Below are 71,730 nucleotides of genomic sequence, written 5' to 3'. Positions count from 1 at the left end.
AGTTTTATATTGTCTGACCAGGCGGTGGCGCAGTGGATAAAGCGCCGGACTGGGATGCGGAGGACCCAGGTTCGAGACCCCGAGGTCACCAGCTTGCGCGCAGGCTCATCTGGTTTGAGCAAAGCTCACCAGCTTGGACCCAAGGTCACTGGCTCGAGCAAGGGGTTACTTGGTCTGCTGAAGGCCCGCGGTCAAAGCACATATGAGAAAGCAATCAATGAACAACTAAGGTGTTGCAACGAAAAACTGATGATTGATGTTTCTCATCTCTCTCCGTCCCTGTCTGTCTGTCCTTATCTATCCCTCTCTCTGACTCTCTCTCTGTCTCTGTGTAAAAAAAAAAAGAAAAAGAGTTTTATATTGAAAATAGAAAACAAGTAAACACCCCAAATCAAATAAATCTCTTTTGAAAGTCTGATGGACATACACCAGAACTGACCTGACCTTTCAAATGAAGAGAAAGGGGCCTTGAGAAGTAGGATTCCTTATGCCTCACACTGCTCCTTCCCCACTGAACAGGGCTGAATCTTCTAACCAGCTCACATTCTGACTTCCCACAACTGTTGTGGAAGCTAAGGCCGGGGAAGAAGGCTATCCTAGTTTTCAGCCAAGTTTTCAACACCACAGTCTTAATAAGGAACAAAACTCCAGTTCTCACGACCTTAAGTGCTGACACTTAATCTGAAATGACTAATAAAGGGGAAGCATGTGTCATGCACATTAACAGATCTCAGAACTCACTGATGGTAATTGGGTTGAAAAAAGTGAAATTTTTACGATAGCCAAATGACCGGTTTTATCTCCTTAAGCAAGAGTACATACAGTACATGACAAGAGGGACTTCTGGGAGTTATCTTATCTATTATACAAGAAGCACACAGGATGTTCTTAAAAATCAGATAGAAGAAGGGATCACAGATAGTAGGCTCCTGACCAGAATTTCAGTATATATATATAATGTGACTGTTATTCAACTTACATAAATCAAACTTTTTTTTTTTTTTTTTAGAAAGGCCTCCTCACTATCTGTTGAAATGGGGTCTTTCTTCCCCAAAGACTAAGGATTATTTGTGGGGGAGAAAGGAGGCATCCATCTTGTAGCTTGTCCCTGGAGTAGTTGCCAAGATGCCATTTGTCTATACAGGTTCTCCTGATAGGGACCCTCTACAAACATTGCTCTGTTGGGGCTCAGGCGTGTCAAGAACACAGGATATGACCTGACATCAGTTGAGCCCCTGGATTCTGTCCCTGATAACAACTCCAATAGTTTTGTGGCTTCCTTTCTGGTATTAAATTTAAAAGACAAAAGACACAAAAATAGAGTAATTTCATATACCAAAATATGCCACAGACAAGTACACTGCTCACAAAAATTAGGGGATCAGGGAACGTGCATACACTCTAGTACTTTCAGCCTTTTGTATAGTGCATTTCACCAATGAAATAAGTTGGTTTTGCATCTTATTTGCATAATCAAACAACTTTCTTTGACTTGTCATTTGCTTTTCTGATGTTCTTGTTTAATAAAAAAAATCAAATGCTTCTTTTATTATCGCTTCATATTCATTTTGAAATATCCCCTAATTTTTGTGAGCAATATATTTCTAGTCCAAATGAATGTTCCCTCATTTGAACTATATGTCCCATAACTAGGCATACAGTTTGTAACCATTGGATAAACATTTTTTCCCATGAGAAGCTGAAGAACTATTCAAACTCCAATCAGTCCTTCATACTTACACTAAATACAAAACCCTAGTGCAGGTGACTTGGGAGTTGCTGTTCCTCTACACTCCCCTCTAAAACCACCCTAAATTGTGAACTGGTTAAAGTTTACCCTTTTGCAAGAGTGTTCTTACTAATAAGTAACTCATTTGTACTTCAGAGACAAAACGAAAAGAATCTCAGTTTTGCAGAAAGGACGTTTGGGCATGCAGGGGCCCCTCCTAGAGGAACATTGCTGCTTTTGTTCGAGGGCAGTTGGTCTACAATGCCAACAGCAACTTAGGGGCACAGAGAGCTTCTTTCCTAGGCGTTAGGTACACATAGCCTCACTCATTCTCACAAGGTCCCTTTGAAGCCGAGGATAATCAGTTGCTTATTATTCACAGTCTATGAAAAGAATTGGGCAATGGGTGGGAGAGATGGGGAGGTGGGTGGATAGGTGACTTGTCCGGGATCACCCTGTACACTGATCTGCCACATTCCCCACCAGCCACAGAGCTTCTCTAAAGCATGTCATAAGATGAGAAAAGGCGAGTGGGGGTTTCAATAAAACAAATGACAGCTCCTGCCTCAGCAAGAGCATCACGTGCTATTCTCAACTCTGCCGCTTAACACCTGCTGGACTTTGTATACTTGGCACATAAATTTCCTGGAATAATCCAATTTTAAATAGTTCATGCTTTTGTTCCTTAAACTATAAAAATACAGAATATTGCCAGAAATATCCAAACAGAGATCCAAACTCTGTTTATATTGTTTTAGAGCAAACTCTTCATTATAACACAGGCCCCAAATTTGGTTTAGAATATAGTCACCATAATTTTCATTGTCAATAAGTATTGCTGGCTAATTCAGAGATGCTCTAGAAGCAACAACAAGTGTTCTAGGAATTCCCGTCCCCACTGTTTGGCTTTACTAGTTCTCCCCACTTAGGCTTGAATCTCCCAGAGTGGAGCATCTGGTTCTCAGTGACTGCTCAACGGTGTTGACTTCTAAAGAACAGTGAGTGAGCCCTGGCCAGGTAGCTCAGTTGGTTAGAGCTTTGCCAAGGTTGCGGGTTTGATCCCGGTCAGAACACATACAAGAATTGACCAATGAATGCATAAATAAATGGAACAACAAATCGATGTTTCTCTCTCTCAAGTCAGTTAAAAAATAAATAAAGAACAGTAAGTGACCCATGAGACAAATACAGTATTAGGATGCATTGCTTCACTTGAGGGTGTGGGAAGAGAATGAGAAAGCACAAAAGGAAAGAATGCTTCACTGACAGCGCAGGACTGGCCTGTTGTGCAAGGTCTAGGACAACAAGCACTCTCTTTAACTGTTGCTGTGTACATCCTGTATACCTGAAGTCACACGAGCAGTACTCTATAATGGAGCTTTGGAATCGAAGCTCTGCATTGTTCCAGGTTTACCAAGAAATGCTATTTATCTTGTACTTGGGCCAGCTGTGTGGCTTTCTTGAGAACAGCTGGTTCCCCAACCACTTCTAGGACTACCTGGTTCATGTATTAATTATATATATTTGCCTCAAAAACACTAACCTCATGGAAACTGTTCATTCACACACACACACACACACACACGGAAAAGAAAGTGGCAAATGAGGTCAGAGGCAGGATGCAGTCTAAACGGGGAGCTTGGAGTTTGTAACTGAGATGTGGCATGCATTAGATATGAAGTTAGGTTACTGAAGCCCCAGATTATGTTCCAAGATCTAAATAGAATGAATATCACTTGAGGCCTCTGTGACTTCTAAAGACATTTAGTATCTTATAAAAGAGATCAGCTGTATCGTTATACTTTAAAAGTAAAAAAAATTTCTTTTTGTTTGTGACAGAGAGAGAGAGAGACAGAGAGAGGGACAGATAGGGACAGACAGAAAGGGAGAGAGATGAGAAGCATCAATTCTTCATAGAAAGCATCAATTCTTCATAGTAGCACCTTAGTTATTCATTGATTGCTTTCTCATGTGCCTTGACGCGGGGGGAGGGGGGGCTACAGCAGAGCAAGTGACCCTTTCAAGCCAGCGGCCTTGGGTTCAAGCTGGTGAGCTGTGCTCAAACCAGATGAGCCCGTGCTCAAGCCAGCAACCTCCGGGTTTTGAACCTGGGTCCTCTGCGTCCCAGTCCGATGCTCTATCCACTGCGCCACCACCTGGTCAGGTCTAAAATCATATTTTTTTTAAATGTTTAGTATCTTATTCCATTAGGCTAAATTAGTGAACCACAGAGAACAAATTTAGTCACAAAGTGAAATCTAGTATATATCACTGTCTCTGAACACTTTTTGGGTAAAAACAAGTATTTCACAATCTACTTTTTATTAATTATATCACTATACAATCAGTTTGTTGGTGAGATTCATTTCTTACCACATAAACCAATGAGCTAATCAAAACTGACAGTTATCCTTAAGTTTACACCGTCATTTTTCTTGTTCCAAATTACTTTTTAAAAAAAGTTTGATGAGAAAGAAAGAGAAAAAGAGAGACATCAATTTTGTTCAATTCATTTATGCATTCATTGGTTGATTCCTGTATGAGCCCTGACTGGGGATCGAAGCAGTAACCTTGGCATATCAGGATGATGCTCTACCACTGCTCCACCAGAAACTTTTTGCCAGTTGGTGAAAGAATCAACCCATCTGATGCTGTGTGAAGATTATAGTCTATAATCTCCAGATATCAGGGTGGTTAACTCTTTTATGGACTGGCATGAAATTTTTGGAGGACCAGTGGTCAAAAAACACTAACCAACTGAGCTACCTAGCCAGGGCCCAAATGACTTTCTATCTCCTCCAGAGCTTTACCTAACACATGCACCCTAATGTCTTATAGTCAGGAGCGTCCTGAGACACAGGCTACACATTCCTGTTCCTACCCCAAGTAGAAAAAGTGTATCTGGTAAACCTGCTACATTCCATGTTAGTCAAGGAAGTGGTCTCATACATTCTAATAAAAGGACTTGTGTGTTTGTGTGCACACACATATATATTCAACTTAATTATCTAAAACATTACCAATAATATAGTGTATGTGTGTGATCTTCCTTGATCTACTTATTCCGGATTTTTTAACAACTCATTTCTGGGTGCTAGCTTAGATCTAAATCAAAGGGAACCATTACTTCCAGCATTTTATGTTAACATAGTTTTAAGTAATTATTTGCTTTACTAGGATGGAAACTCTGGCTGCACCCTCTCACTCTCTGACCCTAGAATTAGCATACATTTATTTCACAATATTTGTCCAGGACTTTAATATTGAAACAGGGGGCACATACCTATGAGTAATGATTTCTCCTGGTGGTGGCCCAGTCAAAGCATGTCGAATGGGTACCTGTGTATTCTGTTAAGATAATGGAGGAAAGGGAAACATGCCATCAAGGTAAAGGAACACAGGGTACCTACCATATTACCTTGAAAACAAGTCTCAGTATTCATTAAATTTGAACACGTATCAGCGCTGCTTGTGGAAGAGACAAGGCTTCTGAACTGGAGGGAAATTTCAAAAGGCAACACCTGTTTCAAACTAGGGCCAAGAATTTACAGCTGCATTTATTTTTTTTTAGATTTTATTTATTCATTTTAGAGGGGGTGGGGAGAGAGAGAGAGAAAGAGAGAGAGAAGGGGGAGGAGCAGAAAGCATCAATTCCCATATGTGCCTTGACCAGACAATCCTGGGGTTTCAAACCAGCGACCTCAGCGTTCCAAGTCGACACTTTACCCACTGTGCCACCACAGGTCAAGCTGAATTTTTAAAATAAAATCTCAACATATGTGTACTTTAATTTTATGATGTTAATTTCATAGGATTTGGGAGTAGTAGAAATAGAACATAAGGAGAAAGGTGCATGAACCAAGAGATTCTATTTTGCACTTAAAACCCAGAAAATAGCCCTGGCCGTTTGGCTCTGTGGTAGAGCGTCCGCCTGGCGTGTAGAAGTCCCGGTTCGATTCCCGGCCAGGGCACACAGGAGAAGCGCCCATCTGCTTCTCCACCCCTCCCCCTCTCCTTCCTCTCTGTCTCTCTCTTCCCCTCCCGCAGCCAAGGCTCCATTGGAGCAAAGATGGCCCGGGCACTGGGGATGGCTCCTTGGCCTCTGCCCCAGGCGCTAGAGTGGCTCTGGTCGCGACAGAGCGACGCCCCCTGGTGGGCGTGCCGGGTGGATCCCCGTCAGGCGCATGCGGGAGTCTGACTATCTCTTCCCATTTCCAGCTTCAGAAAAATATAAAAACAACAACAACAACAAAAAAAAAAAAAACCCCAGAAAATATTGCTGCTGCATACACCTAGGATGTTGAGGGCACAACGATCATAGTACCTCTCGAACCCAAGTAGGTGGTAGGGTGCCCTGATACAGTGACACTGAGTCCAGGGGAGTGTCTAACACGCGGTGGGGCGAACAGGCCACAGGTGTATGGAAGACAAACACTGCCCTCCACTGGCAGAGGACAAGGCCTGCATAATCAAGATGACTGGTAGTTTCCTGTACAGCCACTATCTTAAGACAGTATTAGAAAATGAAAACTTTTAAATAAGTTGAAGCTTCCTATCTAGGAACCAAAGGATTTTCAAGTATATTTAAGTATTTAACAAGAACTTTTTTATATCTCACTGAAAAGAATTTTCCCTATTCTTTAAAAAAAAAAAGTATTTATTTTTATTTATTCATTTTAGAGAGGAGAGAGGGAGAGAGAGAGAAGGGGGTTGGAGCAGGAAGCATCAACTCCCATATGTGCCCTGACCAGGCAAGCCCAGGTTTTGCACTGGCGACCTGGGTGTTTCCAGGTCGACACTTTATGCACTGCGCCACCACTGGTCAGGCTCCCAGTTCTTTGATGTAAGTCATTGGACTAGTTCAAGCCTGTTACTTAGAGATGCTAAAGAACAGCAAAACGCTCACAAGGTTATCAGAAAGAAGTTTCAGGGGCCCATTTATACAAGATAATGGGAGCTGTGACTTCAAGCACACAAAACAAACAACCTGACTCAAACCCTTGTACCATACCAGCCACATCAAAGCACACATCCTACCTGAACCAGTTTATTTTCTCTCAAATTGGAGGAACAACAAACATCAGGCAAATCTCAGTTGTTGGGAAAACTGCAAGTGGTAATATGTAAATAAGCACTTTGTGAAGTGCTTAGGGCTATACGACTAGTCATAAATCACTGTACAGTAGTGGTCATGGATAAGAATTGAGGGAGCCCAAATGTGGTTTACCAAAGCAAACTTGTTTGTCCACTGGTTGCAGAAAACCCTTAAACCAGATTGTATTTCTTCAGCATTGTACTGATACAGAAATCTGGTATGTTAATCATAAAACACCTACATATTATGAGGAAGTGGCTGGTTAACATTCTTCTGAAGTCAAATTTGACCTGGGACAAATAACTTTTAAGAAATAATCATGGCCCTGGCCGGTGTCTCAGTGAATAGAGCATTGGCCTGGTGTATGGACATCCTAGGTTTGATTCCCAGTTTGGGCACACAGGAGAGGTGACCATCTGCTTCTCTCCCCCTCCCTTTTTCTCCCTCTTCACTCCTGTAGCCAGTGGCTCAATTGCTTGAGCATGGCCCTAAGGATAACCTGGCTGGTCTGAGCAAGGCAGCCTCAGGTGTTAAAAATAGCTTAGTATTCAAGCATTGGCCCAAGATGGGATTGTCGGGTGGACCCCGGCTGGGGCTCATGCAGAAGCCCGTCTCACTATCTTCCCTGCTTTCACCTATAAATACATAAGTAAATAAAAATCATGAAGTTGGCCACTGAAGAACAACAGTATGCTAAAAAGCATTTAATTTAAAAGCCAAACTGTTTAATATTTGCATAAGGCAAGAATGTAAACAAGGGGCAAGGCTGAAAATAAAAGCCCCAATAGCTAGTTATCAGCCAGATTCTAAGGAGGACCATGTATCATGTTTACCACCTAAGGAGTATTTCATTCTAAAATTGCAATATAGTGTAGTTCTTACAGGTATTTAACATTGAATGCAAATGTTTTGTGAGTATAAACAGTGCCCTGAAGTAATGACTGCTGAAAGAATTTTGCCCTCCACTCTTCATAACCTTGGATGTGAACAGGAGGGAAAATGCTAACTAGGAACTATGCACCTAGTAGTAGTTAGGGCTCCCTTGATGAATCAGGTTAGTCTATGGCCTCTTGATTTCATAGTCTGAAGTATTAATTTCTCCTTTTGACTTGAGACAATGTTTTTTTTGTTATCAAAAACAGTGATGGTCACTGTCAGTTTCTAAAGAATTCATTCAGGAAGCAAGTCCCTTGCGCCCTCCAAAGCCAGGTTAAACTGGGAGCTGACAGGCCAAGGTGATCAGCTCTGTACGTCAGTGTATTTGTGTGAGAGTATTACAAGAAGTACACAGAGCACATATCTGGGTTATAAAAGCCCTTTTATAAAGCCATTTTTAAACAAAACAACGTTTACAAAAGAAAAAAAAGATACAGAAAAAGAATAACTTGCTTCATGTCCCAAAAAGAGAAAAAAAATAAAGGGGACAATGCCAACATGCTCAACAATAAAGGGTTCTTTTCTTATTTTTTTTAATACAAAATACAAGCAAAGAATACACATACTTAAAACAGAGCTCAGGAGCAGACACACAGTCCTGGAAACCCTTCAATGAAAGAAAGCAGGAGTTTGTATTTTCTTTGCCTATGCAGATACATACAGAGACTGGGATATGTAAAAATTAAGTATCACAAAAGACCATCACACAAGTCTACCAATGCATGTTGCATCTATAATTCACGATCATGGTCAACAAAATCATGTTCACTTCAACCCCATTTCATTTAAATTAAAAAAACAAAAAACCTTTTAAATAAAGTGGTTACATTCAAACTTTAACTTCCTTAGTACCATGCTGCAGATTTCAGTACTGTTAAAGTTTTGCAAGAATGGTCAAGTATTGCAACCCTCTGGTGTCTGAGCACATTATCTGGCAACATTGCAGTATTAAGAAAGGGATGCCCCGGCCTCAGCCCATGGACTATGATTAAAAATATTTAAGCAGGTTCCACTTTTACCCTTCCTGCTCAGAACATAAAAGATTAAGGACTAAAATTAAGGAAGACTGGGAATTTTAGAGCTGGCGAAATGAAACCCAAAAGATGAATCAAGGCAAACGATGACTGAGACCTTGGCTGCTGCTTAACCTGGCAAGTCTTTCTAGTCTTTCCTTAAACCTTGTAGGAATTAGGTATTTAAGGTTTGCTGCAACATGTTCATGGTAAACAAACTAAGTAGAGCTCTTATTTACAAATCTTGTAACAAATACTTCTGGAGGAAAAAAAGAATTCACTAATTTCCAGAAGACAAAGGTTTTAATTGCCAGACATATACACACACTCACACACACACCCATACAATAGTTCAGGGGCTTTTATACATGTTATTTAGGGCATAAGCTGAGTACTACACCCCCACACCCATCAAAAAAGAAAAAAAAAACCCGATTTTACCCTCCCCCCATAAATCTAGAAAACCCTCCCTTTACCCCTGATGTACAAAGTGTATGCACAGTGGTGGCATTCCACCAGCCACTCAAAGCATGCTCAGATGTCACCAGTTCACTCCATTGGCATGGCAACAGGCAGGTTTAAGGGACTTTTCCCAATAGTGGTTAATACACAGTCAGCACCACTGTGAATGAATTACGTTGTGAAAAACATGTAACTTAGGGATCTGGGATTCAAAGTGTAGTTTTTATCAAGTTTATTCCAAGAAAAAGGAAAAAATGGGTTGCACATTGAAATTTTGACTATAGCTAGCTTGATGTCCCAATATTTAAATAAACCCAGCTCCAAGCACAGAGAAAAGGACAATTTTCTAAGCTCAAGAGCAACCAGATTTTTGGATTTTCCCTATTGCATGGTAGGAAATGTATTACTTGTTCTGTTGAAGTATCTAAGTCTGAATGCCACAAAGACTAGAGCTTTCCGAAGCCCTGTGTGATCCTCTCCACTTCTCAGCGCAGTGGCTGCCGAGCGGGCACTGAAAGAGCCGTTCACTCCCCTTTTCACAACAGCAACAGATGGCCACACGATCTTTCATAAAGAGGTCCCTGCTGCTCCAGGTACTAACTTCTGTTCTTGCCTTTCTAAGTCTCAAAGCATCTTCTAAACTGGTTTAAAGAAAAGCACGATTTCGAATTCCAGAATGAGTCTGAAAGTCACTTGTTACCTGGTCATGAATAAAAAGAGAAATGTTTGGGGGAAAAAGTGTCAGATTCAGTTTGGCTGACCATATATATCTATCCACAAGTGTCAAAACTTGACTGGATTATAACCTCCAATTCCTCTTGATTAGTTACCTATAAAAAACACTAATTGAACCAGTACCAAGAATAAATATTGAATTGAGGATTGATCCTGGGGCAAACCATTATGGGGGGAAACAATCTCAAACCTCCTTCATGGGGAATCAACTATTCCTTGAGATTAAAAGATTTCTACTCATTACCTCCCTAAAGGAGGACACACCTGTTAATTTCCCCTTATGGACTCAAGAGGGAGGGAAGCTATGAAAGGGACAGGTTTTTAGAAAGCCGGACAAATTTACCATTTACTAAAATTAAAAAGTATCTTTGGGCCTACGGGCCTACTCCATTGATTCCAATCCGAGGTGGGGCAGGCTAAAAGCAGCAGCAAGTTACTGAGAGACTTAGCAATATGTAAACTACCCATGTCAGGTGTTGGGAAGTTTAAAAAACAAAATTTTAAGAACTAGAATGTAGTGTCAGTCAGCATAGCTGCCGAAATCCGTTTCAGAGGTAAACCTAACAGCTAATAGAGAATTGTTAACACAGACAAGCACCTTCAAAGGTAATATTCTACTTCCCAAGCACTGCAAAACAAGACTGAACACTGCTGCCTTTCACCGCAGGTACGCTAGAAAGATGGAATTTAGTCAAGGGTGGTACCAATGGCCAATCACTAGCAGCTAACAGCTGACATCTCCACCAAGCCTGACTACTGAGCACCTATTTCCAGTTGAGACACCACAGCGACCCTCCTATTCGCATGCATGATTCGAGGGGAAGACTAGAGTGTTTTAAATCAGTAAAATGTGGAGAAAACAAAGGTCATTAAGAGTCTATCTCCCACTTGGGGACACAGATCCTTTTGTCCAGTCTATTAGAAATATATAATACATTTTTAAATCTCATGAATTAGTTTTTAAAAAAGGGATCAGAAACAAAAATCCCAACCAAATGCACACAAGTAACTTAAAAGACAGGATTACCTCTCAAGTATGTGCCTATATCACAGAAATGTTAGTGCAGATTAATATATTAAAGAGACTGTATTACATAAAATACTGAGGCTCAAGTTTTAAAAGATCCCCACCTCCCAATTTCCACAAAACATAATCTAAAAAAACCCCAAATGCTATTAGGAATGTAAGACTTAAAGTTACAAACCCCTAAAAATAGAAGTGCGTGGTGGAAACACTGATAGGTCTCTTGCTATAAGAACACAACCTTGGTTAAAACTGGATACCTGAACAAACCCACTAAAGCAAACAATAATCTTTAGATAACAATACAACTGCTATTTATGTTCAAGCTTTGCATTTTTGGCCAAGTACTAAAATCTTCTCTTTAACACATAGTGCAACAGTGAAATGACTCTGTCACTGGGTGTATTTTTTTTTTAATCACAAAGAATATTTCTTAAAGTGTCTTAATAATCAGAGTAAAAATATTCCTTAAATAAACTTTTGTTCTAGGAACATCTGCAAGGAAGCATGTTGTCTTGAGAGAAAAATATGCTGTAATTAGAAGAAAACTGCCTAAGTAAAATACCGAGGAAGCAAATCTAGATAAAAAGGCAGAGATTAAATTTCACTAATTTATCAACTTCTTAGCACACTAAGGCTCCTAACCCTCACTCCCAGAGCTCATGCTATCAGTACATGGAGGATCAAACTCACAGATCTAGCTCCTAGTTTTATAAGGCATGTCAAGTCTGTCATCAACTGCACACAGGCCTCGTGAATGCATGCTTTCTCTAGACCTGCTGAACCCCTTAAACTCCTGCTTTAAACAACACGAGCAGTAAGCAGGCACACCAGAAAAAAGAAAAAAGCAAATTGAATAGTGCAGGAGCAGCATTTAACACCCTAGGAGCAATCCCATCCTATAGCAGGGCTGGTAGGCATTGGGGTGGGTGTGCAGTGGTATCCTACACAGTAGCAGGAAGCCGAGAGATGCACTTCATACCATACTTCCATGAAGAATGGGAAGAGAGGTGTATGGAAAGAAAAATGTTCTATCCCCAAATAAAAACAGAGTACAATTCGTGGGATCTGAATGTATGTACATTTACGGCCTAAAAGAATTTCAAGTCTCTGTTTTCATAAAGGAAAAAATCTCAAGCCTTTGTGAATGCATTTCACATTAACTGGTACTTTATTTGCTTAAAACCTAAACATTGTCAGTTTGAGAAGAAATCCACTGTGATATATAAATCTTGCCATTTAAATTTTAGGTTTTTTTTTGACCCTTGGTAAAATTTTATCCAAGAAACAGGATACATATATATTTTAAAACATGAACCATTAGAGAATAAAATAGGAAATTAAGCGTGATTTTAAGTTTTGCCCTTTTTTTTTAAAATTCCTTAAAGACTGTAGCAGAATAAAACAATTACTGGCTCTGAATCTCTTTGAGATAACAAGCGATAAAAAAACAAAAAAACCCCACACCCTTAAACAAGGTTAGGTAACCCATTCCCTGCTCTACCCCCAAGGTAAAAAATAAACTTGTATTAGATGACAATTGGTTTTTTTAGAAGTCCACGTAGAGAAAGAAGCAATCATTTTTAATTAAAACCCTTCTGTTTTTTGATCACTGCTCAACTTGCCACTGTTTAGCAAGAAGCTACATTTCTAGTGTTCATCTCAAATCTTATTGCTTTACAACTGTGGTATACCATCCATTAAAAATAAAAAGATGAAGCAGTCAATCCAGTGATTAATTTGACATGGCTTTCATTGAAAAAGGGAAGAAAGGGTGGTGGCAAAGAGAGACCTATAGACAAAAAGGTAAATTAAACATACAATGGTTTTCTTTAAAAAAAAAAAAATTTAAAGAGAGAGAAAATGTTATTTTCAACAAAAGGAAACAGAAGCACTGAAAGCCCATGAGTCAAGCCATAGCCAAAACCATGTTCTATCTTATGTAGGTTTTCTCCCCCCTTCTTTTTTTCTTCTCTTTTTTTTTTTTTAAATAAAATCTCTCCCAAACCACCATCACTTTTAATCCTCCCCAGACTGGGCTTCATCCTCAGACCCTTCGTCCCCAGACTTCTCGGGTGGAGGGCTGGCAGATGCTTTCTTTTCTGGAGGGCTTTCTGGTTCCTCATCCTCTTCTTTAGGAGAAGGAGTCTTTTCCTTTGATGCTTTTGAAGCTGTGGGGCGACCCACTTTCCCTTTGCCTTTCACAGGACTGGGTGTCACTGAGAGAAGGAAATGCCCATTTGGGGAATGGGAGAAAAAAAAATGTCTTTAATAAAACAGCAGCTACAGAACAAAACAATCTACATGAATAAAATCTATAAAGACTTACTGAAAGTCAAGGTGGGCACTGGTTTCCAACCACTTTTTACCAGTACTGTAATGTTACATTAGCAGTAATGCTCATAATAAACAAACAAGATGCTACAGAAACTGCACATCATCCTTAGTGGCTTGTGAAACGAAGTGCTGTTTATGTTTAAAAAATGGGTCAAGAACAAGAAAAGATATGACAATGAGTAGAAACTGAAGCCATCAAATAACTTTTGACAGTTCCAGGATTCCCAACAGTAAGAAGTGATGAGCAAAAGGTTTAAAAATCACCAGTTCCATTTGCCAGAATAAAAAAAAATCTAGCTTTCTGATTTAATGATAAACTAGCTCTGATTAGGCCACAGGTCCTCAAGGAAAATGAATACATGTGGTCAAGCGTGGTTTTATTCTGCTAGCACAGAAACTGGTGTAGGGATCAAAACACAGAACTTAAATTGTGTACATTTCCACAATTTCAAGACCTCACCAGCTTCTGGGACTGGGACACTGGTGGAAAAAGGGCAGTTGATGCAGTGTTTCTAACATCGTGCCTGATGTAAATGAATCATCCTCAAATCATGCTTATGTTTGGCAGTAGTTAAAGAACAGGGCTAACCAGCCAGACTCTTGGAGAAGCTAGAGTTCTTATTAATAAATAAGTGACATTTCCAAGTGTACATGACAGGATCCTTTCAGAATTCATTTATTCTTCATTAAGTATACGGCCAATGCCAAGCCTACTGAAAAATTTCTGTAGAGAAAGTTTATTAGTTCGTGATATTTTTCAAAGCTGTAATTTCATTTCAATCCTGCAGAACTTACCTGTAGCCTTTAGCCTGGGTTTGGGCATTTTCTTTTCTTTTCTCTCCGGTTTGGACTTCTTAACGATCTTTTTGTTTTTCTTTTTTGAACTGCCATAGTCACTATCATCATCGTCTTCCATTAGAAAATCTTCATCACTGCCGGAATCTTCTGAGAGGAAAGAAAAATTTCAACATCCAACTTAATGTATACATCCTTACAAGTGAACAAAGGGAGAGAGGGTTAAGAATGACTGGAGGAGCGGATCTGGGAGTCAAACACACTTGGGTTCTATGTGCAGCTGTTAGAGTTGTCATCTATGAAATCGGTTTAGCATGCCATGAGGGTTACATGACTGACTTGTTTGAAGAATAAATTGAAAACAGGAAGGGATAAAATTTAACCTGAATAAAAATTGAAGCCAACAAGTAACTTTTGATAGTTATATCATTCCCATTATAGTACTGGTAAGACCAGGGAAATAAAACTGAATCAACTTGGTGTGTTTGGTCCAACTATTAATAAATGAAAACAAGAAAACTATATACACAACAATAATACATATAACTGACCCTCTGAATCTTTTACAATAGATATTAAAACCATCATCTCTTCTAACAGTAAGTAATGTAAGGGACTATTTGTGACATTTAGCATCCCCCCTCAATGCCAAAGTAATCAAGGTCACATACTACAACTATGACCAAAGCAACAAGTCAAGTTTACGTACTCTCCTGGAATGGTGCCTCGTCCTCTTCTTCTTGCTCTTCTTCACTGCCCACATCTTCCATGAGCATTTCTCTCTGTTTAGAAGCTGCTTTAGAGGCTGCCTGCCGTTGCTGGCGCACATTTTTATGATCTTCTTTTTCATCTTCACTGTCCTCTGCAATATCAAAGTGTTATGATGCACTGATCTAAGAGTTGCATTTATTTGACAACTCACTAGGAAAGCCAATGAGGTGTCCATTATGAGATATAGCCAGCAGTTTTATTTCATTCAAAAAGAATAAAGTCTATCCTTAAAAATTCCTATAAAAGAGGAGCTAAAATTCAAATAATGAACTTCAATAAGATTATATACCCTGCTATTACATATAAAATAACTTACACATGTAGTTTTAAGTAAAAATAAAGCTGAATTTAAGTATAAACATGCTTTTTGTAACACACTTAGACATATCATTGCTTTGCCCTAAAATTCTCAGTTATCTATGTTGTTTTTAGAAACTAAAGTTAGTATCGGCCCAGCATGTGCAAGTCCCAGGTTCGATTCCTGGTCAGGACACACAGGATAAGCAACCATCTGCTTCTCTATTTCTCCTCTTGTCCTCTTCTCCATCTCTCTCTCTCTCTCTATCTCTCTCTCTCTCTCTCTTCCCCTCCTGCACCATTGCTAGAAAATTTCGAGCAAGTTGGCCCCATGCGCTGAGGATGGCTCCATGGTCTCACCTCAGGCACTGAAATAGCTATTACAGAGCAGTGGCCCCAGCTGGGCAGAGCAACGCCCTGTAGGCTTGCCGGATGGATCCTGGTTGGGGTGCATGTGGGAATCTGTCTGTCTGCCTCCCTGCCTGTCACTTAGTAAAAAAAGGAAAGGAGGAAAAAAAAACCCCAAAAAACAACCCCCCCCAAAAAAACTGAAGTTAAATATTTTCAAACGGAAAAGGGGAAGACTGTCTTCCAAATGTATTTACTATAAGATCCAAAACATGTAGACCCTTCCTGACCTCTGGTGGCAGTGAATGAGGCAATGACCTTGAGTGCTGAGGTTGCGGGTTCAGGGCCGTGGGCTTAATTGGTCAAGGCACATATGGGAGTTGATGCTTCCTGATCCGCCCCCCTCTCTAAAATGAATAAACTATTTTGAAAAAACAAAACAAAACAAAAAACACATAGACCCTAAAGTAATGCCAAACTACTATTCTTTTAAAAGAGTGAGATATGGCTATGTTTAAAACATATATTTAGATCAATTAGATCTTAATACAAGTTTATAAAAAATATGCTTTCACATATATAGTCTATTAATTAAAAAAAATTCAACACCTATTTGTGTTTGTGAATAAATCTGGTTAAAGGGCAGGTTGTCAGCCTACTGGCTGTTGGTCAAGGCATATCTGTTTTAATCTCTACCTATAACCCACTTCCTGGACTTTGAGGCTCCCTCATTCTGTTAAGGTTAAGCTGTTGCTCTTCTGGAGACACTTGTAGTCCTATTAGCCTTGCCACGGTCAGTGTTCAAGTTATCACTTTCACTGCCAAAAATCTCATCTACAGACTAAGAGATACAGAGAATAGAGCGGACTTTGGTTAACTCAAAACTAAACCCACCTGGTAAGTGGGTTTACTTAACACTAATAAAGAGGTATTCATCTTGAAATGATCAATAAATTAATAAATTTAAGGGATTCAAACTCAGATACACAAGGCAGATGAATGAAAGTGCCTGTTATCATAACATTGCAAGACTGTGCATAAGGTTAATATACTTTCTTTTCAACTTAGGCAGTCAGATAACAGACTTGAAAAAAAATAAAAGCAAAACAGTCCAGTGGAGTGAACTCAGTGGAACTCCATCTCTCCTTGACACAGCAGCCGTGCCTTAAGGGAGATCCAGGAAGGCAAATGCAGGGGGCTGTGGTTTGGAGCAACATGGATTAAGTCTCGATTCTTAGATGAGTTAAAATAAGAAAATACCAACAATAAGTCATCAACACTTAATACTTTATTTAGCCATATAGAGTTCTCATCAATTATTAAGTTAAAATTCTTACAGAAAAAACTTTCCCCACGCTGTTTCAAAGTACTACTGCCAGCTGAAAGGATTGAAACTAACCTTTGTTTGCTTTTCAACCCAGAGCTGATCACTCCCCCTTTTTACGCATTTTACTTAGTATTCCATGTTCTTATTATTCTATTTACTATAGTTTGATGTCTTTTATTCATATAAATGTTTTCAGTCTTGACTATGAGAATAGTATGATATGTACCGGAAAACATGTAAAAACAAACAAACAAAGAAACAAACAGAAAACTCCCCTAATATCCCACCTAGATCTATTCTGAAGTGGGAAAAAGCATAAATATGTTAAAATAAACAAACAAAAACAAGACAAAAAAACCCAAAAAACTTTCACATGTGACTGCAATAAGCCACCAGGACTGAAAATCACTACCAGCTCTTCAAAGATGAAAACATCTTTGTAATACCAGTATTTACAATAGTGTTAGCAACTAGGCATTACTATAAAACACTTATTAAAATGTCCAATGAGCCTGACCAGGCGGTTGCACAGTGGATGGAGCGTCGGACTGGGATGCAGAGGACCCAGGTTCGAGACCCCGAGGTTGCCAGCTTGAGCACGGGCTCATCTGGTTTGAGCAAAGCTCAACAGCTTGAGCCCAAGGTCGCTGGCTGGAGCAAGGGGTTACTTGGTCTGCTCTAGCCCCCCCCCCGTCAAGGCACATATGAGAATCCAATCAATGAACAACTAAGGAACCACAACAAAGAACTGATGTTTCTCATCTCTCTCCCTTCCTGTCTGTCCCCGTCTCTGACTCTGCCACAAAAATAAATAAATAAATAGAATGTTCAATGAATAGACACATAAAGAGAATTATACCTATTATATTAAATATTTTTTATTACCTGCTGAGTGAGAATCATCCTTCTTGGTCTTCACATCTTTTTCTTCAGAGTCTTCACTAAAAGGGGAAGGAATAAAAAAATTTAAGTTGTTAGATCAAAATATAAGTGAATGCAGATCTGTGGTATCTGGTGACTAAAGAACACCGAAGAAAACCTCCTTTATATATAAAATTCAAACAATACTGATAAGTTGCTTCCATTACTTTCTTACTTTACAGGAATGCTGGTGAGTAAGCACAGTTTTTATCTATTTCTGGAAAATACTGCTTCCAAAAACCCAAAAGGAAAAAGGAAGGCATCTCAGCATAGACTAGTAATTTCTCACCTGTAGATAAGGCTTAGTTCACAAAAACATTTATTAAGAAAAAAACTCTTGGCCCTGGCTGGTTGGCTCAGCAGAAGAGCGTAGACCCGGGTGCGGAAGTCCTGGGTTCGATTTCTGGTCAGGGCACACAGAAGTGCCCATCTGCTTCTCCCCACCTCTCCCTTTCCTCTATCTCTCTCTTCCCCTCCCACAGCCAAGGCTCCATTGGAGTAAAGTTGGCCTGGGCGCTGAGGACGGCTCCATGGCCTCCGCCTCAGGTGCTAGAATGGCTCCAGCTACAATGAAGCAACGCCCCGGATGGGCATGTCAGGTGGATCCCAGTTGGGTGCATGCAGGAACCTGTCTGACTGCCTCTCCACTTCTAACTTTGGAAAAATACAAAAAACAAAACAAAACAAAAAAACTCTGTTGTTAGAGGCAGAATATAAAAATACTACAATTATACAGTGTGTCAATTGTAGTAAAGTAGGCAAGTAAATGAACAGCACCAAATATATACAAAAAACACTAAATACAATTACTAAAGGAAATTGGACTTCAGTTATATGAATTACAATATGCCTAAAAGTTTACCTAAAACAAAATTATTAACTAAATATTTTTTGCCTCCAATATAACTACATATCAGAAACATGACCAAATGGGCCTGCTTGCCTTGTATCCTGAAGAAAATAAAAGTGAGCTCAAGATCACTACGCCTGACCAGGCAGTGGCTCAGTGGATAGAGTGTCGAACTGGGATGTGGAGGACCAAGGTCTGAGACCCAAAGGTCGCCAGCTTGAGCCCAAGGTCGCTGGCTGGAGCAGGGGGTCACTTGGTCCGCTGAAGCCCCCCCCCCCCCCCGTAAAGGCACATATGAGAAACCAATCAACGAACAACTAAGGAATCGCAACAAAAAATTGATGTTTCTCATCTCTCTCCCTTCCTGTCTGTCTGTCCCTATCTGTCCCTCTCTCTGTCTCTGCCACACACAAAAAAGATAACTTCAAAATAAAATAAGGAGTTTAAAAGTTTAATGAAAATATAAAACAATTCTTAAAGTCACAAAGACACACATTTTATGTATTCACAAATCTTAATCGGGAATCTGGGTTCTGATGTCCTGTTTTTGTCATTAATTTTATGATCTCAGGTAAATCATTTGGTACTCTTCAATGCTAAAATTTTATGATTCCCAAGAGAAATTCTGACAAACAAAAAAACCCAATCATACATAAAAACTATCTTCATAGCTCTCCTTTCTTAAACAGCAGTTCTTGTAAATCTCTTTTGGTATTACCCATAATCTAGACCAGTGGTCCCCAACCTTTTTTGGGCCACGGACCAGTTTAATGTCAGAAAATATTTTCACGGACCGGCCTTTAGAGTGGGACGGATAAACACACAAAATAAAATTATGCGGCTGGCCTGACCAGGCGGTGGCACAGTGGATGGAGTGTCGGACTGGGATGCGGAGGACCCAGGTTCGAGACCCTGAGATCGCCAGCTTGAGCGTGGGCTCATCTGATTTGAGCAAAAGCTCACCAGCTTGGACCCAAGGTCGCTGGCTCAAGCAGGGGGTTACTTGGTCTGCTGAAGGCCCGCAGTCAGGGCACATGTGAGAGGGCAATCGATGAACAACTAAGGTATTGCAACGCACAACAAAAAAATGATTGACGCTTCTCATCTCTCCGTTCCTGTCTGTCTGTCCCTATCCATCCCTTTCTCTGACTCTCTGTCTCTGTAAAAAAAAAAAAAAAATTATGCGGCTGGTGTAAAAACTGTGGTATTTTTAAATATAATTGTCGGAACTTACGAGACAAGCGTCAAGAGTGAGTCTTAGACGGATGTAACAGAGAGAATCTGGTCATTTTTTTAAAAATAAAACATTGTCGTTCAGACTTAAATATAAATAAAACGAAAATAATGTAAGTTATTTATTCTTTCTCTGTGGACCGGTACCAAATGGCCCACAGATCGGTACCAGTCCGCGGCCCGGGGGTTGGGGACCACTAAATGAAACTACCGAACTCAAGATTACTAAGCAAACAGAAAAAGCAAACATGTTTCTTTACTAAGCAGTCTGATCCAAGATACACAGATTCTGAAACCTTTGACTGTTCTATAGAAAATGTTTTTTATGCAAAATAAGCATTTAATTCACAAGTCTATGACAACGAGGAAGAATTACACAATTTTCTCTAGTTCTTTTATTCTTATTATTTTCTCCTTTACTATTAGTTCTTTTATTCTTAAGTTTATAGAAACCATTAATTAATCCCTGAGTCCCATTACAGCAAAGCCAAGTAAAAGCTGAACTTTTAAGTAGAGATCAATGGAAAAATCAACATAATATGGTGTGAGGGAATAAATATACCAGACACTTAATTCAAATGGCAGTAAAAGCTGTATTTATTTCAACCACTCCTGACACTCTGGAGAGAATAATAAAATCAAATGACAACAACAACAACAAATATAGGCTAGATATTAATTACACTGAGGAGACATTGTAACAGGCTACAAAGAAGCTCATTCCTAGAATAAATATATTTCAGGTTGGCTGCTATATAAAACTGGATTAGAGATATATACTATGAAACTATGGAAGACTTGTTTCCCCACAGTATAATTTGTCTTATTTTTCCTCAAGATCACATTTCAGAAGTTCTCCAGGAAAGAAAGTATAGATGCTAGCCATACAAACAAACAAAAAATATGAGGTAAATGTATGTGTTTAGTACTGTTATTTTGGCAAATTTAGCATCCTGTAAGTTGAGAAGAGAAAGACTTCCGTCTGGGGCTTTATTATGTGATTTTAGTGTTTGACAAGAAATATCTTTGAAGAACCAGTAAGAAATATTATTTCAATGTCTTTGAAATGCTCATATTTATTTTTTTTAGATTTTATAAATAAAATTTAAACAACTGTGGTGGCACAGTGGATAAGGTGTCGACCTGGAACACTGAGGTAACCGGTTCAAAACTCTGGGCTTGCCTGGTCAAGGCACATATGGGAGTTGATGCTTTCTGTTCCTCTCTCCCCCTTCTCTCTCTTCATTATTCTCTAATGAATAAATAAATAAAATTAAAAAAATTTTTTTAAAGATTTTATTCATTTTAGAGAGGATAAAGAGATAGAAAGAAAAGGGGATAAAAAGAAAAGGCAGCAAAACTCAGCAGACTATACACATTAAACTCAATAAGCTTTTGACCTTGGCTGGGTTACTCAATGGATAAAACATGGACCCACTGTTCCAGAGGTTGTGGGTTTGACGCCCAGTCAGGGCACATAGGAGAAGCAATCAATGACTATACATAAAATGGAACAACTAAGTGAAACAACGAATTGATGCTTTTTCTCTCTCTCTCTCTCCCACCCCAATCAATAGAAAAATGAAAAATAAAATTTAAAAAATAAAAGTAATTCTATAAACTTTAGTTATGATTCTATAAGTGATTTGTGACTGAATGTGAAAGATTACTCATTCTTTGATATTACTACAATAAAAATGTCAATACTAATCTTAGGTAACAAATTATATACTTAAACAATCTTTCTGTTTATGTTCAGAGGTTTAAGGGTAGCAACAAAGGCATTCCTGAAGATCACCCTGGATTCCAGGTTGAGACCAAGAAAGCCTCATGACCTTAAAGAGGCCAACCTCTAGACTCAGAAGGCCTGCCCAAGTTAAGATGAAGTACACAAAACATTAAGTGGACCATAAGCACCTTCCCAAAATAAATGAAAATTCTACCAAGTTAGAGATCAGAAACTACCCTCACTTCAGAGTGGATGACAGTGTAAGCAGCAACAAATTAAAAATGCCTCTTACCTATCTTCCTGAGAATTCTTTCCAGATCGCCTCTTATTTTTAGCTTCTCGAGGAGATGACCGAATTTTCTTAGCTGGAGGTCCTGAATCTCTTCCATAATCTTCATCTGCACAACATTTTCCAAAATCAATAAACCACATTATAATTTTTACATGTTAAAATTATTAATGCATCTATCTCTTATGCTATTTAAATGATGAGTGGCAAGATTTCCCAAATAACTTTTTTTTCCCTTTCTTTCTTTCTTTTGTGTGACAGAGACAGATAGGGACAGACAGACAGGAAGGGAGATGAGATGCATCAATTCTTCATTGCAGCTCCTTAGTTGTTCATTGATTGCTTTCTCATATGTACCTTAATAGGGGGTGGGGGAATGGGAGGAGGCCTCTAGCAGAGCAAGTGACCCCCTTACTCAAGCCAGCAACCTTTGGGCTCAAGCCGGCGACCTTGGGGTTTCAAATCTGGGTCCTCTGTGTCTCAGTCCAATGCTCTATCCACTGCGCAACTGCCTGGTCAGGCAATAACATTTTTCATTAAAATAAATAAATAGCCTGACCTGTGGTGGCGCAGTGGATAAAGCATCGACCTGGAAATGCTGAGGTCGCCGGTTCGAAACCCTGGGCTTGCCTGGTCAAGGCACATATGAGAGTTGATGCTTCCTGCTCCTCCCCCCCTTCTCTCTCTCTGTCTCTCCCTCTCTTCTCTAAAATGAATAAAAAATTTAAATAAATAAACAAATTCTTCTGTTCCAATCCTATCACCTTAATTTAGTCATTTCCATTTCTGCATATTATCCTCTGGTCCTCATGTGTATATCTTAACATACCCATAGCCAAATATCTCTTATGTTATAGCCTACCCTTTTAATTTATTAAAGATTTTCAGTTGATCCTTCTCATCTCTCTCCCTTCCTGTCTGTCCCTCCCCTGTCAAATAGATAAATACAAATATTTCCCTATCTTTCTACATCTTAGTTACTTTATTACACAAAAAACTAAAATACTTCCTATTACAAGATACAAGTTTAGCCTGTGATTACAGCAGAAGATATATTAACTAATAAACACTACATTAAAATTATTAAACCCTTAAACTTTGGACTCCCAAAACCAGGTAAGAAAAAATTATCCAAGCATTTATATCAATGATTTACTAAGGAAAAGTTAAAATCCATGCAAGTTCAACTTTTGTTTTGGATGACACAGATCTTGATATAATTGACAAACATAGTCTAAAAATAAAAAAGCTTTCTAAGAAAGTTATATAAGCTGGTGATTTTTCCACTAGTAGGGTCCAACTTGTAATTTACTGAAATCACAAAACTTACCAGCATCATCAGATTCCTGAAACTGTGAATAATCAACGACCTTCCTATTTCTGTAGAAAGAAGAGATTCTAATTAAAATAATAAAAATGTAGGACTTTTCTAAGACATTAGAACGCACTTTTCTTTTTCATAAACAATTAGAATTGGCTCTCGAACATTCAACAAGTCCTCACCTCAGCCAAAACTTCACATTTTGTTACAGGAACATGCAGCCCAAACCCAAAGTATTTCAAACTACAATTTTCCTATTGCTCACCTCAATGGTAACTTAGATATTATTCTTTCCCACTAAACAACCTCCTACCTTCCTAAACACACATACAAAAAACAGCAAAATGATCCAAGCAACCATTTTTGTATATTCATTATACAGTAGTATATTTTCTAACTGCAATATACACATATAAATGGTCTACCGGAAAGTTCTGTCCATTTTTGGAATAAAAATACAAATTTTTCTTACCGTCAATAAACTTTATTAAATAATTGCCATTATTATTAATGATTTCTTGCCAGCCTGAGGGCAATTTGTATATCCCATTTTTGAAAAATGTTTTATCTTTTGATGCAAAAAATTGAACCAGTGCTTGTTTGATATCTTCTTCATTTTTGAATTTTTTGCCCTTCAAAAAATTTTGTAAAGACAAAAACAAGTGATAGTCAGAGGGTGCTAAGTCCGGGGAATATGGTGGATGCGACAGAATTTCCCAGCCTAGTTCTGCAATTTTTTTTTTTTTTTTTTTTTTTTTTTTTTCTCATTTTTCTGAAGCTAGAAACAGGGAGAGACAGTCAGACAGACTCCCGCATGCGCCCGACCGGGATCCACCCGGCACGCCCACCAGAGGCGACGCTCTGCCCACCAGGGGGCGATGCTCTGCCCATCCTGGGCGTCGCCATATTGCGACCAGAGCCACTCTAGCGCCTGGGGCAGAGGCCACAGAGCCATCCCCAGCGCCCGGGCCATCTTTGCTCCAATGGAGCCTAGGCTGCGGGAGGGGAAGAGAGAGACAGAGAGGGAAAGCGCGGCGGAGGGGTGGAGAAGCAAATGGGCGCTTCTCCTGTGTGCCCTGGCCGGGAATCGAACCCGGGTCCTCCGCACGCTAGGCCGACGCTCTACCGCTGAGCCAACCGGCCAGGGCTAGTTCTGCAATTTTTTGACGAGTCCCCAAAGCAGCATGTGGCCTGGCATTATCATGATGCAGTATGATGTTCTTCCTATTGAACATCGCTGGCCTCTTTTCTTGGACTGCTGTCTTTAAATTATCCAGTTGCTGACAATACTTTTCTGAATTGAGCTTTTCGTTTGGTTTTAAAAGCTCATAATGTATTGGTCCTCGAATGTCCCACCATATACACAACATTCTCTTATTCAGAGTCAAATTTGGTTTAGAGGTGGAAGGGCTAGGTTTTCCGGGTTCACAATATGCCCTTTTCCTTACGATGTTTTCGTAGGTAACCCACTTTTCATCCCCAGTTATCATCCGGTTCAAGAAGGGATCGATTTTGTTCCGAGCAAGCAGAGATGTGCATATGACGACTCGATCATCCAAATTCTCCTGACTTAATTCATGTGGCACCCATCTTGAATATTTCCACACCAATCCTATCTGCCGAATATGGTCTGAAATGGTTTGCTGAGCTGAATTAAGCCTTTCTGCGATCTCTGATGTTGTCAGAAAAGGATCTTGCTCCAACATGGTCTTAACAACATTGTCATCGATCAAAGATGGTCACCTAGAATGTGGCTTATCAGAAAGGTCGAAATCACCTGTTTCGAATTTTTTGAACTAACTTCTGCATGTCCTATCAGAAACTGTACCTTCACCAAACACTTTTAATAAATTTCTACATGCTTCTGTAGCATTTCTTCCTTGTTGAAATTCGTAAAAATTAGTGGTGTAAATGAACTTTATCAGTAGCCATGGGTACACTATCGCTTCACACATAAGACTAACATGAATCAACTTTGTTTTAGTTAATTTGCTATGTCAGTATGTATACATTAAGTGATAAAAATGAGAGGCACACATGCGCCAAATAAACATGTGCTTACGTGTCGAAACTTGTGATAGAAACGGACAGAACTTTCCAGTAGACCTGATATATACATGATAAACACAATTATTAGCTTTTTCAAGATGAAGTGATTACAATATATAAATAATGGTGCCTGACTGGTGATGGTGCAATGAATAGTGTTGACCTGGGATGCTGAGGTCACAGGCTTGAGCATGGGCTCATCAGGTTCAGCACGGGGCCCCCCCGCTCAGCTAGAGCCCCCCAGTCAAGGAACATGTGAGAAAGCAATCAATGAATAACTAAGGTGCTACAACTACGAGCTGACGCTCTCATCTCTCTCCTCCCCCCCTTCCTGTTTCTCTCTCTCAAATAAAAAAAAATATTAAAAATAGATATAGATAGATAGATAGATAATGGTGACAGTAAGTTAAAGCTTGAGAAGGGGAAGAAAAAAAATACTGACCCATTCAAAAAATTCAGAATTTTTTTTTTAAAGAGAGGGAGAGACAGAAAGGAACAGAGAGAAGCATCAACTTGTAGTTGTGTCTCTTTAGTTGTTCACTGATTGCTTCTCATATGTGCCTTGACTGGGGGAGGGGAATTCAAGACAGTGACCTTGGGATCACATTGATGTTCCCATACTCAAGCTGTTGACCTCAAGATTTTGAACCTGGGACCTCAGCATCCTAGGTCGATGCTCTATCTGCTGCACTACCACCAGTCAGGCCAAAAGATTCTTTTTATTAGTCTGTAATAAAAGAGAAATATAAAAATCTAACAAGTTTATGTATCTACTTGACTCAATGATGTTAAGTACTTCCTATTAGGTTAGGCATCTTTTTAACATCTCAAACCTTAATTTCCATTTTCCTACTTTATATTGTAAATCTAAGTTTAAAAATTCCTCCTCATAAAGAGATATACAGGGTGCAGAGAAGGGCAAAAGTAGGTTTACAGCTGTGAATACATGAAACAGAGTATGTTCTTGTATTAGTATTTATTATTGTATTACTTTTCATAGGAACAACTGTAAACCTACTTTTATCCCACCCTGTATAAAAGCTTCCATATAAGGGTCAGACAGCCTGGATTTCAAGAGTCTTAGATATACTTTAACTAAATGATATTAAACAAGTGAACTGAAAGGATTAAGAGAAATATGCCACAATGCCTGACTAGTGGTGGTGCAGTGAATAGATGGTAAACCTGGGATGCCAAGGTCCCAGGTTAGAGGCCCCTGGTCACTGGCTTGAGTAGGGCTGCCAGCCTGAACATGGGATCATTGACATGACTCCATGATCACTGGCTAAGCAGGAGGACCCCTCTTCCCCAAGGCACATATATGTATGAGAAGCAATCAATGAACTAAACTGCCTGATCAGGTGGTGGCATAGTGGTAGAGCATCGTCTTGGGAGCCCGAGGACTCAGGTTCCAAACAACTAAAGTGCTGAAAAAATACGAATTGATGCTTCTCATCTCTCTGCCTCTAGACCAGGGGTCCCCAAACTTTTTACACAGGGGGCCAGTTCACTGTCCCTCAGACCGTTGGAGGGCCAGACTATTAAAAAAAACTATGAACAAATCCCTATGCACACTGCACATATCTTATTTTAAAGTAAAAAAACAAAACGGGAACAAATACAATATTTACAATAAAGAAAAGTAAATTTAAATCAACAAACTGACCAGTATTTCAATGGGAACTATGGGCCTGCTTTTGGCTAATGAGATGGTCAATGTGCTCCTCTCACTGACCACTAATGAAAGAGGTGCTCCTTCCGGAAGTGCGGCGGGGGTCAGATAAATGGCCTCAGGGGGCCGCATGTGGCCCGCGGGCTGTAGTTTGGGGACACCCTGCTCTAGACGCACAATAATGTGAATGTATTTAACTTACTGAACTGTATACTTAAAATGGTTAGGATGGTAAATTTTGTTAATTATGGTAATTTACCATAATTAAAAACATAAAAATATTTTCTTTCTAAAAAACATACTATTTGGGGGGGACTAGTAATCAAATGCCTACCATGTTCTAGCAAAATAGTGATTTTTAATGACAGATGCCATGAGAAACAGTATTATCATCATAACGCAAAGGTAAGCATTTTCTGCATTACTTAGGATCAAGGACTATAGGAGATGTGACCAGGGGAAGGAAAGTATCCAGAAGAGGGAGTTTTAAATTTCAATCATTAGCCCTATGGCGCAGTGGATAGAGTGTACCCCTGGAGCATTGAGTTCACTGGCTGGAGCCCAAGGGTGCCAGGAAGGCCACCAGTTGGAGCCCTGGTTAGGGCACATGTGAGAAGCAATCAATGGCACTACTAGGTGGAACAAGATGATGTTTTTCTCTCTCTCACACACACAAAATATCTTAATCACCAATAATGTACAATTTCTGAAATTGTAAGCATAATTATTCTAGCTTACCCATGCTGGTGGGATCGCAACTCAAATATCAGTATAATTTCTGGGTACCATAAATCAGTAAATACATTCTGTGAAACTATATAAAGGAAGATAACTAGAATGGTGAAAGGTATTGTCATATGAAGAACAAGTGAATAAACTAGATTTTTAACTTGAATAAGGAAAAATGTTTAGCTACCTTAGGACTTCGAAATGAAAGTATTAGTAAACTTTGGTTATCAGATCAATTAAGTGTGAGTTCAATATGAAGAACTTTCTAGCGCAGTGGATAGAGCGTCGGACTGGGATGCAGAGGACCCAGGTTCGAAGCCCTGAGGTCGCCAAGTTGAGCTTGGGCTCATCTGGTTTGAGCAGGGCTCGCCAGCTTGAGCCCGGGGTCACTGGTTTAAGCAAGGGGTTAACTCGGTCTGTTGAGGCTCCCTCCCAGTCAAGGCACATATGAGACAACAATCAATGAACAACTAGGGAGTTGCAACGAGGAGTTGATGCTTTTCGTCTCTCTCTCCCTTCCTGCCTTCCTGATAGTCTGTCCCTATCTGTCCCTCTCTCTGTCAAAACAAAAACAAAAACAAAACAAACAAACAAACAAACAAAAAAACACAACTTTCTAGCCCTGGCCAGGTAGCTCAGTTGGTTAGAGTGTTGTCCTAATAGGCCAAGGTTGTGGTTTCGATTCCCAGTCAGGGCATACACACAAAACGACCAACAAATGCATATGGAACAACAAAGTGGTGTCTCTTTCTTTCCTCTCTCTAAATTTAATTAAAAAAAACAAACAACAACTTTCTAACAGATTGACAATGACAATTACTTTCTTAGTGTATCACTAGGAAACACTCCAGAAAGGAATTATAGTACAGAATCTTTGTTAGTAAGAATTCTGGATTCTTGTTCTAGATCTTCAAGCAAATCACTTAATTTATCTTCTGTTGAATCTGATGACTGTAGTTGATGGCAGATCTAAGAAGTTAGTTTATAAATTAAATATTATTAAAGCTTAATGAAAAAGATTTTTTTTTCATTGCAAATAGTCAACTATTCTTTTGCATGCTACACATCTTCTTTAACACATACTGCCGTACCATTTCTTTTCCTCACTAACCTGAGCCTTCTGAATGTAACAACCGTTATCTTACATCCACAATTCTGGTACAGAGCAAGTAAAAAGTAGACACTCAAATGTATACTGATTATTTTGCTTTTAGGACCAAATTTAAGAGATGTGCAAAAAAAAATTAGAACACTAATTTTATAAGATATGTTAGAATATAAAATCCCATCTCCTTAAAGTCTCATCTCTTGCCACTTAAGAATCAAGCAACCCAAGAACTTTGTGATTCCTCCCATCATGTTGATTCTTATTGGTTATGCTGCTTCTTGCCTAGAGTGCTGTCGTATCACTCCCACTCATAACAGATTCAACCTCACTTCAATGCCTTTAATCCTTTGATACTATATAATCTATAAAATGTCTGTTTTCTCTACTAAATGTGAACTTGAAGACAGATGTTGTCTTGCCTTCATTTGGAAGATCAAATTCAAGAGGTACATTTGATGAGTAAATGGAGTTGGCATCTGCCAAGGATTAGGGGTAGGAAAGGGCATCAGTAGAGAGGATGTATGTGTCACTGGAGTTTTCATTTAATTACTACTGCCCTAATGACAAAAAAAAATTTAGTTTTTTCCATATTAAAGAACTTATTACTTTAAATTGAAAAAATTAAAGATGCAACCATTTAGTACATTTTTTTCTATTCTACTTTTCAACAAGAATTACAAAATGCCAAGTAGCACTGGTGGGGTAGGTCAGTTAGAGTGCTGTCCTAATACACCAAGGTTGCGGGTTTGATCTCCAATCAGAGCACATACAAGAAGCAACCACTGAATGCATAAAGAAGTGGAACAATAATAAATATTTTCTTTCTAAAAATATATTTTTAAAATATTATGTAGACTATACTGACATAATAAGCAATTAAACTTAAATTTTCAAAATCAATTAGACCACCCCTTTCTTTGAAATACTATTTTAATTCTCGATGTTAAGATGGCCAGAATTCTTACATAATAAATGTCACTTATCACAAAAACTATAAAACCTGAGTAAAGCAAAATACGAATACAGAAGCAACCTTGTCTTATAGGTAACTAGTCAAAAAATCTGCCCATCTACATATAAATGCTAAAGAGGGAAAAGAAAAAAAATTAAAAATCTGTGATAACAAGGTTCATTCACAAGTCATTATAATGATTTATAATAATAGTTTGGTTCATTTCCTACCCTTTAAAGCAGCTATTCCAAACAACATATTTTTGATAAACTTATCCTATGTAAACTGGAAATTGACAAGATATATTGGGATAGAAGCACAGTAATTAAGAGAAATATTTAAGTCTAAGGGCATAGGAAGTTCTACTTCTTGCTCAAAACAAAGAAACTTTTACTTCTTCAAAATACCATAAATTAAATGCCAAAGCTAAGCCAACTCTTTAGTGTAAAATGAGCACCAACAGCCTGACCTGTGGTAGCGCAGTAGATAAAGCGTCAACCTGGAAATGCTGAGGTCGCCAGTTCAAAACCTGGGCTTGCCTGGTCAAGACACATATGGGAGTTGATGCTTCCAGCTCCTCCCCACCCCCTGTCTCTCTCTGCTCTCTAAAATGAATTAAAAAAAAAAAAAAAAAAAAGCAGAAAGTAGGAAAAAAAAATGAGCACCAACAACTACAACTGGGAAAACAACAAAATTTCAATATTGAATAGAGGTTAAAAACAGATTTTTGAATTGGGTTTAAATCCTGGCTCTGCACTTAAGTTTTATGTCCTTGGATAAGTTACTTCCCCTCAATGAACTTCAGTTTTCTCACCTGTAAAATAGGAAAAACAGTATCTACCTTTCAAGAGTTTTGTGAGTGCCAAGTACACAACTATCCAATAAATAGCAGCTATTACTTGTAAGCCACTAACTTGTTCTACCCAGAGTATCACTTCAATCTTTTGTTTTTTCCAGAGAAAGAGAAAGAGAGAGAGAGAGAGAGAGAGAGAGACAGAGAGAAAAAGAGAAACACTGATTTGTTGTTACACATATTCATTGTTCAATTCTTGTATGTCCCCTGACCAGGAAGGGAACCCACAAACTTGGCGTATTGGGACACTCCAACCAACTGAACTACTTGGTTAGGGTGGTGTGACACTCTTAATATTCTTAATCATCTGAATATTCATTCTGTTTTAAAATGTCTTAGAGTATTGGTTCTCATACCATTTAGAAAGAATGCCATAATAGGTTTGTGGCTCATTTCATTAAAATGCAATACCAAAATGCCTGTTTTTATATTATTTCCAACTTCATGAAAAAGTTTTCAGTTTACCATTAAGGCCAGAAAAAGTAGCAGAAGTAGCTATTTTAAAGTCACGATACAAGTTAGATAATTTCTATCACTCAAATCAACTGGAGTTCCATTTAAACAAGTCTAAAAGTTTGTACTAGGAAAGAATTACAACCCTGTAAGAAAAACAAATGAAGTACGAAATATAGAAACACAAAAACTTCAATTATGTGCTTACTCTTATTTTTTTTATTAATTTATTTGTTCATTCATTTATTTAAAGTGAGAAGAATCAGTAAGACAGACTCTTGCATGCAGAGACCGGGATCCATCCAGCAACCCCCATCTGGAGCCCATGCTCCAATCAACCAAGTTATTTTTTCCACTTGAGGCTGATGCGCAGGGATCAACCAAACCATCCTCAGCGCCTAACAATAGAGTCACTGGCTACTGGAGGGGAAGAGAGAGAGAAAAGAGTGTGACCGGGAGAAAAGCACATGGTCACTTCTCTGTATGCCCTGACCAGATTCGGATCCAGGACATCTATTTGCCGGGGCCAACACTCTATCCATTGAGCCAATCAGCCAGGGCATGTCTACTCTTACTTTAAAAGCTGGTATGATCTATTTAGATTCTAGTGTACCTTGGTCACAATGAATCAATTCCTAGATGATCACCAGAGAGCTGAGATGAGAAGCCCCCATATTTGTATCAGTTTAAAGTGCAAAAATGAAAGGTAAAGTTGGAAGTTAGACAAAGAACACTGAAAGATCTGTTTCGGGCATCAAACGCTAATAACTTAAGCAATTTAGAAGCAAAAGGATTTTCTCTTTCCACTTTTTTTTTTTTCCTGTGGGAGAGACAAAGAGTCAGAGAGAGGGAAAGACAGACAGGAAGGGAGAGAGATGTGAAACATCAATTCTTCGTTGAGGTTCCTTAGTTGTTCACTGATTGATTTCTCATATGTGCCTTGACGGGGTCACTACAGCAGACCGAGTGACCCCTTGCTCGAGCCAGTGACCTTGGGCTCAAGCTGGCGACCTCGGGGTTTCGAACCTGGGTCCTCCACATACCAGTTGGAAGCTCTATCCAATTCACCACAGTCTGGCCAGGCTCTCCTTCCACTTTTAATCATCAACTTCTTTTTACTAAATACTAATACATCTACCTTCCAAATGCTTTTTCTTTCTTATAACAGCAGACATCTAAGATGAAAACATGATACTCCTGAAATCTGAGGTATGTAGAGCCAACATATTGAAGATTCAAGAATCAGTTATTTCAGATATGGAAATTACCAAACCTTTGAGTTTATCTCATCTAACTTCTTAGCTTTCAGATGAGAAAACTAAGATCAAACAATACAGTTCTACCTTATAATAAACCTGAATATCAAAATATGGAGAAAGATAACAAGCAATCTCCAGGTAAGGACGCAGAACTTTTAAAGTCCTGGCCGGTTGGTTCAGCGGTAGAGCGTTGGCCTGGCATGTGAAAGTCCTGGGTTCGATTCCCAGCCTAGGCACACAGAAGCGCCCATCTGCTTCTCTACCCTTCCCCCTCTCCTTCCTCTCTATCTCTCTCTTCCCTTCCCGCAGCCAAGGCTCCATTGGAGCAAATTTGGCCCAAGCGCTGACGGGTCCATGGCCTCCGCCTCAGGCACTAGAATGGCTCCAGTTGCATCGGAGCATCGCTCCCTAGTGGGCCTGCCGGGTGGATCCCTGTTGGGCACATGTGGGAGTCTGTCTCTGCCTCCCTGCTTCTCACTTCAGAAAAATAAAAGAACAGCCCTAAGCTTTATACCACTTAAAAAGCATAGAAACATTTTCTCTAGGCAAATTAGAGATACTTTTAGACAATCTACTTTATTTATTTAGCTCAATCAAGCTTTTCATCTTGCATAAGTTATATTGTTCTGGTCAATGTAGGGAAGAAAAAAACCACCTTGCTAATTTTCTAAATTTTTTTTTTACCTTTTTTTTTAAATTTGAGAGAGAGAGGAGGGGAGAGAAAGACAGGAACATCAATCTGTTCCTGTATGTGCCCGACCAGGGATCAAACAGGCAACTTCTACCTTCAGAACAATGCTAACCAACTGAGCTATCTGGCCAGGGCTAATTTTCTAGAATTTAACAAGTTTCTCATTAGGCACTTAAAAGTACATTTGAAATCTGAGTTTTGAGAAACCCAAAATAGCCAGAATAGATCTTTCCACTAATACTGTAGGTGGTAAAGATTTCATTTCATCAGATTAATGAGAACCTGGAGAAAAACGTTTTTTAATCTATAGGTCACAACCAACTTCTGGGTCCTGATATCAATTTACTGTGTATAACCATCATTTTGAAAGAAAAAGGAAATAGAAAATATCAGGGAAAATTGTACTTATTAAATAATAAGTTCCTGAAACCAGTTTGTGGACTTGTATATAGCAAACTGCAACATCACATTTATTTATTATTGGAACCTCATCAAAAAAGTTTGAGCGCCTCTATGTTAGACTAAAAAGTAGAATGCAAGATTTCCAAAAGCTCTACAAAAACGGATGTTATTGATCCATAGCCACAAAAGAATAACAACTTCTATTTAGATTTCATGTCTTTTTAAAAAAAAAAATCACTTTTTCAAGCTTAAACACTCATAAAACCTATCAGTTTTCTGGCATGTTTGTGGAGGGGGGAGGGGTGATGATATCATGTGTACTATATGTATTAGAGGCTACTGGACTTTAGACAAGCTAATCCAACCTTACCCAAAACATATCCTATCAAAAAGGGAATGACTGAGAACTTCTTCTGATATCCCTAGGCAGCCTATTCTAAAAAAACAACAATAATGAAAGTTCTTCTCAATGAGGTTAAATCTGCCTCTAAAGAGTTCATACACTGATTTTATTTCCTCTACCTCCTGGAATACCATGATCTAAATCTAACACCTCCTCACTTTGGTAAGGTAGTTCAGTTGGTTAGAGCAAGTGTCCCCAAACTACAGCCCGCATGCGGCCCCCTGAGGCCATTTATCTGGCCCCCGCCGCACTTCTGGAAGGGGTACCTCTTTCATTGGTGGTCAGTGAGAGGAGCACATTGACCATCTATTAGCCAGAAGCAGGCCCATAGTTCCCATTGAAATACTGGTCAGTTTGTTGATTTAAATTTACTTGTTCTTTATTTTAAATATTGCATTTGTTCCCGTTTTGTTTTTTTACTTTAAAATAAGATATGTGCAGTGTTCATAGTTTTTTGTTGTTTTTTTTTTACTTTATTATTATTATTTTTTTTTCATTTTTCTGAAGCTGGAAACAGGGAGAGACAGTCAGATAGACTCCCGCATGCGCCCGACCGGGATCCACCCGGCACGCCCACCAGGGGCGACGCTCTGCCCACCAGGGGGCGATGCTCTGCCCATCCTGGGCGTCGCCATGTTGCGACCAGAGCCACTCTAGCGCCTGGGGCAGATGCCACAGAGCCATCCCCAGCGCCCGGGCCATCTTTGCTCCAATGGAGCCTTGGCTGCGGGAGGGAAAGAGAGAGACAGAGAGGAAAGCTCGGCGGAGGGGTGGAGAAGCAAATGGGCGCTTCTCCTGTGTGCCCTGGCCGGGAATCGAACCCGGGTCCTCCGCACGCTAGGCTGACGCTCTACCGCTGAGCCAACCGGCCAGGGCTACTTTTTTTTTTTTTGTATTTTTCTGAAGCTGGAAACGGGGAGGCAGTCAGACAGACTCCCGCATGTGCCCGACTGGGATCCACCCAGCACGCCCACCAGGGGGTGATGCTCTGCCCATCCGGGGCATCGCTCTGTCGCTACCAGAGCCACTCTAGTGCCTGGGGCAGAGGCCAAGGAGCCATCCCCGCGCCCGGGCCATCTTTGCTCCAACGGAGCTTCAGCTGTGGGAGGGGAAGAGAGAGACAGAGAGGAAGGAGAGGGGGAGGGGTGGAGAAGCAGATGGGCACCTCTCCTGTGTGCCCTGGCCGGGAATCGAACCTAGGACTCCTGCACGCCAGGCCGACGCTCTACCACTGAGCCAACCGGCCAGGGCCCATAGTTTTTTTTTTATAGTCTGGCCCTCCAATGGTCTGAGGGACAGTGAACTGGCCCCCTGTGTAAAAGTTTGGGGACCCTTGGGTTAGAGAATGGTTCTGATATGCCAAGGATGTGGATTCGACCCCCAGCCAGGTTACATATAAGAATTGATCAATGAATACAAATCGCTGTTTTTCTGTCTCCCATCCATCCTCTCTAAAAATCAGTTTTAAAAAAATATTTCAATCTGCCTGACCAGGCGGTGGCGCAGTGGATAGAGCATTGGACTGTGACAGAGGACCCAGGTTTGAAACCCCAAGGTCTCAGGCTTGAGCGTGGGCTCACCAGTTCAAGCGTGGAATCATAGATAGGACCTTGGCTGGCTTGAACCCAAAGGTTGCTGGCTTGAGCAAGGGGTCACTGGCACTGCAGTAGCCCCCTGGTCAAGGTACATTTGAGAAAGCAATCAATCAACTCAGGTTCCGCAACAAAGAACTGATGCTTCCCATTTCTCTCCCTTCCTGCCTGTCTGTCCCTATCTATCCCTCTCTCTGGCTAAAATAAATAAATAAATAAATAAATAAATAAATAAATAAATTTAAATCTAACGCCCTCTCCATTGAGCAGCCCCTAAGATTTATGCAGCATTTTTTTTCCTTTAAGACTAAATACTAGAGTTCCTTTTAACTCTGCCTGATAATGTATTTCGAGCATCCTCACAATCCAATTGCTTCCCTCCACAACACCTCAGATTTAGTAAAGTCTATTAAGTAGTGAGCTGATCTAAACCGAATATGGTTTTTAAAAGGTGTGTAGGCGGTGGCACAGTGGACAGAGCACTGGACTGGGACACGGAGGACCCAAGTTCGAGATCCTGAGGTCTCCAGCTTGAGCGCGGGCTCATCTGGTTTGAGCAAAGCTCACCAGCTTGGACCCAAGGTCGCTGGCTCGAGCAAGGGGTTACTCAGTCTGCTGTAACCCCCCCCCCCCCCCCCCCCCGTCAAGGCACATGAGAAACCAATCAATGAACAACTAAGGAATCGCAACGAAGAACTGATGTTTCTCATCTCTCTCCGTTCCTGTCTGTCTGTCCCTCTCTATCCCTCTGACTCTCTCTGTCCCTGTAAAAAAAAAAGAAAAGAAAAAAAAGGCGGGGTGTGTGTATGGGAGCCCTGGCTGGATAGCTCAGTTGGTTAGAGCATCGTCCCAAAGCACAAAGATTGCTGGTTCAATCCCTGGTCAGGGCACATACAGAAACAGATCTATGTTCCTGTCTCTTTCTCTCTTCTCTCTCTTCCTCTCTTGCTAAAAAAATCAATAAATAAAAAAATTAAAAAAAAAAAAAAAAAGGGTAGGGGAGGAGGGCGGATCAGGATCAGGACCACTTTCTTCCTATTCTACTCTACATTAGTACTAACACAATCTAAGGTTTCAGTTGCCTTTTGGGCTGTAAACTCACACAATGGACAGTATATTGCAATATCAATGCTAAAAACTCATTTTCCCAAAATCTAAAACCTTCTTGTGTATTGATACTTCAACGTATTTTTTATCATTCTCAAATTCAAATTATCTGCAAATTTAATTAGCATAGGTCAAGAACACAGCCTTTTAAGGCATCAGGGGAAATCTTCCAAGTCGACATTCATCAGTCTTCTCTGGGCATGGATACTGAGGGACAAGTCCATCACAGCAAACTATCATTCTGCCTACATTTCATTTTCCCCACAAGGACCTCGTGTAAAGCTCTGTCAAAATTCCTGTTGAAAGAGCAACCCAGTTAACAGTATTTTTTTACTCTAATAAATTTTTGAAAAAGAAATTGATAGTTATTTTCTCATTACAGAATTCTCCAACTTGTATTCTGTAAAGATATATTTCCTTAAAATTTCATGGTCATATCAGTCTAGATACTACCACCTCCTTAAACATGTTAAAGCTTTTTAATTTACTTCTTCCTTTTAAACTTTAATTTTAATTTTTTTTGGTGGGGGGGGGATTGGTGGAAGAGTGTTGAGAAGCATCAACTCCTGGATGCATCACTTAGTTTTTCATTAATCAGTGAACATTTCATATGCTCCTTGACCCAGGGGTTCAAGCCATGCCAGTGATCCCTTACTCAAGCCAGCAATTGTCGGATCATGTCAATGATCCCACATTCAAGCTCGCAACCTTGTGGTCAAACTGGAGAGCCTGTGCTCAAGCCAGCAACCTTGGGGGTTTCTTTCTTTCTATTAAGTGAGAGGTGGGGAGGCAGAAAGACAACTTCCCTCATGCACCCGGATCAGGATTTACCAGGAAAGCCCCCAATGGTGCAATGCTCTGCCCACCTGGGGCCAATGCTCCATTGCTCGGCAACCAAGCTATTTTAGTGCCTGAGGCAAGGCCATGGTGCCACACTCAGTGCTGGGGGCCAACTTGCTCAAATGAGCCATGGCTGGGGGAGTGTGGGGAGAGAGAGAGAAGGGGGAGGGAAAGGGATGGAGAAGCAGATGGTCGCTTCTCTTGTGTGCCTGCCTGATCAATAGTTGAACCCCAGACTTCCACATGCCAAGGCCAATGCTCTACTGCTGAGCCAACCAGCCAGGGCCAACCTTGGGGTTTCAAACCTGGGACCTCAGTGTTCCAGGTTGATGCTCTATTCACTGTGCCACACCACCTGCCAGGCTTAAATTTTATTTATTTTTTAAATCAAATTTATTGGGGTGATACTGGTTAACATAATTATATAGGTTTCAGGAATCTTAATTTTATAGCACATCTCTGTACAACGTATTGTGCTCACCACCCCACCACGTCACGTCTTTGTCCATCACCATTTATACCCCCCTTATACCTTCCCTCCACCGCCCCATGCAATCACCACACTGTTTCCCATTAAATATACTAAAGATTTGAAAAAGCTGCATTAAAAAAAAATGCTAGCCCTGGCCAGGTAGCTCAGTTGGTTAGAATCTTCTCCCAATATGCCAATGTTGTAGGTTCAATCTCCTGTGAGGACACATATAATAATTAACCAAAGAATGAATAAATAAGTGGAACAACAAATTTATGTTCCTTTCTCCCTCAAAAAAAAAAAAAAAAAAGAGTAAAAGAACTAAGTTACCTATACTGTAAAAACAAAATTTTAATCAAATGCTTGCAATATCCTTGGAAGTCAACATTATGAGAAACACTCATCTACATTTTTTGTGTGAATCTGTGCTTTTTATTTTAAGAATGAGGAACTTTTTTTTTTAGATTTTTTATTTATTCATTTTTTTATTGGAGAGAGAGAGAGAGAAAGAGATAGAACAGGGGGAGGAGCAGGAAGCATCAACTCCCATATGTGCCTTGGCCAGGCAAGCCTGGGGTTTTGAACCAGCAACCTCAGTGTTCCAGGTCAATGCTTTATCCACTGTGCCACCACAGGTCAGGCCAAATCTGTGCTGGCTTTTATCAATAATTGCAACAGCAGTGACTATATGCCAGATACTTCACTAAAATTCTAACAGTGCTCTCCCTCTGGGAGCACACACTGTGCCTTTTCCTTCCACCTCTTCTTCCCCCAGGCACCTTACCTTTGCCTTTCTCTTTCCTAAGCTACAAGGACTCTTCTGCCTGTTAACTTGTTTCCTGAGCCTGTGCAGCCCAGCTGGTTTACTTCTATTACCTCCTTAACTTACTAAATAAACTTAAAAATTTTCTCATTTAATTCTCACAATGATCTCCCAAGAGGCACTAATTAACATTAATTTTATCTGAAGAATCTAATGCTCAGAAAGACTAAGTAGCTTCACTATAGCTATAAGCTACAAAAAAATGGTAAAGTCAATTTTCCAACTCTACACATGGCACTATGGATACTTACACTTGTTGCCTCTAAAATCTCAAACATTCATACAAATCTAACTCCTCTATAGAACTGATGTCAGCCTGACCTGTGGTGGGGCAGTGGATAAAGTGGCGACCTGGAATGCTGAGGTCACTGGTTCGAAACCCTAGTTCCTGCTCCTCGTCGTTCTCTCTCCTCTCTAAAATGAATAGTCTTAAAAAAAAAACCTCAAGAACTGATGCCATTAAAGTTTCCGCATATTAACTATCCTGCTCACCTTTAAAATGTACTTTCTTCTCCATTCTTATATCTTTTAAATATAATTCATATGCCAAATTTTCATAAAATATAAGAATATTAGTTCATAGAAACCAGTGTACTTGAACTCAATTTAGGGTAATTTCTTACAAATGCTTCATGTATCTAGAGCTTTAAGTTTCTTTTGGCTAAGATATATTACTTCCATTGCATCTTATATCATCTCTTATTTACAATTAAACATAACACTTTTAAAGTCACAGACAGAAGCAAAAAGTAAAACAAACAAGCAAAAAAGAAATGATAGGAAAGAGCACCTAAAAGTTCTTCAAATGGAAAAAGTAGATTTCTATTTTCTCCAGAAAAGTGAACAGGGTGAAGGAGTTCTGAATGATGAGCCAGGCATATCTGCTTATTAAGTAATTTTCATAATCTCCCACTAAGTCTTTTTTTTAGACCAACAGGCTGTTTTAGTCCAGATGAATAAATATTAACACTTGTATGGCACCTCTTATTCCCAAAGTATTCACTCTAGGTAGAAAAATATTTTGCTTACGTCACACACAAATTTCAATAAGTATTAAGATAAAATGGGCTAGATTTTTGCCCACGTCAATTTAGTGCAAACCCTATACAATTAGGAACAGAGAAACCTCAAGCAGACGAAAATGAAGGGGTCTCAGATGTGCACATTACACCAAGTAGAGTCCTGACTGCACTAGAGAGGTTGTTGAAACCTCAGTGGAATCTTCCCCAATTGTCTTAACCCTACTGGCAGGGACATATCTGTAGCCCTATAAAGTTAGGTTTATTGACTCATTACAATGGTGATGACTAACCAAAAGTGTGAAACATTTCACCAAACAGGAAAATTAATAGGATTTGGGAAAAGGATAGAATTTAGGTGAAATTTAAACAAAGCAGTAGGCTCAGTAGGACACTAGGATTGTGTGTAAAGGGGCCAACAATAAGTCTGGGCTGCAAATTGGACCTCTTATCCTACATCCTACTTCTTGGCAAAGTTAAGGTAGATGTGAAATTTGTGTCTAACAATCCCTCCTCTGAAGATCTGGAGTTGTATATTGAGGCTGGCTCTCCCTGTTAAAAGGACTTAGCTATTTCTGACAAAAGTGTGACATTTCATTCTTACTGATATAATTTCAAATAGCGAAAGTTTTGATAGTCTCTGATTTTTTGAGAACACAAACCTTCACAAATGCAGCAGGTATGTGAAATTCAGACAACTGTGCTATTTTCCCAGCCTGACAAAAAGCAGGGTGGATTTTTACTTCTTTCAGTTAAGCTAATTTTTAGTTTCTCAATAAGTTCACCTTCTGGGTCATTTTGTTTTGACACATGAAATCTCCCTGAAAAGCACCCTTGCTTAGCATATAACTGAGCAGGTACACAATTCAAATAGATATGCACTAAGAAGCACCTGAAAATATGGCATATCCAGTTCAAACACTTTTTGGCAACCTGTAGTCTCTTCACTTACATATTTCAGACTAGCTATCTAAAATATACAGCAATATAATTTATTAAACAATCAGTTCCATTTCCTAAAATCCAGATACTATTACATTTTTTAAGACAAAACAAAGGAGGCCCCAGTTTGACCAAAGTGGTCCTACAGTAAATATTTTTTTCTATTGTGTTCAACATGGCAGTATCCTAAATTAAGACTATCTCTAGTCTCAATAATCCAAGATATTTCATCTATTCTACAGTATATGAGTCACATTTATTTCTTTGCAGCTGAGAATTTTAAAAAATGCAAACAGAAGTAACACTTCACAGCATGCTCAGTAACCTGTTAATAAGTTCAAGCAACCAAGTTTGCAACGCAACCCATGTGGGTTTAAATCTTATTAACTCCAAAAGGACACCATTCACATTGACTATAATGTGGATGTAATAGAGATGATGTCCCAGTTACACAGTATGGTGGCCTTGTTTATGTTTTTAGACCAAAAAATATGTGTACTTAAATAAAACCAATCTTCCTTTATTCAAAATTACTCTCTCCTCTATTATATTAACTTTTAGAGCTGAAAGAAACCTGTAAGACAAAGCTTGAAAATTATATGCTTTGTAAATGCATTTTAATTTGTAAAATATTATTCAAATGGAGTTCACCATCTCCATTATATAAACCTAAGTAGAGAATGGAACTGTCTTCTAAAACCCAGGTTTCTTTTGCTATGCAATGCTGCCTTCCCACAATAGCTTAATTGCTGATTTAAAACACTAAAAATGCAACTTACCTTATTAGCTTGTAACTTTCGTCAAGTTCAATCAACTCCATTTTTAATCTTAATTTCCTTCTAATTGTAATGTACTAATGAGTGTTATAGGTGTTGAACCTTTTCAAATGCCTTTTAGTATTTTTATTTACAAGATCAATTTAAAAAATTGATTGATTTTAGCGAGACAGGGAGAGAGAGAGAGAAGCATTCATCTGTTGTTGCTCTACTTAGTTGTGCCCTCACTGGTTGCTTCCCATGTTCCTGGAGTAGGGATCGAACCCACCTTAGTGTTTCAGGACACTCTAACCTACTCAGATAACTGGCCAGGGCCTCTCTCAGTCTTTTAATATGATAAATAAGAGATAGATTTTAAGTTTTATTCCTGGTACAAATCCTAATACTCACTGGATTAAGTTCACTAACATTCTGTTTAGCATTTTTGCATCTATACTTATAACTGGTCCTGTCACTTAATTTAGCCAAGCCTCAGTTACCTCACAAATGAAATGGAGATAATATATACCTTGCTTGAAGAGTTGTTTCAAGATTTTGAAATACGTGGAAAGTACCTGGAAAAATATTTTGGTACAAAGAGTTGCTTGGTGATAGCTCTACTGAGTTACAACATTTTATTTTTTTCTAAAACTAAAGGTTGAGACTTCTGTTAAAGGTCCAAAAATCTCTATTGCAAAGTTTAGAAATTCAGAAAGTTCTGGAAACCTAGTTTTCCCCCCACAACTTATATGGTAGTAAACCTGGCTTGACCTAAACAATAAGAGCTTCTTAGTTTCCTGTGTGTGAAAATTGCTGCTTTACTATAGATAGTAATGTGTTTGATATGAGCACTACTTCAGACTCACTGGTGATGCTAACACCAATACAGTATAAACACGCTGTCACCATTCTAAATTTTTTTGCAGAAATTTTAAGTTTCTATCTCTGAAAATTATTTGAAATACTGATCTAAACAAAACTACTTAAAACATTTGGGCCCTGGCCGGTTGGCTCAGCGGTAGAGCGTCAGCCTGGCGTGCGGGGGACCCGGGTTCGATTCCCGGCCAGGGCACATAGGAGAGGCGCCCATTTGCTTCTCCACCCCCACCCCTTCCTCTCTGTCTCTCTCTTCCCCTCCCGCAGCCAAGGCTCCATTGGAGCAAAAATGGCCCGGGCGCTGGGGATGGCTCCTTGGCCTCTGCCCCAGGCGCTAGAGTGGCTCTGGTCTCAGCAGAGCGACGCCCCGGAGGGGCAGAGCATCGCCCCCTGGTGGGCGTGCCGGGTGGATCCCGGTCCCGCGCATGCGGGAGTCTGTCTGACTGTCTCTCCCCATTTCCAGCTTCAGAAAATTAAAAAACAAAAACAAAACATTTGGGCCACATTTTCCCTAAAACATTTTCTATATAGAACAACAACAAAAAAATCTATGTATGCTGAATGTCCTCACCACTGAAGAGATTACTAAAAAAATATCTGACCATCCTCATGCCAAATACTAGGAAAGGAAGACTGGTAACATGGAAATAACACTAGATTTGTATTCCAAGTATCTAGCTTCAAGTCTTTATTTTTAGGTGGGGGTGGGGGAAGAAACATTGGTTTGTTCTTCCACTTATTTATACATTCATTGGTTGATTCTTGTATGTGTCCAGACTGGGGATCGAACCCACAACCTCGGTGAATCCATATGACTCTCTAACCAACTAAGCTACCATGCCAGGAGAGTAGGTTCAAATCTTGGTTCTGTTTTAATTGTTCTATAACCTCAAGTAATATTCTTTAAGCTTATTTCATTGTTATGTTTAACAATTCTGTAGAAGATTGTAATAAGGATAAAACAAGATAAAGTGAAAGCCTCTAGCAAAGTGATTATTTTCAGTAAACTAAAAACTACACTTTAAACATTGTATTGTAATTTTCAGTTTAAATAATTTCATGTATGTTGGGAAATGTTGAACACTTAAGAACTGTTATAAAATTAACTCCCCTCATTATTGGCTTTGCATGTTATGTGAAATAGCTTTGAAGGAAAAGTCTACAGAAAAGTTTATGTCCTTTTTAGAGGAAAGTGACATATAAATAATAAAATGTACAGATCCAGAGTTAACAAAAACTCAACTGCCCAACTTGGAAGTAGAGTAAGAAGAGATGTAAGAAGTAAGTCTCACTTTAACCACATTTACTAGGATACTAAATTTTTAATGTCTTCCTGTGCCTACTGGTATTAAATCCTAAGCTATCAAGAATTTTCAGGTTTCCAAGTTTTCCCTTTAACTGAGGATATTTTATTAAACTGATTTTCTGGAAAGAGAGAATATCAATTTTTAGAATCTAGTCACATCTCAAACAAAATTCTCTTGGAGAAGAAAGCAATCCGGAATCTTGGGAAAGCTATTAGTTATCAATATAATTATAAACATGACAAAAAGATAAAAGTAATTTTGTATCAATCTGCAAGAACCTATTCTTTCACATATAAATTTTATTAGAGAGGGGGGGGGGGACAGGGGGAAGAGCTGGAAGCTTCAACTCTCATATGTGCCTTGACCAGGCAAGCCCAGGGTTTTGAACCGGCGACCTCAGTATTCCAGGTCAACGCTTTATCCACTGCGCCACCACAGGTCAGGCTCATATATAAACTTTAAAGGCTCCTTGCCATCTTAAGCACTAAAGACAAGATACCAAATACATTTAAGCTACAAAAAAAGGAGCAAATAAATTTATTTGTGTGACTTGGACCATTTACAATACAGGAGGAGGAGGACCTCTGGAAAATATACCAAGCTGAATTTTAATAAACCCAGTTTCTAGACTGGACAAGTCAGTAAATCTCTCTGATCATTCCTAAATTTTACAAGTAATAGCTTTTTTGGTTCCTTCCTCACAAGGATGAGTCATGAAAGCACTTTGAAAAGTTTAAAAGTTCTATACATTGCAATAATATCAATACTTAGCAGGCAGAAGGTAAAGTGATTATTGTTCAGTAATGGGAACTGTGAGGATGAGCAAGACTGATTGAGAAACCTAGGTTCCAGACCCAAACTGGTACCTACTAGTGTGTGATGCATTTGTTCAGGTCCCAATTAAGTATCTCGAAAAATAAATTTGCCTAAATCTCTTTCTAGCTCCAAGACTGTAATTTTATGCTATAAACTTGAATCCAAGATCTAAAATATTTGAGCTCTCATTTATATACAATGAATCAGATAAGTTAAAAGGTAAAGATACAATGCAGTATATGTCACACACATCCGTGGCAAACCCTGCTGTAGCCTATTCCCTTTATCTGGAAACTGGTGTCAAGTGGCCATTAGTACATTTCTAAATCTCCTTTAAATGCTTACATTAATATTAAAATGAAAATGAATAATATTTACAGTATTCTGAAAACCAGAAAAAACTCAAAATTACATAATGGTCTAAGGGAAGAAACATTCTCCAAAAGATGCACTGAAACTATTATTTTCCAAAATGATTTCACTTGTTTTTAAACAAGGCTGATTATTCTAATATCAACATTGATTATTAATTTTTTGTTAAATGCCCTCAAATACATAGATTTTCAATGACACCATGAAGCAAAAGCACTTCCCTAACAGGATGTTTTAAATTGCAAATTTAACAAACCACCAAACTCAAGTTTAATTATTTCTGCTTTATTATTGGTTATGATACTTTATAAAAGTTACAAAGAGACTGTATCACTAAAATATATAATAAAAAACCAAGCTGCTTTGAAATAATTCAAAAGTGACCCAAAACCCCCCACAATATATTAACGTTATTTGTCTATTGGGAGCAAAGTTAAAATTATTTTTAACAACACATTGAGCAAGAAAAACGTGCATAAATCCCAATGCCTCCAAAAAACTTATAGAACAAGCTTAATATATTTGTCTCCACCTGGTGATATTAAGAATTCAGTTTTCAAGTAAAATAAAATTCTGTTGTGTTCCAGTATCTAAACCTGGAAACACAAATTCAGGAATATGAGTTTAATAAAGTCACAATTCATCAAAACCTAGTGAACTAAAAAAAACAAACAACAAAAAACCCAAAAAACCTAGTGAACTAAAGTTAAAAAGCAGAGAAAAATAATAGTTCAATTTCACCACACAGTAATTTACTTCCAGAAGACAAGAATATCCAATCCACATAAAACGAATATTTGATACGATTTGACCTGATCATCAAGAATATATTCTACATAAATTGATGGGGTATATAGGTCAATTTTTATGCCAAAAAAAGTATACATACTATATAACCTTAAATATCTATTCAGACTCCTTGCCAAAAAATCGGCAAAACTCTTCCCGATGGCGATGGTGAGTTTATCAGAGATGCAGGTTGAAATTAAGAAGGCAGAAAAGCAGTCAGGTAAGTTAGAACTCTCCTCACGCCCACCCCGAGCGCAGGGTATGCAGTCCTATCCTACCACCAGTTGTAGACGGCTGGTCTAGACAGGAAACAGAACGGTGTGAATAAAACCCTTTCCGGGGTTCCAAACCTCTTTAGATCTCTAGGTCACAATACTTCCGTTTCTCTCAAAACTTGGAATGAAGAAGGGAAAGCAACAGCTGTTAACATTTTAAAACTAAACCTTTACCTATTTATCCAAAATACACTCTGTAAAGTAGCCCATTCCTTACATCGAAAACGTCATGGATATCACAGAAAAAGTAAGACTGTAGTGGTTAACAGCTCTCCTTCTTAAGGCCTCAAACTGATTGAATTAAGCCACACCCCTCCTTAAATGGCACATTCCATACAATAGCCAGGACGGCAAGGGCGATTCCACCGTTCGCAGGGGAACAGCAAACTTGTTGAAATTCTCAGGATAAAGTCTAATGGTTAACTGAATCTAACCCCTTCATTATTAAAATTATCCGGGGTAACGAGAGGATTACAAAACATCGAGACGTGTACGCCGGGTGAGAGTAGAGCTAGCGGGACGAGAACCACGCCGGATTTGGGTCATGCTATTAACCCGCGCATCCCGGAGGAAGGACATTTCCCCGAGGAAGGGCATTTATACTCAGAAGGAAAGGGCAAACTCGGGGGTTTCAACCCGCGCAGAACCCCGAGTTAGGGCAGAGAAAGCAGTCACTAATTCTCAGGGTCCAGTTACGAACTCTTTCGCCGTGGGGGAGGGGGGGGAGGACGGGCCCCGCCCACGCCTGACCCGGGGCGGGGCCCCGCAGCGACCCCGGAGAACGGAGGCGGGCCCTGTAGCAGCGCTGCCCTCCTCCTCGGTGTGGAACACCCCAGTCCGCTGGAGAAGGAGCCGAGTCCTCTCTCCAGATCCCTACGCAAGCAGAGAGGGGGAAGGGGCAACACTGGTGTCTCCACTCCTCCTCACTTAAGGTGGGGGCCCAAGCCCGGTCGGCCGATGTCTCCGCCTCGGGCTCTAAGGGGCCGGCCCCGAGGAGGTGGGGCCTGGGTGGGGGCGCTGACTTCACACCCCTCCCCCTCCGGCCACAGGCCGTTCAGGGAACACCCCGCCCGCCCCAGTGCAGCGGGTGGGGGAGGCAGCCGAACAGCCCGGAGCCCTGCGGCGGAGCGGGGAGGAGCGCGCATGGGCGCACTGCCGCCACCCCCGCTGAGCACTGCGCGCCAGCAAGGCCCCCCACGTTTAAGGACGCGCGCAGGCCCCGAAAAGGAGGAGGCCGCGGGTGGCAAGGGAGAGCGCCGACTCTAGGCTTGTGTCCCCCACTCCACCATTTCCCCGTCCACACACACAGTCACACACTCTCTAACCCGCTCCAGGCCTCAGACTCCGCACTGACCTGACAGGCCGAGACATGTTCGCTGTCGAATCAGGACCGAGTTGAGAAGCCAAAGACTAGGACCCCCCCCACCCCGCGCGCTTGGCGCCCCACCCCCCCCCAACTGGGCCGACGGGGCCGATACCGCAGAACCCCGAGTTGCTGGCTTCTCGAACTCCGACGCTCCTTGGTTCAGAGACCCGTAATCAGACGAACCCCCCGCTCCCCCGTCTCTTCAAAATGGATGAATCAAACCAGCCGAAAATGCGCCAAAGCCGCCGTGCAACCGAACTAGTGGGGTTTGTAAACTCCGCCCCAAAACGCCCAGTCATTGGCGGTTTTTGCCAGATGCGCCGAGTTTATTAGTCCGTTTGAATCATCACGCCCCCAGGCTCCGCCCCTCCCCTTGATAGGCCCCACCTCCTCCATTGGGTCCTGCTAGTTAAGGTGCTCTGAGAGCGCACGGCCGCAAAACAAAAATGGTCGCTGCGCGACCCGCCCCCTGGTTTCCACTCCAGAGTTGCAGATTCGTCTTGGGTAGCTTCTTGGAACACCTAGAAAAATATATTTATATAGGAGTCACTTTCATTTAGTGTTAGTTTAATTACCTTTTATTTCACCTGCTTGATCATCTAAAAATTACACTAATAGCAAAACCTGTGGGATAGGCAGCTGATTCGTCACTTAGGGGCTGCTTCAGAATTGGAGGGAAATTCCAGAAGTTCAAAATATTTTACCTTAAACCTATAAGCCCCTTCCCCTGGCTTTAACACCAAGCCCTCAGAGGTCTGACCGCTGCTAGAGCAGAGAAGCAGGATCATAATCAAGGAAAAATTTCACCCCCAATTTCCATTCTCTAGTCTGGACCTTGAGACTCCCTTTAGGGTCATTCAAGTCCTGGTATCAGACTTTACTTCATGGGCCTAACACTTAGGAGCATGAACTCTGGGGCCACAGGTATTTCAGTTGGAAGTTCAGATCCACAACGTAATAGTTGTATAACTACCTCTCTGTGCCTCAGTTTTCTTATGTGTAAAATAGGGACTAATAATACTTACCTTGCAGGGTTATTAAGATTAAATGAGTTGAGGCCTGACCTGTTGTTGTTGTAATATAATGTTATAGTAATTAAATATATAGAAATATAAAAAAATATGGAAGATATATAAAAGTAATTAAGATATAATTAGAACTAATTAAGGAAATTAAATAAAGTTATGCCATCTGGATAGGAATTAATATAGTGTGTGCAGATGTGATAAACAGACTCTGCCTTTTGAGCAGGGCCCAGTTAGTGTATGTGTGAAGTTATACATAGATAAGAAGTGGCTAGCCTGACTAGGCGGTGGCGCAGTGGATGGAGCATTGGACTGGGAAGTGGAGGACCCAGGTTCTTAACCCTGAGGTCACTGACTTGAGTGCGGGGTCACTCGGTCTGCTGTAGCCCCCCTGGTCAAGGCACAAATGAGAAAGCAATCAATGAACAACTAAGGTGCCACAATGAAGAACTGATGCTCCTCATCTCTCTCTGTTCCTGTCTGTCTTTCCCTATCTGTCCCTCTCTCTGTCTCTGTCACAAAAAAGTGGCTTGATGTCATAACTTTGTAAGTTAACATAAACAAGAAACTTCCCTACAAACATTTAAAGTGGTTTGATGTAACATTTCAGTAGATTAACATAAAAAGGGCCCCCTGCAAGGAACTTCCAAAAAGGTGGTTTGAAGTGATAATCCTGTAGATTGACACCTGTTAGAAGGCCTTGGCCAAGAAAAGGTACTAAAGCTGAGGGGCCCCCACTGAGGTAGTTGCCCAGACTCCAACGTGAATGGGGACTGTCTTCACGCTGCTCTGAGCTCTGACCAAAGATAGCCAAGAGGAGCGCGGCAACAGCGGCACCCTGAAGCTGTACCCAGGCACACCAAAAGGATTTGTGAGTAATAAATTGCCTGTGTGATTCTTGCAGCAAACTTGTGTGTCGGTTGTGTTTTTCCTCTGGTGGCAGTTAGTGTCGGCACTGATCAGTGGCATTCTTATATAGCCGCCTCAGGAGTAGTCTTGAAGAGGCTGCCAGCCCTGCTGATTAGCAGGAGTGTCCCACTGCACAGGGAAGTCGAATCAGGGACGCCTGATCAATGTAGAGCTTGAGTGGCCCAGTGGATAAAGCCTTGACCTGGAACACTAAGGTTGTAGGTTTGAAACCCTGGGTTTGCCTGCTCAAGGCACATATGGGAGTTGATGTTACCTGCTCCTCCCCCCTTCTCTCTCTCTAAAATAAATAAATAAAGTTAAAAAATTTTTTTAATTAAAAAAAGATTAAATGAATTGATGTATGAAAAGTCTTTAGGACAGTCTCTGGCACAAAATAAGCACTATGTAAGTGCTTAACATAGTTAAATTCAATTTTTAAAAGATGATCTGAACCCTGGGTAGGGATAGGTGAGTCTGACTCAAGATTCAAGGCAAATAACTTAGAGTAACTCAAATCATTCCATTAAAATCCATGAATACCTGTTGGATACCTTAGCATTCAGAGGCAGAAGTCAGAATCCCAATGGAAACAGCTAAGGTTTACTCCACTATTGTAAAGTAGATTTTATTTCCTGCCATAGGTAGCCTGTTAACCAACTGAAGATATATGCCATAAACCGACAAACCCACCACTGTCTACCCCAGAAAGTCTTCTTCCTAAAATTTGGAAGAATATTCAAGGAATTCTATCTCCTAAAAAATGTCTGTATAATTTGAATTTTTAAAAAGATGTTTATTCTTGGCCCTGCTACCTGCTAGTTGTGTGACTTTAGGCAAGTTTCTTAGCTCCACTACTCAGTTTTCCTATCTAATAGCAGGCACAATAATGAAATCCCCACCTCAAATGTGCAAGACCTAATTTCTGGAACCTGTGAAAATGGAAGGGGGAGCTAAGGTTGCTAATAAACTGATCTTGATTTAAGGACATTAACCTGGAATATTTGGGTGGACCCAAAGTAATCACAAGGTTCCTTAAAAGTAGAAGAGGGGGGCAGAAAACGTTAGGGTGAGGAGATGAAAGAAACACTTGATCAGCCATTGTTGGTGTAAGGCCGATGGCCATGGCCATGCACATGCAGGTTCTCATTGGATTCAGGCAGACAGTAAAGGAACTGTGGAGCCAGAAAATGGTGGGCCATTCCGTTTATTAAAGTCTCGCAACAGTGGACAAGCAAACAGGCAGTGAAAATTGCTTTCCTCTTCTCAGGGCTCCTAAGCCCTGACCCGGTCTCCTGTTCTACAACCGGACTCCTTCTCTGGACTCACCCTCTGGACTCCTAGGCCCCCACCAGCCTCAGGACTCTCTAGCCATAACAGGATTAGGGCAAAAAAAACCTTCTCCAGCAAACAATGGCACCTCTCAAGCAAGAAGGCAATCCATAATTTGCAATCTGCACCTTCAGCCTTTCATAGACTAAACGCACATGGAGCTGCCCCAAGCCAATGCAAAATATAAGTGAGCAAACCTAACTCACTTGTTTCACACTTGAAATACATTGGTTTGCCCAACAGTTGGCTTTGAAAATGGAGGAAGGGGGTCATGCACCAAGGAATGTGGGTGGCCTCTCACAGCTAGAAAATGATTCTTCTCTATTGCCTCTAGAAAAGAGTACAGCCTGCCAATATCTTTTTTATTTTTTTATTTCTTACAGAGACACAGAGAGAAAGTCAGAGAAAGGGATAGATAGAGACAGACAGACAGGAATGGAGAGAGATGAGAAGCATCAACCATCAGTTTTTCAGTTTTTCATTGCAATACCTTAGTTGTTCATTGATTGCTTTCTCATATGTGCCTTGACCACGGGCCTTCAGCAGACCCCTTGCTCGAGCTAGCAACCTTGGGTGGGTCCAAGCTGGTGAGCTTTGCTCAAACCAGATGAGCCTGTGCTCAAGCTGGCGACCTCAGGGTCTTGAATCTGGGTCCTCCGCACCCCAGTCCGACGCTCTATCCACTGCACCACCTCCTGGTCAGGCCCTGCCAGTATCTTGATGTCAGCTCAGTGAGACCCACTTTGGATCTCTGACCTCCAGAATTATAAAATAATACATTTCTGTTGTTTTAAGCTTTTTTTTTTTTTTTTTTTTTTTACAAAGACAGAGTCAGAGAGAGGGATAGATAGGGACAGACAGATAGGAACGGAGAGAGATGAGAAGCATCAATTATCAGTTTTTTGTTGCTACACCTTAGTTGTTCATTGATTGCTTTTTCATATGTGCCTTGACTGTGGGCCTTCAGCAGATCGAGTAACCCCTTGCTCAAGCCAGCAACCTTGGGTCTAAGCTGATGAGTTTTGCTTAAACCAGATGAGCCCGTGCTCAAGCTGGTGACCTCAGGGTCTCGAACCTGAGTGCTCCGCATCCCAGTCCGACACTCTATCCACTACGCCACCGCCTGGTCAGGCTAAGCTATTTTTTTAAAAGGTAATAATGTTTATGTATTTTTCCATAAAAAAAAAAACTTAATAAGCCCTGGCCGGTTGGCTCAGTGGTAGAGCGTCGGCCTGGCGTGCAGGAGTTCTGGGTTTGATTCCCAGCCAGGGCACACAGGAGAAGCGCCCATCTGCTTCTCCACCCCTCCCCCTCTCCTTCCTCTCTGTCTCTCTCTTACCCTCCCGCAGCCAAGGCTCCATTGGAGCAAAGTTGGCCCTGGCACTGGGGATGGCTCTGTGGCCTCTGCCTCAGGCTCTAGAATGGCTCTGGTCGCAACAGAGCAATGCCCCAGATGGGCAGAGCATCGCCCCCTGGTGGGTGTGCGGGTGGATCCTGCTCGGGCGCATGCGGGAGTCTGTCTGACTGCCTCCCCGTTTCCAACTTCAGAAAAATACAAAAAACAAACAAACAAACAAACAAACAAACAAAAAACTTAAGGCCCCGTGGGGTGGCTCAGTGGATATAGAGCATCCTCCCTGCACACCTGAGGTTGAGGGTTTGATTCCCAATCAGGGTACATATGGGAAGCAAACAGTGAGTGCACAATTAAATGAAACAACTAAGTGGAACTGCGAGTTGATGCGTCTCTCTCTCTCTCTCTCTCTCTCTCTCTCTCTACTCCCCCTCTTAAATCAATGGGAAAAATATTTTTAAAATTCTTAAAGAAAAAAAATTTGAAAAAATTAAACCCTTAAATAGTTCGCCATCATAAGGTGATGTTCAAATGCCTCAGGGTTGCCTATGGAGCTCTCCTTAATTTGGCCCTATTTCCAACCTCATTTTCTCACAGTCCCTTCCTCCCCTCCTGCCAACTTCAGCTATAATAAACACCTATGTTCTCTAAGCAAGCTCTATTTACTGCATGTCTCCATGCCTTTATTTACTTTCCTCTAGGATGTATTTATTTCCTCTGTAGTCCTCCAGTTAGTGACACTTCTCCAGCCGAATTGCCCTCTCCTCTGTGAGGCTTTTCTTGACCTCCCTCTGGTCCTCCATCACTATGAGTAGACTGGGGACTCTCTGCAGCAAGACACAGTTCTTTTATATGCCTGACTCCCTTCTGGACTGCCCTTCATGGGTAGCAACCTTCTCTTCTCCAGGCCTTCATCTAATAAAGTACCTGGCATATGGTAGGTATGCCACTATCAGTTAAATTAATTAATGACTTATACAATTTGTTAACAATCTTTCTAATCTTATATCCCACCGATCTACATACAGCATACAGCAGGAGCCCTTTGGTCTACTGGTTACTTCTCAAACCTGTGTAAGAATTCTAAACTCCCTTTCTTCCCAATCTGAAATCCCACCTCTTCAATTTGTATCCATCTAAGTCCTACTTCCTTTTAAGAACTCTTTCTTGACCTCCTTCTCCTTTGAACTTCTATAGCATAGATATTTATATCTCCCACAACTCCATAAACAATACTAGATACATAAAAAGTATGTCATCTAAAAATGATTTAAGTGTGAATACATTTAATGTGAAAAAAAAATCTTTGCTTTAAAAATTGATCGAAAACAAATTTATCAAAATGTAAGTCAATGTGCCTGTCCAGGATAGAGAGTCGGACTGGGATGCGGAGGACCCAGGTTCGAGACCCCATGGTCACCAGCTTGAGCGCAGGTTCATCTGGTTTGAGCAAAGCTCGTCAGCTTGGACCCAAGGTCACTGGCTTGAGCAAGGGGTTATTCGGTCTGTTGTAGCTCCATGGTCAAGGCACATATGAGAAAGCAATTAATAAAAACTAAGGTGTTGCAACGAAAAATTGATGCTTCTCATCTCTCTCCCTTCCTGTCTGTCTATCCCTATCTCTTCCTTTCTCTGACTCTCTCTCTGAAAAAAGTAAGTGAATGGTGGTTTGATTTTTCTTCTTTTCTCCATTTCCCTTAATGAGTAGATTTAAAATTTTTCATTATAAAAGTATTAGAAAACCTATATGACCATTCAATGAATGGAACAATTACTCTTTGTTTCCACCATACTGAGAAATTGTTATATGGAAACACCTTAAGGGTGCCTCCACAACACACATATAAAATGGGAGGCAGTATGCAGTACCAAAGGGCCTAGTTTCTGGATTCACATTGTTTAAGCTTAAAAATCAGCTTTGTGGCCTGACCTGTGGTGGCACAGTGGATAAAGTGTCAACCTGGAAACGCTGAGGTTGCCAGTTCAAAACCCTGGGCTTGGCCCTGGCCGGTTGGCTCAGCGGTAGAGCGTCGGCCTGGCGTGCGGGGGACCCGGGTTCGATTCCCGGCCAGGGCACACAGGAGAAGCGCCCATTTGCTTCTCCACCCCCACCCCCTCCTTCCTCTCTGTCTCTCCCTTCCCCTCCCACAGCCAAGGCTCCATTGGAGCAAAGATGGCCCGGGGCGCTGGGGATGGCCCCTTGGCCGCTGCCCCAGGCGCTGGAGTGGCTCTGGTCGCGGCAGAGCGATGCCCCAGAGGGGCAGAGCATCGCCCCCTGGTGGGCAGAGCATCGTCCCCTGGTGGGCGTGCCGGGTGGATCCCGGTCGGGCGCATGCGGGAGTCTGTCTGACTGTTTCTCCCCGTTTCCAGCTTCAGAAAAATACAAAAACAAACAAACAAACAAAAAACAAAAACAAAAAACCCTGGGCTTGCCTGGTCAAGGCACATACTGGAGTTGATGCTTTCTGCTCCTCCCCCCTTCTCTCTCTCTCTCTCTCTCTCCCCCCTCTCTATAATGAATAAATAAAATCTAAAAAAAAAATCAGCTTTGCCACTTGCTTTTTTTGTGCCTGTTTCCATATATATATATATATACACTAGAAAGCCCGGCAGTCATATGAAATGACTGCTGTTCTAGATATTATAAATTGTAATTAAAATGATTTGTGCAAAGGTGTCTGCTAATTCAAACTGAATTACCCAGGGCAGGTGGCGAGGATGCCCCTTTGCTTACTGCCCCACGGGGTTTCCCCCTTCTACTTGCTTAATTGCTTAAAGTAGAGTGCAATGAAGGAAACCACTGGCAGTACATTTCTTAAGAGCCACCGCTAGCTCAATAAATAAAGATGATTTAAATAATAAAATGTTAATTCACATGTCAAAGATCTCTTTGTACACAACATTTCTTATGTAGATCTTTCCATCATTTTTAAGCTCGCCTTGCAGAGGACCATCAATTATTTTTAATTTTATGTCTGTTCTTTCACGAACTCTTGAACAGGCAACATGAAGTTGACCATGTCCAAATGCAGGCTCAGGTAAAAAAAATGCCAACACGCTTAAGCGTTTGGCCCTGAGACTTATTGATGGTCATAGCAAAGGCAAGTTTTACAGGAAATTGTCTACGTCTCAATTGAAACAGCAACCCTGTTTGAGATGGAGCCAAATCAATTTTTGGAATGACATGTATTTCACCTTTAGAGGAGCCAAAGACTTAGCTATTATGACATTATTTTTCAATTGGAGAACCTCTAGTCTTGTACCATTGCAAAGACCCCTTCTGGTGTTAAGATTTCTTAACAGCATAATAATTGCTCCAATCTTTAACCTCAATTTGTGAGGTGGCATGCCAGAAGGCGGGACTATTTGAATGCTGTGGCAACTTCACCACATTGGCTAGTACAGTTACGCAAGCAACCAATAAGCTATCGACAACAAACAGACACTTAAGCCACATATAATAAAGATATCATAAGGTCATTGTGAAAATAAAAATAATCCATGTGAAGTGCTCAGAATACCTGGTTTATGGCAGCACTCAGATATTTGATAGTTACTGGCAGCAACAGTTGAAAATGGAATGGCTGCTAAAATCCTTGTACTTGTGAACAAGAGAGCTGATGTTCAAAATTAAATAACTGTCACTGCATTTGGGTGACATATCTTAGTAAGTGGAACTTGTGGATTATGCATCTTATGATACATCTGTACTGCATGCTATCCAAACTTCACTTAATTTGGCTCCAAATTTAATTACATGCATGTTTCTATTCCACGCATGAACATGGTCTCAAAAAATCTAACACAAACCAAGAGTTTCAAACCCCAAAGGGGTCAGTTCTGCTTCTCCAACTGTCTGGACTTATTTTCTAAAATAGCTTTTTCAAGTTAAATATTCCCCAGAAACCTAAAGGACAGAATGGAGATGACGAATTAGACGACCTGCAGTTATGTCTTGGCTTTATTACAAATTCAACCAGCTGCCTTTCAGACAGTCAAATTTCGAGAAGCTTGTTCTCTCAAACATAAAATAGGATGAACTATTTGATTCCTTATTTCCAAGATAGTGTAAGAAGCACACACAACTCACATACCTGAGGGAAGAGTTTAATATTAAACCAGACATTGGTATCCGGTGCTACCCTTCTCATATCATGATAAATCTTAAAAAGCCTACTTTATTTCCTTTCTCTTCCTATCTGCTTTCTCCTCCTTATTCCCAAAGATAGTTCTTAATCAGATGAACTTTAAGTATGAATGAAATTAGAGTATAAAAAAAGGTACCGGCCCTGGCCGGTTGGCTCAGTGGTAGAGCTTCAGCCTGGCGTGCAGGAGTCCTGGGTGTTCGATTCCCGGCCAGGGCACACAGGAGAAGCGCCCATCTGCTTCTCCACCCCTCCCCCTCTCCTTCCTCTCTGTCTCTCTCTTCCCCTCCTGCAGCCGAGGCTCCATTGGAGCAAAGATGGCCCGGGCGCTGAGGATGGCTCTGTGGTCTCTGCCTCAGGTGCTAGAATGGCTCTGGAGGCAACAGAGTGACGCCCCAGAGGGGCAGAGCATCGCCCCTTGGTGAGCGTGCCAGGTGGATCCCGGTCGGGCGCATGCGGGAGTCTGTCTGACTGCCTCCCTGTTTCCAGCTTCGGAAAAATGAAAAAAAACAACAACAAAAAAACCCCAAACCCCAGCACCATTATACAGTAAAGTACTGATAAGTGCATGTAATACTTTTATGTGTCAACCTAACTGGGCCATTGTGTGCCCAGATATTTGGTTAAAAATTATTCTGGGTGCTTCTGTGAGGTTGTTTCTGGATGAGATTAACACTTAAATCAGTAAGCTGAATAAAGTAGATTGCCTTCTGCAATGTGGGTGGGTCTCATCCAATCAGTTGAAGGCCTAAATAGACTAAAAGTATCAGCTTCTTCTACCCTGCCAGCCTTCGGACTTTAATTGGGACATCAGGTCTACAGATTTTGGACTTGTCAGCCTCATAATCCCATAAACCAATTCCTTATAGTACACACACACACACACACACACACACACACACACACACACTATAACTAATAATATAGTATGTGTTACATATACACATATATATCTTATTAGTTGTTTCCCTGGAGAACCCTAATACAGAGCAATACTACTATTATATTGAAACTGCCGATAAAATTTGAGAGAATTCAGATTATGCTTGAGAGCCAAAAAGAAGGTGGAAGGTTTTTTCTAATAACAATGAGTCATATGTAGTTATATTTCAAGTCTCTGGGATTTATGGCTGAATTGAAAATACAGGTATAGTTCTTTAGAACACACATTATTTCCTAGTGGTTTACTACCTAACCCAACTTGAAGTTTTGAGGATTATTTGGCTTTAATAAATGAGTCACTTATACAACTGAGGACTCTTCCTGTCCATAGTGAACCAAGAAAGGTGGAGGGGAGATGGGCACTGAGCTTGTTTCCTTGGGCAAGCTGGTCACTGGATTTTATAGAATACCATGGAGATTTTTACATTTCCTTTTAAAACACTTAAAAAAATTTTTAAACATTTTTAAAAATTAAACTTACTAAAATTGGTTAATAAAATTATATGTGCCCTGGCCGGTTGGCTCAGTGGTAGAGCATCGGCCTGGCGTGCGGAAGTCCCGGGTTCAATTCCCAGCAGGGCACACAGGAGAAGCGCCCATTTGCTTCTCCACCCGCCCCCCTCCTTCCTCTCTGTCTCTCTCTTCCCCTCCCGCAGCCAAGGCTCCATTGGAGCAAAAGATGGCCCGGGCGCTGGGGATGGCTCCTTGGCCTCTGCCCCAGGCGCTAGAGTGGCTCTGGTCTCAGCAGAGCGACGCCCTGGAGGGGCAGAGCATCGCCCCCTGGTGGGCAGAGCATCGCCCCTGGTGGGCGTGCCGGGTGGATCCCGGTCAGGCGCATGCGGGAGTCTGTCTGACTGTCTCTCCCTGTTTCCAGCTTCAGAAAAAGAAAAAAAAAATTATATGTTTTAGGTATACTATTTTATAATATATCATCTGTATTTACATCTTCTAACCATGGCCTTAGAGCATGTCAAAAGCAGGCCACTGCCTCCAGAAGGACAATGAAGGGCAGGAAAGCCTCATGTAAGATGGGACACTGTCCTGTGGACAGAAGAGACAGACCACATAAAGAAAAGAGTTAAATCTGGAAATAATAGGTAAAAATGAGGAACCCAAACATACTTTGGTAACAAAGAAAGCAAACCATCCCTTAGTACTCAGTGGCCTTCCTTGACCTGTGGTCTCCTTTTCCCTGCTCGTTTGGTCACTGAGCTATGCTGCCCAGAGTAGAAGGAAGCCATGGCAGTCACAGTCCCACAGCTCTGTTCTCAGCCCTTCCGTGTGTTTCTTAGAACATTCTGCAGGGAGTGCTTAGATGTTCTTTTGGGCTACAGCAGCTGAGTGGTAAGAGAGCTATCTTGTCTCAAATATGGAAAGTTCTCTAGAGAAGGGCTACAACAGTTTCCATGTTCCAAACAATTTTACCCAGGAAGTGGCATCCAAATGATAGTTTTATTAGTTTTTATAAATAAATAATCTATTTATTTTTAATGTTTTGAATCATGTAAATATTTTCTTCTTCCTTAATTGTTTTCCTTTTTTTTAATGGATAATGACATAGAGACAAATTAGTTTTAGTTCAATTTTTTTTTTTTTTAGCGAGAGACATACAGGAAGGGAGAAAAACCTATAGTCGTGGCACTTTAGTTGTTCACTGATTGCCTTGACTGGGGGCTCCAACCAAGCCAATAACCCCTTGCTCAAGCCAGTGACCTTGGGCCCAAGCCAACAACCTTGGGCTCAAGACAGAGACCATGGGGTCAGGTCTATGACCACATGCTCAAGCCAGTGACCCTGATCACATGTTCAAGCTGGTGAACCCACACTCAAACTGGCAACCTCAGGGTTTTGAACCTCATTTCTCAGCATCCCAGGTCAACACTCTATCCACTGAGCAACCACATGGTCAGGCAAGTTTACCTTCATTTTTAAAGAAGGCATTTAAAAATTAAAGAGTCCACTTCCACAATAATCCTGAAGAATCAGCAGAGAATAACATTTTAAGAAACTCACATTAGCCCTGGCTGGTTGGCTCAGTGGTAGAGTGGCCTGGTGTGCAGGAGTCCCGGGTTCGATTCCCGGCCAGGGCACACAGGAGAAGCGCCCATTTGCTTCTCCACCCCTCCGCCGCGCTTTCCTCTCTGTCTCTCTCTTCCCCTCCCACAGCCAAGGCTCCATTGGAGCAAAGTTGGCCCAGGCGCTGAGGATGGCTCTGTGGCCTCTGCCTCAGGCACTAGAATGGCTCTGGTTGCAACAGAGCGATGCCCCAGATGGGCAGAGCATCGCCCCCTGGTGGGCGTGCCGGGTGGATCCTGGTCGTGCGCATGCGGGAATCTGTCTGACTGCCTCCCCGTTTCCAACTTCAGAAAAATACAAAAAAAAAAAAAAAAAAAAAAGAAACATTAAAGGCCAATAACTACCATGAATACAAGACTTATTTCCCATTTATTTATGATATTGCAGGGGTTCAAACCAGTGCAGTTTTCTTTTCATATAAAGGGAATTTTTTAATCCACTATTATTTTCAGAATCATTGTAATAATAACCCTACCTGAACAGGGTAATACAAAAGAGAACTTCCAGATCTCAAAAGGTTGTGCAAAAGATATAACTGTCATTAAAAACAAACAAAGAGACAAACTACTGAAGGCTTGGCTCTCATTCTCTTTCTGATATTTAGCCTCTAATCTCTCCCTCAGGACAGTGGTTTTTAGAGTCTGGTGTGCATCAGAATCAGCTACAGAAGGCCAAGATCATGAACAGCAAAGGGTCTCTGCATCTTTACTAAGTTCTCCAGCAAAGGTTTTCTAACCAGGCCGATCAGAATCACCTGGGAAACTTTGAAGAATAACAAATTCCCAGGCTTCACCCCTGGAAATTTCATTCAGTAAGTTTGATGTTGGGACCCAAAATCTTAAAACATTCAAAAATTTTTTAGTAAATATCCCATAAAGATTTGACCAGTCAGACTTGGGAACCAATGACTTAGGACACTTATTTAGATAAGTCTCTTAAAGAACTCTAGGCCTCTGAGTTCACTGAGAATATTCATAACTTGGGTAGGTTATAAATCACCATCTTGTGAGAACTAAACAAATTAAACTGTCTAGAAGTGATTGATACTAAAAACTCTATCTGCTTTAGCACTTAAATTAGCTAATGATTTTCTATATGATTCAGTAGGTTTGACCTTTTTTATTCAAAAGGCACTAACTGGGCCACATGAGCCAGCAGCAAGTAAGAGCCAAGTTGTAGGAGATGCAGAAACGCGCAAAGGTCCCGGATGTCTCTTCTTAGTGATGATGGCCCTCCTTACTGGCCAGACAGCAGGAGACAGTTCCAAAGTACTTAATAAAATGGCTGAGTGGGCAACCAAAGGGAAGGGATTAGAACTGAGAAGGAAAAACAGCTGAAACTACTAGCAGCAGCCCCAACTGGAAGAGTGCTTGGTTTGTAGGTTGATGTAGTCCCCTTGGGTGGACAAAGACATATCTTCTCTGGAATTGCTCATCATCTTTTCAATGAGGACTCTAAAAAACAAATAAAAAATAAGCCTGAAAAGCTAGACAGAGGAAAGGGAGAAACAGCAGACTTTGTCTTAACACCAGATGGCATTTAGTAAAGTCACAAAGTTTGTCCCTAGTTATCGCGGAACAGAGACAGCATCCCCGACCTCAGAAGCCGGCATTCCAGCAGCCACTGGAATGTCTTATTTGCTCTTATTTATGTCTGTTCTTATTTTCTCAGAAACAAGAAAAGAAGGTCCAATGGGCTTCAGTGGAAGATGGGTACATCTGTGTGTGCATGAGCTACTCACCTCATGGCCTCATTAATATTTTTGTTCTCCTTGACGGATGTTTCTGTCCAACCTGTGAAACCATTCTCCTTACTGAACCGGTCAACCTGATCTCGACTCACTGCCCAAGGAGACAGATCACACTGGCAAAGAGAGTAAATAAAAGGCAACACCATAAACTTCCTGGGATTAGGAACACAGTTCAGATACCTGTGGATTTAAAACCTTTCCCCTAATGGCCTAACTAAGAACAGCAGCATCTAAAATCTATATTCAACATTCTTCCCAAAGAAAGTCTCAGCATCTCTTGAGAAGAGGTAGAGACTATTTTGCCCACTTGAGAGGGCAAAGTGGACACCCATAATTGGACAGCATGTTAGACAGCTTGCTCTTCCACCACAGATGGAGGCCAGGGGCCATTTTCCTAGATTGACCATGTACCTTATTGGCCAAGAGCAGGCAGGGCACAGGCTCTCCATTGGGCAGTGTGAGCTTGCTGTCCAGGTCCTGTTTCCATCTCTGGCAGTTGCTGAAGGTAGTGGCATTGGTAACATCAAACATAATAACACAGGCGGAGGCATCCCGATAGTATAATCGTGTCATAGATGTGAAGCGCTCCTGCCCTGGGAGGAGAGGACAGTTCTCTAGAAGGCGATCCTAAGAACCAGTCACAGAACCCATGTGGGAGAGAAGGCAGTGTGCCAGATCAGATCACTTCTAGACAGTTTGAATCCAGATTCTGTACCTAGATTGTCCAAGTCCAAATCCCTGCTCTGTTATTTACTATCTGTGTGACTTTGGACAAGTCAAGCTTTCAATGGCTAATTATTTCCCCTTTGTAAAGTGAGGATAGAAATAGCTTCATCATAGGGTTGTTGTGAGATTAATGAGGGTAAGCTATTATTATTTGCTCTATTTTCTGTGTATCTTGTTTCTTACCATGGTCAGCTAAAAACCTAAAGGAAAGCACCCTACCCCTGATCTGGGAGCATCTACCTAAGGCCTAGACACCACCTTGTCAGCCCTTCCACCCACACAGAGACTTCTTTACATTTATTCAGGGCAAAACATCTGCAGAAAACATTTACAAAAGTTCTATGTCTGTTCAGCTCACACATCCTCAGAGCAGCTCCCTCATTCCAACTTCAGGAAAAAGCTTCTCGTTTTACTGCCCCGCTTACTCCCTGGGAGCTGGTTGGTTTAACCAAAAAGTCTCCCTTTGTTCCTATTCAGTCTTCCCAGCTTACCTGCGATATCCCACAGCTGGAGCCTCACCATCTCCGAGTCAGACCACTGGAGAACCTTCAGAGCGAAATCCACTGAAAATATATGTATAATATAGTTGAATAAAATTTACCTTTAAACAATCCACCAAAAACCTCAGATCAAATATGCAGTTACAATACTAGGGATACACAACTCCTATTTATTTATTATTCATTAAATTTTTTTTTCCCTTACTGATTTGATACTTTTTTTTTTTTTTTTACAGAGACAGAGAGAGAGTCAGAGAGAGGGATAAACAGGGACAGACAGACAGGAACGAAGAGAGATGAGAAGCATCAATCATTAGTTTTTCGTTGCGCATTGTGACACCTCAGTTGTTCATTGGTTGCTTTCTCCTATGTGCCTTGACCGCGGGCCTTCAGCAGACCGAGTAACCCCTTGCTTGAGCCAGCAACCTTGGGTCCAAGCTGGTGAGCTTTTGCTCAAACCAGATGAGCCCGCGCTCAAGCTGATGACCTCGAGGTCTCGAACCTGGGTCCTCTGCATCCCAGTCCGACGCTCTGTCCACTGCACCACCGCCCGGTCAGGCTATTCATTTAATTTTTAAGTCCTCAATTAGCTGAGATGAGCCCACACTTGTACATTAAGTATGGGACAGCTCATTCATACTCTGAGAAGGGAGTCTTTAGCTTTGACTCTCTTGTCAAACCAATTTATTTGCTACTACTTGTCTCCAAGGCTAGAGACAGGAGGGTGGGGGTAATTATAAAAGCAACTCCTAATCTCAGGTTAAACAGTTTCTTGGAGATTTAGGGGGTTTTCTCAGGGAAGGGATGATGGGGTAGAAGTGGGAAATGAAGTAACTGTGGTGGCTTTTGCCTCTTCCACATTCAATTTCAGTCTTGGTTTCTAACCTAATTGTATTATGATAAAAACATACCCTTGGGGGAATTCTACATCCTCCATGAGGCTGTAGGAATTATCCTGGGCAGGAATAGGATAAAGTGAAAAGCTCCCAGAGCAGGGGTCCCCAACTTTTTACACAGGGGGCCAGTTCACTGTCCCTCAGACTGGAGGAAGGCCGGACTATAAAAAAAACTATGAACAACTCCCTATGCACACTGCACATATCTTATTTTAAAGTAAAAAAACAAAACGGGAATAAATACAATATTTAAAATAAAGAACAAGTAAATTTAAATCAACAAACTGACCAGTATTTCAATGGCAATTATGCTCCTCTCACTGACCACCAATGAAAGAGGTGCCCCTTCCGGAAGTGCGGTGGGGGCGGATACATGGCCTCAGGGGGCTGCATGCGGCCTGTGGGCTGTAGTTTGGGGACCCCTGTCCCAGAGGATTCCCAGAAAGAAGACACTGCACAGATGATACTTAAGAGCTGAGCTGTAATCCACTGCGACATATGCAGATGCTGACAGCCCACGAGCTAGGGCTCCATGAGTATGCCAGGGGAGGAACTTTTTGATGAGAAAAATAGGATAATTTTTGAAGTCTGGAAATATATTTTTTCCACAACTGTGACAGAAATGAAAGTTAAGGAAAATTTAGAATAAACACTGATAAAAAAAAATTAGCCAGTCACTTATATTCTTTTTGTTTGTGACAGAGACAGAGAGAGGGACAGACAGGAAAGGAGAGAGACGAGAAGCATCAATTCTTTATTGCAGCACCTCAGCCATTCATTGATTGCTCTCTCATACCGTACCCTGACAGGAGTGGGGGGACTACAGCAGACTGAGTGACCCCTTGCTCAAGCTGGTGAGCCCGCGCTCAAGCCAGTGACCTCAGGGTCTCAAACCTGGCCCCTCCGCATCCCAGTCTGATGCTCTATTCATTGTGCCACCGCCTGGTCAGGCTAGCCGATCATTTATATTCTTTACTAAAAGAAAACTAAAGCAATTGCTAAAAATTAATTAATGGGACACTTTTAAACCAAATCCATGAAATAAGGACCCTTATTATTTAGGATGAGGGAGCAGAGGGGTTAGAAAACAATCTTTGAAACTTAAAACTTTTAATTTTTCTGGATGTTCTTAAGGAGGATGTTTTAATTGCAATGTAAATGCTTAACTTTTTAAAATTCCATAATAAATATTAGCACACATTTTCAAAATTTACACTGGTGCAAGTTTTTTTTCCTTTGAAATAAGTTTTGCCTGACCTGTGGTGGTGCAGTGGATAAAGTGTCAACCTGGAAATGCTGAGGTTGCCGGTTCAAAACTCTGGGCTTGCCTGGTCAAGGCACATATTGGAGTTGATGCTTTCTGCTCCTCCCCCCTTCTCCCCCCCCCTCTCTCTCACTCTCTCTCTCTTTCCCCCCTCTCTATAATGAATAAATAAAATCTTTAAAAAAAAAAAAAAAGAAATAAGTTTTGCCTAACCTGTGGTGGTGCAGTGGATAAAGTGTCAATCTGGAACGCTGAAGTCACTGGTTCAAAACCCTGGGCTTGCTTGGTCAAGGCACACACAGGAAGTACCTACTATGAGTTGATACTTCCTGTTTCTCCCGCCTTTCTCTCTTTCTCCCCTCCCCTAAAAATCAATCAATCAATAAAAAAATTTTTTTAAAAAATTCATTTTAGAGAGGGGAAAGAAAGAGAGAATGAAGGAGGGAAGGAGCAGGAAGCATCAACTCCAATATGTGCCTTGACCAGGTAAGCCCAGGGCTTCGAACCCAAGACCTCAGCATTCCAGATTGACGCTCTATCCACAGTGCCACCACAGGCCAGGATTTTCTAAACTTTTTTTAATGAAGATAAATAATTCTACCCCTTCACCAGCTCTGCCCAGTTAAGCATCTTCTAATTAACAAAAAGGCATTTCTACTTCTGAAAAAAAAGTCCAAAGACCACACCTGGAAAGAAATGAATTAACTCTTAAAAGTGTTCCCTTCTTTTTTCCCTAACCTAGTTTAAGAGAAAAGGGGATAGAAAGATAGGTCAAAGAAATGGTATATTTCACATTCCCGAAGAATTCCTAGGTTGCCTTTATTTAAGCTATCAAATGGACAACAAACACACAGCTCATCAAGCCCTGATAAGCATCTGGCTGTGTGGCCTACTGCTCTCTCACGCGGGCACCCGCAGACAAAGCTAGGCCAGGTTCAATGCCTTCTGCTCCTTCAATAGCTGCCTGGAACTCCCGTGAGAAGCAGGACAGCAGTCCCAGCTGGCACCTCACCAGGCCCTACACTGGGGCTCAGCTGCCCCTGCTGGTCTCAGAGAATTGCCCAGGACCGCTGATGGCTGCATGCAGGAAGACACCCGGTTCGGCGTTTCCTCGCAGAACGCAGCAGTGCACCCTTTCTCCTCCTCCCTTTCCCCTGTCTCATCTTCACATCTTCCCCTTCTCTCTTTCTAGGCAGCCAGCTCAGGCTAGGAAAACCTAACTAGAGGCAAGCAAATCAAACACCTAGCAATTATTCCCTCTAGGATCCCGGACACTCACTTCCTGTCTCCAGGAAGGACCCAACGACACTAAACCCCCGGCTTCCAGCCCACAGGAGTCCACAGCTCGAGTGCGTGGCCCGGGCCCCTTGTCCACCCCTCCCCGCCGCGACGTCTCACCTCCCACCGTGGACTTGTAGTGTTTGCTGAAGATGTCCTGGGAATATCTTTGCACCAGGGACGTCTTGCCCACGGCGGCGTCCCCCACCACCAGCACTTTGAACAGGTGATCGCGGCTGCCCATGGCTAGCCGGGGTGGACGCTTTATGGAGGCGGGATGGGGAAGAGGGGAGGCGCCGGTTTTAACCCCTTTGACTCCCGACCCCCTTCAAACTGAAGTTTGACATTCCGTCCACCGCCCGTTCGGGCTGCTCTGAAGAGAAAGCAAAAAGGGAAACTTTGCACTCAACCTTTACGCGCTTCCTCTCCGCGTGGCCGCAGCCTGGGTGGGGCGCAGGGCGCCAGGGGGAGATCCGAACCCCCGGCTGCTCGCACCTTCTCCCCCTCCCGGCTCGGCTGCCGAGAAACAGAATGGGGTTTGGCGGACGGTGCCTCACTCGGCGGGACTTCCCCGGAGCGGATCCAGCGAGCGACTAAACCCGGTCAGCTCATTTAACGGCTTGGGCCAGAAGATGGGGGCCCTCCCGCCACTGAACCAACCATACTTCGAGGAAGCAGTCGCTCACACCTTTACTCCCCGTATCCAGTAGGCGCGGTTCTTCTCGCCTACTCGGCACACGTCACGTGCAGGGTTGCGTGGAGAACTACATTTCCCAGCTTGCTACGCAGTGAAGAGAACGAGTGGACTGCGGAGACTCTCCCGCGAGGACTCCTGGGAAGTGTAGTTTAAGCAGTACTTGGGTTTTTAAAACTTACAAAGTTTCAAGGCTTTTGAAGTCCTTCAACCTTTGTAAATCTTATTTTAAAATAATTTTAGAATAGAAAAGATTCTTAAGAAGGATTTGTTCGACATCTCACCTGCCTAAGTCTGTCCCCAGATAAGTTTCTCATTATCTTTAAAGGATTTATGGAACAAAGATTAAAAGTGAGTCCATAAATTATTCCACTAATAAAAGCTCAAGCCTTATCCCTCATGCTCCAAGTGAAGTCTGTTTGCTATTCCTATACAAACCCAGGATTGTGTGAACATGATAAAAGACAACTCTTACATTTCCCCCATGGTCCCAATATCTTATCAGTCAAATTCAGAGACACTTTGTGTGTGTGTGTGTGACAGTGACAAAGACAGAGAGAGGGACAGACAGACAGGAAGAGAGAGAGATGAGATGCATCAATTCTTCGTTTTGGCACCTTAGTTCATTGACTGCTTTCTCATATGTGCCTTCATTGGAGGCGGGGGGAACTACAGCAGAGCAAATGATCCCTTGCTCAAGCCTGCAACCTTGGGCTTCAAGCCAGCTACCATGGGGTCATGTCTATGATCCCACGCTCAAACCAATGACCTCAGGGTTCAAACTTGGGTCCTTTGCATCCCAGTCCAACGCTCTATCCGCTGCACAACTGCCTAGTCAGGCAAGTTCAGAGACACTTGATTAAGAGATTGACCCTTACAAAAACTCATGCTGTTGCCTGACCAGGTGGTGACGCAGTGGATAGAGCGTCGGACTGGGATGCAGAGGACCCTGGCTCGAGACCCTGAGGTCGCCAACTTGAGTGTGGGCTCATCTGGTTTGAGCAAAGCTCACCAGCTTGGACCCAAGGCCCTTGGCTCGAGCAAGGGGTTACTCGGTCTGCTGAAGGCCCATGGCCAAGGCACATATGAGAAAGCAATCAATGAATAACTGAGGTGTCGTAATGTGCAGCAAAAAACTAATGATTGATGCTTTTCATCTGTCTGTCCCTTGTCTATCCCTCTCTCTGCTCTCTCTGTCTCTGTAAAAAAACAAACAACCCCCCCCCAAACCTCATGCTGTTAATGTTAGTTACAAACATCTAATAACTAGCCACAGCAGTAAAGATAGACAGAAAACAAGAGACAGTTGGCCATTCTCACTTCCATAATCCCTAGACTAGCCACACTACTCATATATTAACTGGTAGCTAATTGAAGTACACTGGGAGTTCTTCTCCATTTGTTGCTCATGAATAATAATTAAACTGTAGTTTTGCCAATAATTTAAAATTTTCATCCTGTAACTTTTTTAAAAAAGATTTTATTTATTGATTTTACTGGGGTGAGAAGGTGGAATGAAAAATTTCAACTCACACTTGGTTCACTTTAGTTGTTCACCCATTTCTTGTTATATGTGCCTTGACCCTGCAAGCCAGGGTTGTTTTTTTTTTTTTTTTTTGTATTTTTCCGAAGCTGGAAACGGGGAGGCAGTCAGACAGACTCCCGCATGCACCCGACCGGGATCCACCCGGCACGCCCACCAGGGGGTGATGCTCTGCCCCTCCGGGACGTCGCTCTGTCGCGACCAGAGCCACTCTAGCGCCTGGGGCAGAGGCCAAGGAGCCATCCCCAGCGCCCAGGCCATCTTTTGCTCCAATGGAGCCTTGGCTGCGGGAGGGGAAGAGAGAGACAGAGAGGAAGGAGAGGGGGAGGGGTGGAGAAGCAGATGGGTGCTTCTCCTGTGTGCCCTGGCCGGGAATTGAACCCGGGACTTCCGCACACCAGGCCGATGCTCTACCACTGAGCCAACTGGCCAGGGCAAGCCCAGGGTTTTGAACCCACAGCTTCAGTGTTTCAGGTCGATGCTCTATCCACTGTACCACCACAGGCCAGGCATCCCGTAACTTTTTTTGACTTGCCTGTCCTCTAGGTAAGAGTTAAAGGGATAATGAGCTTCATGGCAAGCAAAAGAAGCCCCATTTCCTACGGTTTTCTCAGGAATAGCAGAGAAAGCCACAGGGCCATGGAGAACAGCCCTGCCCAGGTTTTCTGACAGAGAAACTACCACCTTCGTTCTGTGAGGAAGGAACATCAGCATGGTTCACAACTTATTTAGCCCAAAATGTTTGTTACCCAGGTAGTGGAGGTCAGGCTGGGCTACTCATATTCCAGGATGTCACAGGCTTCCTTCCAATGGACTTTTCTTTTCTTTTCTTTTTTTTTTCTTTTGTATTTTTCCAAAGTTGGAAACGGGGAGGCAGCCAGACAGACTCCTGCCTGCGCCGGACTGGGATCCACCCGGCATGCCCACCAGGGGGCGATGCTCTGCCCATCTGGGGCATTGCTCTGTTGCAACCAGAGCCATTCCAGAGCCTGAGGCAGAGGCCACAGAGCCATCCTCAGCGCCCGGGCCATCTTTGCTCCAATGGAGCCTTGGCTGTGGGAGGGGAAGAGAGAGACAGAGAGGAAGGAGAGGGGGAGGGGTAGAGAAGCAGATGGGCGCCTCTCCTGTGTGCCCTGGCCGGGAATCGAACCCGGGACTCCTGCACGCCAGGCCGACGCTCCACCACTGAGCAAACCGGCCAGGGCCAATGGACTTTTCTTAATTCCCATTGATTTGATGTAATTGACCACTCCTTGAAATTTGTTTCTCATGTGGCTTGACACTGTTCTTTCTTGTTTGCCCTCTATTTTTCTGATGATTACCCTTTTTTCCTTCATAGTTTCTTCCTACCTCATCACCCCTAAGTGAGTATTTCCTTAGGCTCGCTTTTTGATCCCTCAGCTGATGTTCTTTTTTTTTTTTTTTTGTATTTTTCTGAAGCTGAAAACGGGGAGGCAGTCAGACAGACTCCCGCATGCGCCCAAATGGGATCCACCCGGCACGCCCACCAGGGGGCGATGCTCTGCCCATCTGGGGCGCTGCTCTGCTGCGACCAGAGCCATTCTGGCGCCTGAGGCAGAGGCCATAGAGCTATCCCCAGCGCCCGGGTAAACTTTGCTCCAATGGAGCCTTGGCTGCGGGAGGAGAAGAGAGAGACAGAGAGGAAGGAGAGGGGGAGGGGTGGAGAAGCAGATGGGCGCTTCTCCTGTGTGCCCTGGCCGGGAATCGAATCTGGGACTCCTGCACGCCAGGCCAACGCTCTACCACTGAGTCAACCGGCCAGGGCCAGCTGATGTCCTTTAAACTAGTAAATTGTCATTGGCCTCAAATATCTCTCTGAGTCTTAACATTATACCTTCACTGCCAATCAATTATGTTTAACTGCCATAAAGGTACATCTACTTGGAAGTCCTGCTACAACCTCCCTCTCACTATATTACCACAAAAACAGTTCCTTTTCTCAGCTTCCCTGTTTCTGTCACGGGGCTCATTATTTCTTCCCTCCACTCAGGCTTCAGTCCTCAAGCACTTTTTTAAAAGTTTATTTTATTGTAGGAGGAGCACTTAACCTGGGATCAACGCTCTTAACAAATTTTAAAGTGTGCAACACAATACAGAAAAATACAATTTTTAACGTGTTCAATATATGGACAATGTTGTGTATCAGATCTCTAGACTTTATTCATTTGCTTAACTGAAACTTATGCCCCTTGATTGGTAGCTCCCCATTTCACCCTTCCCCAGCTCTTAATAACCACTGTTCCACTCTTTGATTCTATAAATTCAACTATTTTAGATTCCTCATCTAAAGAGAATCATGCCCAGGCCCTGGCCGGTTGGCTCAGCGGTAGAGCGTCGGCCTGGCGTGCGGGGGACCCGGGTTCGATTCCTGGGCCAGGGCACATAGGAGAAGCGCCCATTTGCTTCTCCACCCCCACCCCCACCCCCTCCTTCCTCTCTGTCTCTCTCTTCCCCTCCCACAGCCAAGGCTCTGTTGGAGCAAAGATGGCCCGGGCGATGGGGATGGCTCCTTGGCCTCTGCCCCAGGCGCTGGAGTGGCTCTGGTCGCGACGCCCCGGAGGGGCAGAGCATCGCCCCCTGGTGGGCGTGCCGGGTGGATCCCAGTCGGGCGCATGCGGGAGTCTGTCTGACTGTCTCTCCCCGTTTCCAGCTTCGGAAATTTAAAAAAAAAAAAAAAAAAAAAAAGAATCATGCCCTACTTGTCCTTCTGTGACTTTTTGTGTAGCATGATGTCCTTAATGTTTAGCCATGTTGTTGCTTATTGCATAATTTTTATTTCTTTTTAAAGGCTGAATAATATTCTGAAAGGCAGAAACTGCGGGACAAACCAAAAACAGGAGGCTGGTGTGTTCCAAAAGGAAAATTTATTTTTAAAATTATTTGGGGGCAAGCGGACTGAGACCAAAGGGTGTCAGTCCCGAACTACAGGAGGGGCACTAGATATAGGGAATTTGCTGGCATGGGGTTTGTGCACTGGACAAGCTTAGATTAGCATATCAGGGTTCTTGTGGCCTTGGTTAGTGACTTAACGGGGGGAATTCTGCTGCAGAGGCACAAGTTCTTTGATGTAGCACAGACTTAGTGTCCTTGGTAAATCCTGAAGACAGCCAAGAGGTCAGTCTTTCATTAACAGCTGGGGGCCTGAGTCTGTGAACCTGCTTTCACAAACTTCTATTGTGATTAAAAGCTCCCCTAATGGCCAGGTTCCTCCCCAATGCAAACTTCTATACACATTTTTGTGAAGGTAAGCTTTTGCTACATTTCAAAGTGAAGGCCAGGCAGCTGTTAAGAGAATAGCAAGCAAATTAACTCTATCTTTATACAAAATGCTTGGGTGAGGGGAATATGAGTTTTATAGGGGCTAATTTAACCCTAACATATTCCATGTATACACATTTCATTTTTTTTTATCGATCGTTTATGGACATTTAGGTTGTTTTCATATATTGGCTATTGTAAATAGTGCTAACTTGGGAGTGCTAATATCTCTTCAATATCTGACTTAAATTTTCTTGGATCAATATCCAGAGGTGGGATTGCTAGATCATAAGATAGTTCTAGTTTTAATTTTGGGGGGAACCTCTATACTGTTTTCCATAGTGGTGACAACATTTTGCATTCTCACCAACAATGTGCAAGGATTCCAATTTCTCCATATTCTCACCAACACTTGTCTTTTTTTTTTTTTTTTTTTACAGAGACAGAGAGAGAGTCAGAGAGAGGGATAGACAGGGACAGACAGACAGAAATGGAGAGATGAGAAGCATCAGTCATTAGTTTTTCGTTGTGTGTTGCAACACCTTAGTTGTTCATTGATTGCTTTCTCATATGTGCCTTGACCACGGGCCTTCAGCAGACTGAGTAACCCCTTGCTTGAGCTAGTGACCTTGGGTCCAAGCTGGCGAGCTTTTGCTCAAACCAGATGAGCCCACACTCAAGCTGGCCACCTTGCGGTCTCGAACCTGGGTCCTCGGCATCCCAGTCTGACGCTCTATCCACTGCGCCACTGCCTGGTCAGGCTGTCTTTTGTTTTTTTGATGATGGCCATCCTGTCAGGTGTGTAGTGAGATTTGTATTTTCCCGATGATTAGTGATGCTGTATATTTTTTCATATACCTGTTGGCCATTTGTATGTCTTTGTTGG

The 71,730-nt window shown here is 41.7% G+C and overlaps 2 protein-coding genes and 1 non-coding gene across 7 annotated transcripts; all 3 read right to left on the bottom strand.

The window, feature by feature from the left end:
• Positions 1 to 12,146: 12,146 nt before the first annotated feature.
• Positions 12,147 to 47,362, bottom strand: NUCKS1 (nuclear casein kinase and cyclin dependent kinase substrate 1). 2 transcript variants are annotated; one of them, XM_066361925.1, is made up of 7 exons: positions 47,123 to 47,362; positions 23,222 to 23,271; positions 21,895 to 22,000; positions 17,755 to 17,810; positions 14,836 to 14,988; positions 14,127 to 14,273; positions 12,147 to 13,213 (listed from the first exon to the last, which is right to left on the bottom strand). In XM_066361925.1, exons 1-7 carry the CDS (start codon positions 47,137 to 47,139, stop codon positions 13,014 to 13,016), a joined length of 729 nt encoding a protein of 242 aa, XP_066218022.1. In that variant the 5' UTR covers positions 47,140 to 47,362; the 3' UTR covers positions 12,147 to 13,013. The 2 variants fall into 2 exon arrangements, with proteins under 2 accessions (XP_066218022.1, XP_066218021.1); XM_066361924.1 differs by having other exon boundaries at positions 14,127 to 14,276; positions 47,123 to 47,356.
• An 11,902-nt stretch (positions 47,363 to 59,264) lies between these two features.
• On the bottom strand, positions 59,265 to 66,251 carry RAB29 (RAB29, member RAS oncogene family). 4 transcript variants are annotated; one of them, XM_066361922.1, is made up of 6 exons: positions 65,739 to 66,251; positions 65,449 to 65,590; positions 61,882 to 61,953; positions 61,076 to 61,257; positions 60,656 to 60,777; positions 59,265 to 60,368 (listed from the first exon to the last, which is right to left on the bottom strand). In XM_066361922.1, the coding sequence occupies exons 2-6, from the start codon at positions 65,570 to 65,572 to the stop codon at positions 60,257 to 60,259; spliced, it is 612 nt and encodes a 203-aa protein (XP_066218019.1). In that variant the 5' UTR covers positions 65,573 to 65,590; positions 65,739 to 66,251; the 3' UTR covers positions 59,265 to 60,256. The 4 variants fall into 4 exon arrangements, with proteins under 4 accessions (XP_066218019.1, XP_066218018.1, XP_066218020.1 ...); XM_066361921.1 differs by having other exon boundaries at positions 65,449 to 65,701; positions 65,824 to 66,246; XM_066361923.1 differs by having other exon boundaries at positions 65,449 to 65,701; positions 66,017 to 66,032.
• A 1,674-nt stretch (positions 66,252 to 67,925) lies between these two features.
• Positions 67,926 to 68,001, bottom strand: TRNAT-GGU (transfer RNA threonine (anticodon GGU)). The gene has a single exon. It is a non-coding gene; the product is annotated as a tRNA-Thr (tRNA).
• Positions 68,002 to 71,730: the final 3,729 nt, after the last annotated feature.

The sequence above is a fragment of the Saccopteryx leptura genome, chromosome 2 (genome assembly GCF_036850995.1).
Source record: "Saccopteryx leptura isolate mSacLep1 chromosome 2, mSacLep1_pri_phased_curated, whole genome shotgun sequence".
Lineage (NCBI taxonomy): Eukaryota > Metazoa > Chordata > Mammalia > Chiroptera > Emballonuridae > Saccopteryx > Saccopteryx leptura.
This window is presented reverse-complemented; position numbering and strand designations above follow the sequence as displayed.

Coding starts and splice junctions, on each gene's coding strand:
- NUCKS1 (XM_066361924.1), bottom strand. Junction 22,001..23,221: donor TCAGGAATCTGATGATGCTG/GTAAGTTTTGTG, acceptor AATGTTGTGCAG/ATGAAGATTATGGAAGAGAT. Junction 14,277..14,835: donor CGAGGCACCATTCCAGGAGA/GTACGTAAACTT, acceptor CTTTCCTCTCAG/AAGATTCCGGCAGTGATGAA.
- RAB29 (XM_066361922.1), bottom strand. CDS start 65,572: ATGGGCAGCCGCGATCACCTGTTCAAAGTGCTGGTGGTGGGGGACGCC. Junction 60,778..61,075: donor GCCTGCTCTTGGCCAATAAG/GTACATGGTCAA, acceptor TCTCTTTGCCAG/TGTGATCTGTCTCCTTGGGC. Junction 60,369..60,655: donor AATATTAATGAGGCCATGAG/GTGAGTAGCTCA, acceptor TTTGTTTTTTAG/AGTCCTCATTGAAAAGATGA.